Source organism: Nycticebus coucang, chromosome 6, assembly GCF_027406575.1.
Source record: "Nycticebus coucang isolate mNycCou1 chromosome 6, mNycCou1.pri, whole genome shotgun sequence".
In the NCBI taxonomy this organism is placed as follows: domain Eukaryota; kingdom Metazoa; phylum Chordata; class Mammalia; order Primates; family Lorisidae; genus Nycticebus; species Nycticebus coucang.
Window position 1 is genome coordinate 97,028,433 of NC_069785.1, and position 72,089 is coordinate 97,100,521.

General features: G+C 39.0%; 1 protein-coding gene across 1 annotated transcript; it reads left to right on the forward strand.

Moving 5' to 3' along the window:
- Window positions 1-20,068: 20,068 nt before the first annotated feature.
- Window positions 20,069-45,257, forward strand: LOC128588805 (annexin A10-like). Its single transcript, XM_053595599.1, has 11 exons — window positions 20,069-20,078; window positions 20,568-20,683; window positions 29,812-29,925; window positions 31,381-31,471; window positions 32,418-32,497; window positions 36,468-36,521; window positions 36,611-36,704; window positions 38,149-38,244; window positions 40,467-40,525; window positions 42,800-42,922; window positions 45,019-45,257. Exons 1-11 carry the CDS (start codon window positions 20,069-20,071, stop codon window positions 45,085-45,087), a joined length of 906 nt encoding a protein of 301 aa, XP_053451574.1. The 3' UTR covers window positions 45,088-45,257.
- Window positions 45,258-72,089: the final 26,832 nt, after the last annotated feature.

Below are 72,089 nucleotides of genomic sequence, written 5' to 3' on the forward strand. Positions count from 1 at the left end.
GAGAAGAAGGCTTCAGAGACTCTTTTGAAACAAAATAGAAAATAGCCCCAGAGAACAATGTTAATAGCTTGAAACATATACAGCCACTTCATTAACAAGAGAACGACTTTCTCAGATATAGCAGATCCTTAGTGCAAACTCACAGTTCCAATACGTTCCTCAAGTCCTACAAAGGAAGGAAAAAGTCATTAGTCAGGAGAATATGTTCTTATGCATCTTCTCTGCTATTTTATTTTTGTGTCTTCATATTATTTTGCATTATTCCCCTCTAAGCAATCATTCCGTACTATGTTAAAATTAGAATCTACACTGAACCAGGAAGGGCTTCCTCTGTGTGCATTAAGAAGGGGGCAGGAACATGTAGAAGGAGATGTAGGTTCCCAGGGTCACTCATCTCCCAGTCTGGTTCCCAAAGAGAGGACTGACCACTTATGACAATTAAAACAAAACAAACAACCATATAAAAAACAGAGTTCTTTAAATTAGGTACCAAATTTTACAAATTTTTCCTGGGAAAAAGGCAGATCCTCAATGCCTTCACACGCTGTTTTTATGTGGGCCAACTCAGAGTGGTGACAGATTAGGGAACATGAATTGAGTATCACCTCAACAAAGTTCACTTTCCCTGGCCTACAGCTTCACTGCTTTTGTATAACCTTTCTGTATGAACATTACTCCTGAAACTAAAGAGAATTTTGTCTTATGCTAGCCACTGGAGTGATGAGAATCTCCCAAAGATGACAAGAATCTGCAGAAATAAGTGATAGGGCAAAAAACGGTGGGAGTCCGAGAGCTAAGTCCAGGTGTCAGCAGGTAACATTTCAATGTCCAGGCAACACCGCCCAGCACAGGATTCCTGTCTCAGGGTGGACCCTCCCCTCACCTGCAGCAGCTCCAGGTCAGGCTTGTGACACGTGTCAGTCAGCTCTCTGTACCTGTGCCTCAGCCTTTCTTTCTGTTGGGTCATTCTCACTTCACTGTCTTGGAGTTGTTGGAAATTCTCCTCTGTTTCCCTGTCCACTAGCTCTAGATGTAGTTTCTCCTCCTCTTGGAGAAACAGATGCATCTTCTCATAGTGCTGCCTAATCATCACTTTCCTCAAAGCCACATTGTCCTGGAATGATATTCAGATAAAGGATTACATGTTCCTACTCTCAACAGAAAACAGAAGATTTTAAATAATTGTTTCTTAACTATCATTATGCAAATAATTAATGAGCATTTTGCCTCATCTCTGCAAAACATCTTGAATATTTGCTAGTTCCTGCTGTCCTTTCTTTTTTCCATGGCCCTATTCTCTCTCCCTGTTTAAATCAAAGTGTCTGAAGGGTCCTGGTTTCTCTCCCTCTGATACTTCTCCACCATTCTTACTGCATCAATATTTCCTCTCTGACCTGGATCTTCCTTCTTGTCTATGGTTCCTTTGCCTGATTTTCTGAAATATCAAAAAATATTTAGGTACACACAATATTATGCATATTTTTAAAGCTTACTATATTTTTAGTCTACATAGTATAAATATTGCTTTTCTCACCTCTGCTTCCAACTCAAACTTAGCTTAATGTTGTCTTTAGGCAATTTATTATAAAAACACCCAGCATACCTTGTTTATACTAACTTTCTTAGCTCTAGCTTATATTGACCGAAATATTTTTTGTGAATTTTTTGTTTTATGAGATCCTGATACCCTTCCTATATACCTATTTATTTTTTATTTATAATTTATCATTTGAAATAACAACTTTTCCCTGGGGATGGGAAGGATAAAACTAGGAATTTCAATTGAGTTGAAAAATACAAGCCAGCCACATGTCAATCTGCATAGAAACAAAGAAAACCTTTTCATACTTATCATGAATGAGTGAGTTTTGCCAGTTTCCTCATTTAGATGGTTTTGCATTTCCTGAGTCATTGTCCATAAAGGGTCCATTTTTTTCACAAGTTCCTCCTGCAAAAAAAAAAAAAAAAAAGATCTTTAACAATAATGAGAATAGTACAGATTTTATCCCTTCATCTAGGAGATAAGACTATACTTCAGAGAATAGTCATCTTGTTTTAAATGGAATGGTCAGAATTATCCATGTTAACCAAATTGGGTTCTTGTATTTGGGAGATCAATCATAATAGATCCCTTAAGAGAGAATTGGAAATTACACTACAGATAATGCAACCCACTTCCTGAGAAATTGACATTTTTCTTTCCTGGCTATGGGGTAGCCAGGCTTAAAACAGAAACCAGGTCCACGATCCTGCCCCCTGCTCCACAGCTGCACCAAATCCACACATTTGACAATTTGTGGAGTCTAAGGAAAGTCCCCTTAGCACAGGTTCAGCACAGCTGTCATGGGAGTGCTCAACATTGGGAGGAAACATTTCTATCTTGGGATTTACATTCAAAAATTACTGTCTCGACCATCTCCATTCTTACCTTCATGGTCATAATCCTGTATATTTCTCTCTGATTTAGGATCCTACAGGTTCCAAATGGCATCTGAGGCATCACTTACCCTGCACTGCTCAACAGCCCATTCTACTGGACGGTGGCTGTGAATCACACACTCTGGGCCTCGGAGCAGGACTCACAGAGCAGTGTCTGGTCTGCCTCACAGAAGAGCCCCTTCACCTCCAGGTGTGCCCCACAGATCTGTTCCTCTGAGATGTGGAACTGCTGAGGTCTGGCCTGCCTGGCAAGGTAAACTAGCTTCAAGAGTAGGACACTGGTTTTGAATCCTGCCTTCTGTGATATTTCCCTGCACTGAAGACAGCACATGCTGACTCCTCCGAGCAGAGGTAGAGGCAGGGTATAGGTGAAAAGCCTATATGCCTCTGTGCCCACCATTCTGAGTGAGCATGGACAAAGTCTTTCTTTGTCCAAAGTCTTTCTTCACAGCCAGGAAGAAAACAGGCAGAACTCTGTTGAAGCTGTTAAGCCTGATCACTGAGGAGGTGAAATTCCTGAGGCGTGCAAGCATGTCATTGGTATGTCTTAGGAATCACCGAGCAGTGTCTAGCGAGATAGTGTTAACTGCCTCTGGATGGTGAAGGGCCCAGAGGGCAGGTGAACAATCAACCTTTTCTCACACAGCGATCTTGTGACTTATCGGTTTGTGGGAAAATGGCTAACAGCATGTTTTTCCAAGATTACTATTTTAAAATATAATAGAAAGTTTAGAAGAATGAGTATCAGTTGATCAGTAGATTAGCAGTCTCCAGGGAAAGGTTAATTTGTTTGTACAATATACCTATGAAGTGATTGTGTGATTATTAATTGACAGTGTGTACATGCATAACTGGCTATATAAACCAGGTAGAAATAAAGAAGTTTGCTACTTGCCACCATAAGAATGTGTAGCCCCCTTTATTCCATACTATTTCAATAAGCAGGTCTATACTCTGCATCATCAACCACCTGAAAGAACTTTGCTCAACACAGGGCTGGCAAAAGTTGTGCCCAGAGTCTATGGTGACAGGGTCTAGAAAGTAGTTCATGCAGATGGGGCAGGTGACTTCATTCTGGAAGGCTTGCAAGGTGTGTGAATCCATTTTTCACAACAAAAATCTAAAAAATGAGAGAGAGAGTTATTCTTCTGTCCTGATAAAGTTTTTTCGTAAAAAAAGAAAAATATTTGGCAGTTCTGGTTCTCTGCCTGAGCTCTGTTTAATCTACCTGTTAATTTACTCCCCACCTACTCCAGTACAAACCTACACATGGTAAATACAGACAAGCTGGATTCATGCAGCTGTCCCTCTGTAGCCTTGGAAGGTTGATTCTAGGACTCCCTGATTCCACATCTTGTAAACAAAATGGCATAGTATTGCAAATAACCTTTACCCATCCTCCCAGGAACTTAGGACATCCTCTCTAGATGAGTGGTAACAGTACAATGTAAATGCTATGTAAATTGTTATATGGTATTGTTCGGGACAATGCCAAGGAAAAAAAATTATACCTGCTCAATAGAGAAAAAATTTTTCTCCCCAATATCTTTGATCTGTGGTTCATTGAATCCATGTCTGTGGAACCTAGTGATACAAATAGTTGACTGTTCTATAATATAGCCAGGCCCTGTGGCTCCTGCCTGTACTTTGAAAGGCCAAGGTAGGAGATTGCTTGAGGCCCATGTGAGACTGAGCAAGAGTGAAACCCCATCTCTACAAAATTAGAAAAATTAGCTGAGTATAATGTTATGTGCCTGTGGTCCTGCCACTTAGGAGGCTGAGTCAGGAGATTTCATGGAGCCCAGGAGTTTGGGGTTGCAGTGAGTTATGATGACATCACTGCATTCTAGCCCAAACATCAGAGATACAATCAGGACTAAACAAAAAAAAAACAAGAATAACCTGAAATGGATAACAAAGCCCTAAAATTTTAGCAATAGAGAAAGTAGCCAAATAAAAATGCTCCAAAACGATATAGTACAAACAAATATATGATATATGCTCTAGCTACAGATACTTTATTTTTACATCATTTTAAATTTAGAGTGGGGAGAGAGGGAAAACTACTTGTTTTTATGTGGGCCAAAACTACTTGTTTGCTTGAGTAAAATGAGTGAGGTGATGCATCAATTTAAAGTACAATGTAATTTTTATTATAGAAAGTGAGCAAGAAGAGTTTCCTTTAAATTCTACACACACCTGAATCGTCTCTCAGTGCTCTAATTCCTGGAAACTTCAACAGATCTGTCGATATCCAGGTCAGCAGTAGTTCTTGGCTCTGCAATGCCCGGCAGCCACTAGTTCAGTGGGTTGTCTCTGGAGAAGTCCTGCTGAGAACTGACAAGTAGGCTTTTTATGTGGTTTGGCTCACCTAAAACCACACCTACTTCCCATGAATCACTGTTTTGTCTTCCAGGAAGAAATGCAAATGCATGATTAGGTTGATTGGATTCTCAAAGGGTAGAAAACCACACCCAGGGGAATTACACAGATGGAGTTGATTCTGATGCTGGAATGTTCACCTGACAAATGAGTAGAGAGAAACTTGCTGACACAATTTTCTTGCAACAATTTTTATTTTATTTATTTTTTTTTGTAGAGACAGAGTCTCACTTTATTGCCCTTGGTAGAGTGCTGTACCATCACAGCTCACAGCAACCTCCAGCTCCTGAGCTTAGGCGATTCTCTTGCCTCAGCCTCCCCAGTAGCTGGGACCAGAGGCGCCCGCCACAATGCCCGTGCTATATTTTGTTGCAGTTTGGCCGGGGCTGGGTTTCAACCCACCACCCTCAGTATATGGGATTGGCACCCTACTCACTGAGCCACAGGTGCTGCCCAATAATTTTTAATCTACATTGACCTCACAATTTTAAAAGTTTAGTTTCTTATTCTAGTATTTGAATTCATGATTGCTTGTTAAATCCTTACCCATTATTTATCTGAATATGTCCAACAATAAAACATTCACTAGGATAACCAACACGTCTGATGCCACATAACTCTCTCTTTGAAAAAAGGCTACCAAGGACCCCAATTGTATTTGGAATCATTGTATGCATAAGAGTTGGTGAAATTGCTTGTACAAGGAGTTTTCTCTTTTTTATTTGCTTTCTGTATTTCATGACTATTTTGTTTTGATTGGTTTATATAAAACTAGAATCTAGTTTTTGGACTTATATACCTTCGTACATAATTTTAAACTGGGCATTTTAAATGCATATGTATGTGTGTATATGATATCTAGAACAATGTGTATATTTATATCAATATAGCATATGATATGTAATTCTTTAAACACTATTAAATGTATAAATGTCTTTAATAAATAGCTTATAAAATTGTGTTAACAGGTTTGCCATGCACCTGAATTTTTTTTTTTTTTTTTATTGTTGGGGGTTCATTGAAGGTACAAGAAACCAGGTTACACTGATACCATTTTTTAGGTAAAGTCCCTCTTACAATCGTGTCTTACCCCCATGCCACCTGAATTTTGTTGTCACTTACCACAGTTTAATAAATCCACATCATTATTATATAAGGAGTATCAAGCAATTATCTAATGTTTGGGTATTTAGGCCCTTTCTATCAACTTTAGAAAATAATCTAAACCTCCTATAAAAGTAAAAATATAAATATTTACCATTTAAATCTTATTGCAGTTGAAAAAAGTATGAAAGGCGTAAAAGCCAGCATATCTTAGAAAGAGGTGAAGAAGTTTTCCATTTACTCAGTACATAGGGTTATAAATAAATATGTGTTGTGAGGTGTCATTTGACTTCAAAAGTATATCCTAAGGAGATTAAGGAGAGGTTACCACAGACTCAGATGTGAAGATTTCTCTAGAAATTTCATTCCTCAAAAACTGTCTCAAACATTTCCTAACATGCTGTGTGTCATCTTCACCTTTTCTGGTATTCTCACATGTTAGTAACAAGCCGATGAGCAGGTGAGTGAGACCCTCTCCTTTAGTGCTGTTAAATGGTGGTCTTGGATCAGAGAGACTCCTCCGACATTGGCTTGCACAATCACTTCCTGGATTTGGGATTTCTTTTTTTTTTTTTTTTTTGTAGAGATAGAGTCTCACTTTACCGCCCTCGGTAAAGTGCCGTGACGTTACACAGCTCACAACAACCTCCAGCTCTTGGGCTTACGCGATTCTCCTGCCTCAGCCTCCCGAGTAGCTGGGACTACAGGCGCCCACCACAACGCCTGGCTATTTTTTTTGTTGCAGTTTGGCCAGGGCTGGGTTTGAACCCACCACCCTTGGTATATGGGCCGGCACCCTACTCACTGAGCCACAGGCGCCACCCTGGATTTGGGATTTCTTCATAGATTATTTGAAAGTTGTATAAGCCAGGTTATGTCACCTCATCTCTCCTGAAAATAATAAAAGTAGTGACAATTTTCGGTATTTGACAATTAAGTGATTTCTATTTTCACTAAGTTTTACTAAGTGTCATACTAACTTTTCACTTTCCTCCCATAAAACTCAGTCTTCAAAGCTAAGTAAGTAGAGACAGAGTCTCACTTTATTGCCCTTGGTAGAGTGATGTGCCATCACAGCTCACAGCAACCTCCAGCTCCTGAGCTTAGGCGATTCTCTTGCCTCAGCCTCCCCAGTAGCTGGGACCACAGGAGCCCGCCACAACACCTGGGCTATTTTTTGGTGCAGTTTGGCCGGGGCCGGGTTTGAACCCACCACCATTCTAAATGTTTTAGAATCTGGTGCTTATAGGTTGGTAGGGAAGTTAAACACATATGCAAAAACCTGAAAAATGTGTAACATTTTAATGAGGAAGACGTGTCTGCTATGTACAACTGGGGAACACCAAGTAACCAAATAAACTTGAGATTCTCCCTCTCTCCGCATTCTTCAGATAGCAAACAACCCATGAAGAAAATTGATTACAAAGCCTTGCAGCTTTTATCGGTTATACCTCCGATAAAGGTCTAATAACCAGAATCCACAGAGAACTCAAACGTATTAACAAGAAAAGAACATGTGACCCCATCTCAGGGTGGGCAAGGGACTTGAAGAGAAACTTCTCTAAAGAAGACCGACGCACAATCTACAAACACATGAAAAAAAGTTCATCATCCTTAATCATCAGAGAAATGCAAATCAAAACTACTCTGAGATATCACCTAACGCCAGTAAGAGTAGCCCACATAACAAAATCCCAAAACCAGAAATGTTGGCGTGGATGTGGAGGAAAGGGCACACTTCTACACTGCTGGTGGGAATGCCCACTAATACGTTCCTTCTGGAAGGATGTTTGGAGAATACTTAGAGACCTAAAAATAGACCTGCCATTCGATCCTATAATTCCTTTACTAGGTTTATACCCAGAAAACCAAAAGTCACAATATGACAAAGACATCTGTACCAGAATGTTTATTGCAGCCCAATTCATAATTGCTAAGTCATGGAAGAAGCCCAAGTGCCCATTGACCCACGAATGGACTAGCAAATTGTGGTACATGTATACCATGGAATATTATGCAGCCTTAAAGTAAGATGGAGACTTTACCTCTTTCATGTTTACATGGATGGAGCTGGAACATATTCTTCTTAGCAAAGTATCTCAGGAATGGAAGAAAAAGTATCCAATGTACTCAGCCCTACTATGAAGCTAAATTATAGCTTTCACATGAAGACTATAACCCAACTATAGCACAAGACTATGGGGAAAGGGCCAAGGGAGGGGGGAGGTTTTGGTGGGAGGAGGGTAATGGGTGGGGCCACATCTATGGTGCATCTTAGAATGGGTACAGGCTATTGCACTAATGTACACAGCTATGATTTAACAATAAAAATATAAAATAAAAATACATTAAGGCAATAAAGCTATCCATAGTGTTTTAAAGTAATCACATTCTAATTTCAAAATAAGTACCATTAAAGATTCTTTGTTTTTGTTATGCATTTCAATCACAGATTCAGAACAAAAACTCTTCGGGGCAAAAGGGCCTGAAATAGCAATTACTTAGTCAACTGAACACTATTGATAAAACACTATCATAAAACTTTCTTTATAGAGTTAGTTCATACAAATTGACTCCATTTCTAAACTCTAGTCTTTGAACAACTATATAAAAGACAGCTGTCAGTTTTAGAAAGAATTCATAATATAAATGCCACTTCTAGTAGTGCTATTAATTGAATTAAGCCAAAAAAGAGCAGTTATACATTATTTTTACACATTAAACTGTTAACTTATGTTCCCATGACACTTGTACTAGTTTTCTTTTGGAAGAGAACATAAAAAATATATAAAAATAATATCATTGGCAATCTAATACTGTTTTAACATGTATAGTGCTATAAGGGATGTCATTTCATTTTTCAAGTACCTTTTCTCACTCAGAGGTTTACATATCTCATACAGCAGTGCTGTTTATATATCAGGTTAAGTTTAGGCTAAAATAGTGTCAAGTTCTACAAAATTGCATTAAAGCACATTAAAGTAATGAAGAAATAAGGTATTTACGCTCAAGGATGTTAAAATCTATTAAAGAATTTATATTCTAGTATAAATATACTTTTCCCCATACAGATAAGGTCTCAAAGTCTGTTAAATGCTCACTTCTGCTGAGGAATCCACACCTCCTGCAAAAGCTCAGCTGGGATCCTCTTGAGGTCAGGTGGTCTGTCGCCCCCTGTCCTGTCAATGCCCTACTCATACCACCAATTATCAAGTCCAGTACATCCCTCCTCCTCTAACCTCTTTCTTTCTCCTCCTTCACGAACTCTTGATTTGAGTCTTCACCGTTTTTGTGCCCAGATAATGCTAAAACTGCTCATTGGTCCCTGCCACCCTCAGCCCCTTACTCCTGTAATTCATCCCCAAGCTCAAGCCAGAGTCACTCTACATCTAAATCTTCACACCATTTTCCATTTCATCCTTGAATGTCTATCCCTTTCCTCCTTTGGGCAATAAACCCAAAGCCTTCACAGGCATACAAATCCTGGCCTGCCTGGTTTCTGCTCCCTCTTTTTCCCTCTGCCCTCCTCACTGGCCAGTATCCCAGTGGAACTACTGAACTGTAGTTCTCTTTATGAACCCCTCCTGCTCCTTACCTCCTCTGATCCAGGATCCATCTGCCTTCCGTGGCTTGATTCTCAATCCCACGGTTCACCTGTCATCCTCCCACTGCCACTCCCAAATCAAGTACAACAGACTCACGTGACTAAATTTCCCTAACTTTCCTGTGTACCTGATGACAGATCTCTGAGCTTGTCTATATTTGTTTCACATTCCCAGAGCCTAAAACCTTGAAAGCTGATTTCTTGTTCAACTGCTGGCTTAGGGCAAATGTCTGCCCAACGCACTGAGGTTGCTTAGCTAGTGTTTGCTGACTGACACTGTGAAGGCAGAGCTGACTGCGGGTCCTCCAACAGGGTGCGGCCAGGCTTGGCCACTCCAGAGCACCTCCCTGGCCTGCCACCCCCACCCTCTGCTCAGGGTTAAGTGCTCACTTGGTTCCCAGAGATCATTGTGCATAATTCCACAGCAGCACTTGCTGAATGAGGGTGTGTCTGTTCATTTTATGTCCTGCCCACGACATTGTCATCTACTGGAATAGCAGGGACTGGGTTCTTGTCTATAGTCCCTCCAGAGCTCAGGGTCTCACATAGAAAAGGCAATTTGTTTATAGAATAGTGAATCTAAGAGATTATATTGTACTTGTTTATTACTTACTCAGTTAAAGAATAAAAGAAAAAAAGGGACACGTTCTCTTGTTAGCCATGCGGTAGTTAAAATGAGCTCACACTTGCCCAGATTACCCTTTCCACTCGTTCCTTGCTCTGGCTGCGACCAGGTTCATTGCCTGGTGCCCGCCAGGCCCTCTTGACATCCGCTGTCACTCTTTTCAGAATCGCTTCTTCCATTTGGCTGATGGATAGCTCTTGCTACCTTCCCTTGTCTGCGGTGAGAATGTATACAGTATCTTCTGTGTTAATAATTGACAGTTTCATTTTTTCTGAACACGAATAATTGAGAGTTGACAGAATTATTTTCTCAGCTGCTCAGTAAAGCATAATCCTCCCCCTGCTCCGTGCACACTTCCTCCTGGCCATTTCACACGTGTAAAGCTGCTGCGTTTCATCAACTCTGCCTTCCCCATGGTAGAAACGAATCACTCGACTCCACTGAACAGCCACTTGGAATGCCACTGATTGGCACATTTATCACAAACCCCAAAGCAAGTCTAGTTGAGGACCGTGCAGTGAACTCAGGGGACTGTGGAATGCCTTTGTGAACGTGCAGGGGACACTTAGACAGCGATTCCTGAAGGAGTGCACATTCAGCAGTAAAGCAGTTTTCTCATTTTTCATCTAAAGCAGGGATGACCCGCTCTGAAATATGTTGGTTTCTGTTGTGCATTTAATACGCAGCAGCGGTAGTTATGCAACTTTGTGCAGAGGCTGACCTGCCCAACATTGAACTTGAACCAAGATTATCTGACTCTAAACTGTCTCTTCCGTAGCTTCTCAGTAATCCTCTGAACTAAATAGATGCTGGATTTAATAAGACAGAAGTCAATACCACTGATCCTCTGGTGTCCAGCAAAGTTTTGCTCAAAGGTCAACCATGACAAATCTATTTTAAATGGTCACCTTCCCTGAGGCTGAGCAGAGTGCTCCAGAGTCCCCTTGCCTGCTCTTACTGGCCCATGATACTTATTACCTTCTAACTCACCACATTATTTATTTACTCATTGTAATTATTATTTGTTTCTTGTCATCTCCTTCTAGAACACAAGGTCTACAATGAGAAGAACCTCTGTTTTGTTCTCTAATGTATCCCAGCACCTACACCAGTAGCAGGCACACATAGTTGGTGCCATGGACTGAATTGTGTTCCCCTAAAACTTATATGTTTAAAGCCCTAACCCCCGATGTGACTATATCTGGAGGTGCCCTTTAGGGAGGTAGTTAAGATTAAGTGAGGTCACAATCGTAGGGACTGGTGTCCTCAGAAGAGGAAGAAATAGCAGGGATGTGCCACAGAGAGAAGACGACCATCAGCAAGGCAGGGAAAGGGACCTAACTAGAAATAAAACCTACCAGCACTTCGACTTTGGGCTTCCATCTTCCAGAACTATGAAAAAATAAATTGCCATTGCTTAATCCACCCAGTCTGTATATTTCTGTTATGGTAGCCTGGGCAAACAAATATAATTGGTATTTAATAAGCAGATGTGAATGTGTAAATAATTCATTCTACAAACACATCTTGTTCTCATAACATTATTTTGCTATCACCCCTCTGCTCCCTGGTTAGAAATAAAGTGTCAGCATAGCTAGGAAGTAGCTGGCTAGAAAATAATCTGCTTTAGAGATAGAATTATTATATCATTAGTACTAGTAAATAGGTATTGTATCTGCTCTACTCCTCACTTTTAGTTTGGAAGAAAGGGGGATAGATGTCATTTTAGACCCCGAAGTTGAAATTCATTACATGTTCATCACACATTAATTTTATAAACATAATTTAAATATAATTTTAAATGGTACGATTACAACTACTTCCATAGTTGACAAGTTTCTTGCACTGACAACCTTCTCAAGTTGACCTAATTTTGATAGACAAAACACGCACCTCCACAGGTATAGGCACTGTAAGCCTGGTTCCTTATGTTGACCACCTCAGTGTGTTGAAAAATTTGTCACAGTCCCTTGGTGGTTAACTTATGGAGTTTATAATGTATCATAGCTGTCAAATACATAATGGATTAAATATACTCCCTTTGGTGAAAACTTAAAAAAACAGAAAAAAAATTTAAAATTGAAAACGTTTTTCTTCATAATCAATTGTAATTTTATAAATTTAGAAAACAACCTGGGTAAATTTGTTACAGCCTAGGCAGTTATTTCTCCTTGGGATAACAAATCAAATCTCTGTTGGGGAGGGAAGTAGGAACATAAGGAGGGTGGGGAGGATGGATGCAGGGAGCGTGAGGGAGGGAGGATGGAAGGAAGGAAATCAGAGATACTGATGAAGCCAGGCCTTATCAGGATTCAAAATACTCTTTAAACAGTTCTACAAATTTACATTTTCACCTGTAATAATGCTTCCCATTTCCCTTAAATCTCACCAAGATTGGGTAATATGAAACTTCTTAACTTCTGTCTGATCCTATGAGTGTAAATGGAATCCTTTTAACTTCTTTTTTTTTTGGATGGGGCTGGGTTTAAACCCACCACCTCCAGGATATGGGACCGGTGCCCTACACCTTGAGCCACAGGCACCACCCGAAATCCTTTTAACTTCTATTTTTCCCTGATAAAAGGTAATGTTGAAGATCTTTTCATGTCTCTTTTATGTGCTGGTTTCTTCTTTTTTTTAAGTGAGCTCTTTATATCCTTGTGTATTTTTATTTTGGTAGCTTGTGGTTTGTTTATTGATTTGTAGTTATATATATAATTTTTACATCAGTCCTTTCTTGGCTTTATAAACTACAAATATTTTCTTCAAATACATGGGCTACTTTTATACCATGTTGTATAATCTTGTGTCAAGAACTGTGACACAAGTATGAGACTTCAACATACTTATGGGGCAGCAAGTTAATCAGCCTAGATGACACAGATGCTGGAAAGAGGCACAAGACTCTTGGGTCAGAGACAAAAGACAGTCTATGACTCACACTAACTATGGTGGTCAGAGTGTCAGCACTTCTGAAGTACTTCCCTGAGCTTCCGTTCCCACAATCAATGTGAAGATGGCCAGATAACACCTACAGTATGAAGTGGGTCTCACTGCAGAAGAGAAACCATGAGGGTAGGATGTCTGAATAATTTATAAAAGGAAAAACGAATGCCTGACTTTTGCTCATCAGAGAGACATCTCTGACTTCCAAGGCCATTGATTATGCCAAATTCCTTGGAAAGGTACTTTACATAACATTCAAAAATTGGAGACCCACGGAGAATTGTCTCCTAACAATATTACTCCTCATTTTTATGCTACCTCTACGACTGATAAAATTTTCAATGAGTATGCTAAACCCTAGGCCACTCTTATTAGTCTGACCAACCCAGGCGGGGAACAAATTCATCAATTTGTCTCAAACAACTAAAGCTCCTACTAATAGGAGCAGAGAGAGGTAAACAGCAGTGTTGGCCTCAAACATACCCCTCCACCAGGGCCCTAGGCCCAATAGGCTGCATAAATCCCATAAATCAGTAGGCCAGGCCTAACCCAAAAATCTGGGTTCTCTCTCAGAGTTGGTAGTGACCTTTCTACTTGGTTTGAAGTATTAGATACAGCAGGATGTCTCAGCGATGGAGCAGACCTCACCTTGACTGAGAAGGAAGGAATTCCAGGATGATTGTATCATCCAAGGCAGGATTGGCCAGTGAGCCCAGGGGTCCTGCACACCGTCTAGTGCCAACATGCTGAGACTGGGTGCTCCTCACCCAGTGCCAAGGTTGTTTTCCTGAACTCTACCACCAGAAAATTGTCCTCCATTCCAGCAGCTGTAATTTCACCTTTTTCCCTATTATTTTCCATTTAACACCTAGAACTTTTATTAGTGATTATTATATATAAGAGGAACAGGGCCATTTTTATAAAATTTCCAGAAAGCCCCATGTCCCACACACACAGTAAATGTACTCATTAAAACGATCATTGTTGTTATGGTCTGGAACTGTGAACGACCAGGAGAGTTGGGGTGGCAGAAACAGAACCGAGTTGAGTTCCTACATCCATCTTTGTTGGGCTGCCACCCAGCACACCGAGGGTGGTGTTTAGGAGGAAGCAGGGAGCCTCAAGCTCAAGAATGATCAGGGTGAAATTCCAAATTTTAAAGATAGGTCTGTATGTCTGACCCTCTTCCACCTTCATCATGGTTATTACTGAAAAAGAGGCTGAAAAGATGTGATTTTTTCCCAGGCATTATATTGTATTTGGAAACAAAACACTGAGCTGGTTTGACCAGAAGGAGATAAAAGAAACAGAGTCAGAGATCTTACCAAGTTGGGGAACTCGTAACAGTACCAGGAGCCAAGGGATCGTGGGGAACATGGAAGGGATCACAAACATCTGGAAAAGTGATATTGAAGCCAGAAATGTGAAAACCAATTTTAGAAGAAAAATGAACAAAAGACTCTAGTGTGTTTTCAATAGCATTTAATAGCAATAAAAACCACACTGTGCTTAGATTCCCAGTAGGCTGGACAGCTAGAAACATGCCATGGACTGGTTTCAAGGATCATAACTGTGCATCAGAAGTCAGCTGACTGAGCAGAAATGGCAGCACTGTAACTTAAAGAAGTGTCAACAGTCATGAGACCTTTGGGATCCCCGAGAAATAATCACAGTCTTACCAGGAGCCCTGAGATACAATCACAGTCTTATAGGAGCCCCGAGAGATGTAATAGTCTCATATAATTCATTTGCCAGAGCTGCAGGAGCAAAACTCTGCCCACTGTGCCTGCCTTCATCATGAAAAGGTGCATCAACTTCTGACAGAAGTGACCAGGCTGGAAAGTGGTGTAATCTTGGCATCAGATATTTGAACACTCGCCACATCTGGCTCCCGATGAGGGTGTGTTGTGATGTGCGGTCTGATGACGAAGCAGGCACAATGGCATGATCTGGGCAATGTGGGCTTGACCAGCAGCTGGCTCCAGTCAGTCCCTCAGAGAGTGAGGACTCACTGTGGATGTCTTCAGAATGATAGAAAAGGTATTATCAGCAGCCACATTTTTATCCCCCGACAGACAAAATAAAGAAATCCTTCTCTAATGTGTAGTTCATATTTTTCCAAGTGTTAGGTCAAAGAGAGCACTGACCAAGGTTGTGAGAACAAGCTTGATTTCTGCCCCTGGGCCATAATCAACCTGCATAGCTGTTGCTGTGTTGACCAGTCCCAGAATCTCAGGCAACACTCTATGGTACCAGCTTATCTGAGCTACCCATGAGCCAGGTCACAGCATTTACAGCAACAGACAGAGGTCTCCCAGAATCAGTACTTGCTTTGGCCTCAGGGTAAGAGTTGAAGTGTCCTTTACAGGAGTACGTGCCATTTCTGTCCCGTAATCCCAAGACGCTCAGGGGCCAGGCCGGTGGTGTTCTTCATTGCACCGTTACCCTTTGACAAGTCAGACTGGTTGGTTTCTTCCCACCTTGCCAGTCACTGAGTCCTGTTGCTCCACCCCAAAGGGTCATGTGAGGCCTCCACAGGCTGGGAGTCCTGTTTCTATAAAGAGCCCATAGCAAGCCAAGAGCTGCTTGCAAAAGTGACTTACCCAGAAGCTGTGTCAGGAAGGCAACAGTTTTAAAATGCGAGGGGCACCTTTGAGAGGCTGCCTTCCCTTTCTGGAGGCTGTCCTCAGCAGAGCACCTGTCACAGAGGCTCCCAGCTGGAAGTGGTCATTAGGGGTTGCAGCATCATGGGCAGAAGCACTTCTTCCAGGGGGCTGTTTTCCTGGAGGAACATTCCCCTCTGGCACTGATGAGCGTTCACAGGAGCAGCAGATGAAACATAAGTACCAAGAAATCTAACGAGGGAGGTTACGATAACAGTAGAGTGAATCAGTCCGAAGGTCCCCATCACAAGGTCCCTTGGCTTCTCTCCCCTCCCTCAAAGCCTTGCTCAGACCCATCATTTGAATGTGGGTGTACCGTGGGTTTAGGAAGAATTCTGACTTGGTCAACAAGTTCATAAAGTGTGGACCCATTCTGCTCCCCAGAGACAAAGGTGCATGGTCTTGTCCCACAGTGGGGACAAGAAGACTTTTGTCCTATCCCTAATACTTTTCTCCTGAAAACAACAGAACTTGGGTAGAAGGCAAAGAAAGGTGAGGGAAAGGAGGGAGGGAGAGAGTGGCTGTGCACCAGCAGGCACCCCACATTTGTTTTCTGTGGGATAGCTTTGCGCACCTCCACTAAATGAACATCAGTGTTTTTGATTTACACAAAGTCCTGTATACGGGGCAAGTTCATCATTTCGGACAGCTTATGCTTCAGTTTTGTAAATTCTTGACCTAGTGACCAGAGCCACAATTCTTTCTGGCCACAGACAAGGGCTGTAGGCTTTGACTAACTTTGTTTTGACCCACATGTGGCAATTTCTTTTTTTTTAGGAGTCAGTGTTTGAAATGGATTCTATGGCATTTGCTGCCCAATTCTTATGATAACATCTCTATCTTTTAAGTTTTTGCCTTTAAGAGTTGGAGGACCATTTCTAAGCAGCATATTAATACTGCCCAATATTTTTATTTTACTTGTTTTCTGCTCCCCCAAATTAGTCATTATTATGCTGCTGTTTAAGTAAGTCAATGATTCTTTAGTTTTATTCATGACTTTAATTGTCTTTGTTCATATTTCTGCCAACATTGATTTTCATGTTACATTTTCCCAAAGGACATTCATTAGCAGTTATTTGTTTTTCTGGAAATAACAAATGAATGTTAAATTCATTTGGTCCTTTCCTGAGAATGTATTTATTTTTCCCTCATTGTTAGACATTAATTTACATAGTTTAGAATTCCAGGCTAAGTTCTAGTTATTTTTCTTTAGATCTTTGGAGATATAACTTCGCTTTTATTGGCACTTCTGAGAAGTCTCATGGTTCAGTTTTGCTTTTTTGTTTTTGTTTGGTGGATTGTCTATTATCCTCTGATTGCTTTTAGAGTTGTCTTTGGTATTCTGCAATTTCACTGTCGTAGTCAAGAAGTTTGTGTATTTTTATTTAAATAGCTGAGGAGTCACATATCATATGAGATTTGAAACAGTGTGTTTCTGGTGTTGACTGAACTTAAGGCTGTTGGGGCAGAAATAATTTGATAAATGGTTGTTGGAAGCCAAATGTGAAGATGATGTGAGAAGACACAGCAGCAAAGCTGGCTTAGTCCAGAGTCTGATGCAAGTTGGAGGCTGTTGTAAGTTCAGAAGAAGGGAGGGACTCCTCATAGCAGCGCTGTCCTGTTCCTTGGGGTATACATTATATAGGTTATTGTCATTGGCAGCAGTTTATAACGTGTGTGCAAGATAGTAAAACTTCATAATTCAAAACTAAACCAGTGTCCTTTTCATTGTCAGTGGGTCACATGTCACTCACAGCTACATCAACAGTTTGAGGAGCTCACAGTAAGTTTTGAGGAACTCACAATAAGGTTCTTTACTTAGTGAGGAGGGAGGCCACCAGGTGGTTAATTTGGAAGTGACCGTGGATTATCACTGGGATTGCCTACATCCCCTCCCACTGTAAATCTATTTGACAAATGTGTTTCCTTCTCCTTCAGTCTTCCAAGTCTACTAACCTCGTGTTCATATTATCTATTTCTTATCTATGTCTTATCTATTTCTATGGAATTTCTTGTCATTTAAAAAGTTTTTTCCAGTTTATTAATTCTATTTCCAGCTGTTTATTACTACTCTTTTAAGTGTATATTGGCATTTTAAAATTTTATCTGCTCTTTTTAAAGTTTGCTTTTTTTGTAGTATTCTTTGAAATTATTATTAATTATTTCAAACTCATGGGTTTTAATTCTGCCATTTACAGATTCTACTATTTATCACCTAGGGAAATTGTCTCTAAGTATATTTCATGGTATTTTCATCATGGCAACTTTGAAAATGGGCTTTTCCAAAGTGAGACTCTTTTATCTTGTTCTGGAAAGTAATGGGAGGATTTCTGAAGATTCGTTTGCATTTACTCAGGACTGACTTTCATATGGTGGTTTCTTCTCACACAGGACTCAGGTCTTAAGGGTAGAAGAAAATTGAACTTCAAGCTCAAGGAAGTTTTGATTTTTCAGGGAAAATATTCTTCTACTCAAAACCCAGGCAGAGAGAGGTGAAATTTTTGTCAACCTTATGTCACTGGTGAATGATAATTTTTCTCTGTTCATGTTACTTTGGACCATGCAATTTTTTGAAGGTCCTAACCTCCTATGTGAGGTTTCATACTTCATTTCTTGTGTTACACTGTCCCCCCAAATACTCTCCTATCTTCATATAATTCCCTAAATTGGACATTAAACCCCAAAACAAATAGTTCTCAAAGACTACTCATTATCTGCAAGATCATCTCCAAGGTCATCTCACTTGCTTATTCTCCAGTTTTCATTATTTTCATGGTTTTCATACCGAGGGATTTCTCTGTCTTCTAAGATCACATGCACTGTTGGAAAAATGGTTGTTATATTTTATTCTAGTGTTTGTGATGCAGGACAAGGCAGCACCATGACCTGCTGCCTTAGCCCTGGATGTATTGATGCTCCTGCGGATGGAGGAACCAGCTTGCTGGAAGGGCTGGACACCTGAGGGGTGGATACTGGCGCCTTACTGTCTTCAATTCTTGCCCCATGTATCCATAACAGAGAAAATGAATAAGGTTTAAGAAATTGCCCTTTTATTTGTGACTTAAATGAAATGGTCAGAATAGCTGCAACTGGGTAATCTGCAATTCCAACAGTGGCACAGAACAGCTCAATTTGCAAAGCAAGCACTCATTAGCTTAATGTAGGCCACCCTGTGACTCCAACAGACTTCCCTTTAGGGCAAGTCTTTAGAAAACAGGGAGGCAGAGGCAGTCAGACTGGGGAAAGTCACACTCAAAAGGTTGAATTTTTAAAGTCACCTATATAACTCCAAGTGAGAATTTAAGACTGTAATTACAGAGGTTATTTGAAGGCTCTTCTTTGAACTTGGCAGTGTTCAGTTATTTAAACACATTACTCAATATTGATCTTCCCAACTGAAAGTAATATCTCCTTGCAGATGTCCTGATGGGAACATTCCCACTACTGCAGCCCTGCCCACATTTTGCAATGTGTTGCCATTGCTATTCCTGTATTTCTCTGCCTTCTCCAGGAAAAGGAGACTGCTTAAGAGTAAGGAGAGCCTGATGTTTGTCAGGAATGCCTCCAGGCAAATAACTGTTCAGTTACAAGTGATCCTCATTTATTCATTCACTTATTCATTTATTCCGTGCCTGTTTTTCAAGTACTTAACTATGTAGCAGGTGCGGTTCTAGGGGCTGGTGAAATAGCCATGAAGAAAACAGACCCAAAGCTCTGCTGTTACGGAGCTCATGCTCCACTTAGGTAAGACACATAATGTGTCAGTAAAAAATGTCATGTTAGGAGGCAGTAAGTGCTTTGGTAAAAAATAAATAAATAAAGTTAAAGAACAAAAAGCCAGCGAGAAACATAGGAAGCACCGGGGTTCAGGTGTGTAATTTTAAATAAGGTGACCATGGCAGGTTTCACTGAGATGGGAGGGAGGGACCCGTCATGTGAATACCTAGAGAAAGAACCCCAAGGGCAAAGTGAGGGAAGTGAAGGGCATAAGGAAAGTCCTGAGACTGGAGCATATCTGTGATTCCAGGGTCAGGAAGGAGCCCGCTGTGGCTGAAGTAGAGAAACCACAGGCAAGAGGAGCTGAGGGCTGAGAAGTGAACAGAAACATTTGTGTCTTGTCAACCAGTATAAGGACTTTAGCATTTTTCATGGAATAAAACATGTGAAGTGCCCACTTTCTTCTGAGATCAACTGTATAAAACAATAGTTTACTCTGGAGTTTGGAGTGAGAAAGAACATCCTGAGCACATGAGTATCTAATCTGATTTTTATTTCTAGTGTGTTGACTAAAAACCACAGGGTACAATGTCGGAAGGTAAAGTCATTTGCAGGGTCCTGGGAATCATGATGGCAGCCTGGACACGGCTGCAGCAGCAAAATTGGTGACAAGTCCTCAGTTTGCGGATATTTGTAAGGTGGAGGCAACAGAATTCCTTGACAATCGGACATAGTAAAAGCTGGAAGAAACACAGTCAAAACTGTGAGGTAGAAAGACAGAGAAACACACAGAAAGAGGAGGGGAGAGGTAAGACACTCTAGAATGCCTATTATATACCAGAAAATACTTTAAGAATTTCACGCGAGTTAAGTCTCTTCACATTTCTACCAGCCCTGTGAGGTAGGTGCTGTTCATTATTTCCCCTTTGGAGACAGGGAAGCTGATACCGAGGTCAGGTAACAAACTTGTAATCAAAACACCCTACCTCGGCACCTGTACATACTAATGGCGTTAGATCATGTCTGATATTGTTTACATTCCCGAAATTATATTATTTCATATATTTTTTTCTTTTTGCCCAATCAGTTCAGTCTATGTACATGCGCGCGCCCGTCCGCGTTACAAGACAAAGGCGCCAGCGCCACCTCGTGGCCACGTCAACTTCAGTCTGCAGTGGGCTCCACCGTGAGCACTCGGGTTCGGTACAAAATTGTGTTAACACACAGACACTGACGACGCCGTGGTAAATGCACTGGGGGTAGTGATCAAAGAAATGTGACTAGAGATTAAGAGACTTTTGCAATGCTTGACTCATTTCCCCCTTGAACATTACCCTTCTTTAAAAAGTAAGTCAGGGTTTTACTTTCCACATTTATGCATTCGTCAGTTCTCCCATTTGTTTTTATGTTCCTGTATGTGTTATGTATACTCAATACTCTGCATATTTTGTATGCTCATCGCTGTGCTAGAGCTAGATGCTGAATTTGGAAGAATTTTTGAGAAAGTCCATGCCCTGATAGGGTTTGAGGAGAAATGCACAGGTATAATATGTTCATCATACTGGGTGTATGGTCAAAGTCCTAGGCAGTATCAATATATATCAAAATATAGTACAATAAATGCAAAAAATGGTTGCAAATAAATAATAAGCTTTACTTGGGGACAGAGGAAGTCTTGTGGAAAAGATGATAATTTTAATGTTTCTCCCTTTCCATCAATTGCCAGGTACCTTGGCCTCTTGAGATAAGGGTGTATTGAATTGGTTTGTTTGCATTCACACGCTCAACACACTGCCACAAGATTTCCTTTCTAAGAATTCTATAGTCACCACCTATATGCTATATTCATCACCTTGCTGGTGTATCATCAGTAGCTTTGTGTGGACAAAATACCATAAGAAAAAAGCCTGAAAGAATAGTGCCTGGGGTGCTTGATTTCAAGTCCAGGCTTCATCATTTGTAGTTCACGGAGCGCGTTATGCAACCTTTGTGTGCAGGGTTTTCCATCAGCATGGCGGGATGACTGCGTTTCCTAGGGTGGTAGTAACGAGTTAGTATAGTATTACATTAGTTATTATACTTATTCTAATACTCAGAATACTGTCTGGCAGATATAAGCACTCAATAATTACTAGTGATTGTCATAGTCGTGAACCCCTCTGACCAGCCTGGTCAAATTTTATTATTAGGGCCTTTCCTCTCCTCAGGTCGGAATGACTGAGATCCAAAGTCCTTTGTAAAACAATCAGATTTCAAATCCAACGTTTATGTAAAGCTAACTGTAAATTTCATATGCACAGTTTATTCTATGCCCAGAGTGTACTTTCTCTGTCTTTAAACATTGTTTATTATTGATACTGCCTAGGACTTTTTGACCAAAAGCTCACTTCATCTTTCAAGGCTTAACTTATAACGACACTTTTCATGAACCCTCATTTTATTAACACTGTCTCTTTTATGAATTTTACAATTATGTAGGTTTCAACGCCTCATCCCCAAGGCCTCATTTGGGCCCTTCATAGCAAGGGAGATGAGAACCCAGCCTTACGTGCCTGTGTCCTGTTCTTACCATTTCAGGGATGTTAAGTTGGAGTAAAGAACTAACATCCACATGTACCCATGTAATATTCTGAAATCTAAAAAACGGAAATTATAAAAAGAATTTGTAATTGGGCGGCGCCTGTGGCTCAGTGAGTAGGGGGCCGGCCCCATATGTCGAGGGTGGCGGGTTCAAACCCAGCCCCGGCCAAACTGCAACAAAAAAATAGCCGGGCGTTGTGGCGGGCGCCTGTAGTCCCAGCTACTCGGGAGGCTGAGGCAAGAAAATCGCGTAAGCCCAAGAGTTAGAGGTTGCTGTGAGCCGTGTGATGCCATGGCACTCTACCCGAGGGCGGTACAGTGAGACTCTGTCTCTACAAAAAAAAAAAAAAAAGAATTTGTAATTTCCAATGATATCATTGCAAGAATATATTTACTATGCTTGTTCAAATAAAAACACCAAAACTCAAACAAAATTTAAAAAAATTTTGATATGAGGACAATTAATGACAATTAAGGTTATGGGGGGCGGAAAAGCAGAAAGAGGGACGGAGGGAGGGTGGTGGGGCCTTGGTGTGTGTCACACTTTATGGGGGCAAGACATGATTGCAAGAGGGACTTTACCTAACAATTGCAATCAGTGTAACCTGGCTTATTGTACCCTCAATGAATCCCCAACAATAAAAAAATAATAAATTTATTTATTCATTTATTTTTTATTTATTTATTTTTTTTTTGTAGAGACAGAGTCTCACTTTATGGCCCTCTGTAGAGTGCCATGGCATCACACAGCTCACAGCAACCTCCAACTCCCGGGCTTAAGCGATTCTCTTGCCTCAGCCTCCCTGGTAGCTGGGACTACAGGCACCCGCCACAACGCCCAGCTATTATTTTTGGTTGCAGTTCAGCCGGGGCCAGGTTTGAACCCGCCACCCTCGTTATATGGGGCCGGCGCCTTACCAACTGAGCCACAGGTGCCGCCCTAAAAAATATTTTTATTTAAAAAAATTAAAAAGAAAAGAAAGGAACAAGCATTGTACCTTTAGAGAGGATACTATACTAAACTCACCTGAACAACTTTACAAATTCTTCCTCTCACCTAGAATTCTCATGGGCCTCCATCCCCTGCCCTATGGTACCAATACTAATGATGGCCTTTATACTTTTTCCAAGGCATACCTATGTGGAAAAAGGCTAAAAATTGCTAAGTTACTTGGATTAATAATATGAAACCAGGGATGAAGTAGTATGGCACATAAATACAGTAGGAAATCTATTTGAAAGAAACAAATAAGTTGAGGATTTAGACCATATATATTCACCTAACAGATTCCAAAATAACATTTAAAAATGAAAAATACACAATATGGAGTATAATTTCTATAAAATAAAATGCATTCACTTCAGCACAGTGTGATCACAAGCACAACCAAGACACAAAGCATTTCTAATGCTCCTAGACATCATCCCTGTCCCTTTTCAGGCCATGTCCATCTATCCTCCTGAAAGTGACCACCTCCTTAAAGTGACCACCTGGTCTTTATAGATCACCTTTGCTATATAAATTGATTCGTTTAATATACGCTCTTTTGTGTCTGAATTTACTTTCTCGACATAGTGTTTTTAAGCTCCCTAGTTGTTGCTATGGGTGTTAGTAGTTCATTCCCTAGTATTGCTGAGTATTTTTCAAGCATATGAATACATGAATATTTCTTTATTTGTTCATCTCTTGATGTAATTTGAGTCATTTCCAATTTTCAGCTACCATGAACAAAGTTGCTATAAACACGCATGTGCCACATGTTCGTAAATTTTCATATTTGTTGATTAATAGCTAAAAGTGGATTTCTTGTCCATTTTTAAGTACATTTATAAAAAACTACAAAATGGTTTCTAAAGTGGTTGCAATATTTTACATTCCCATTAATGACAAAATGACAGTTGCAAATAATCCACTTACCAACCTGATATCATCAGTCTTTTTAAAATTTTAGCCACTCTAGAAAATGTGCAGTGATATTTCACTGTGGTTTTAATTTCTATTAGATTAATCACTACTGTCCTAAGTATCATTCCATGGGCTTATTTCCAAATTATCTGCTTTCTTAGGTGAAGTATTTGTTCAAATCTCACGTCCACATTTTTATAAGGTTGTTTTATTATTACAGAGTTTTAGGGATTTCTTTTATCTTCTGAGCACAAGACTATTATCAGATATGTGAAGTAACAATATGTGGCTTTTCTTTTACTCCCTTAAACATTCCTTTGAAAGGATTAAGTTTCACTTTCCATACAAATTCATCACTCTGTTTACTTATGGTTTGTACTTTTATGTATTGTCTAAAAATTTTTTGTCTACACCGAGTTGCAAAAGTTTTTTTCCTATTCTTTCTTCCAGATGATTCAAAATTTTAACTGTTCTTTTCTCTAATACAGTTTAAGTAGGAATAGTAGGAGCAAATATCCTTGCCTCGCTCTTGGTGCCTGTGGCTCAAAGGAGTAGGGCGCCGGCCCCATATACCGGACTTGGGGGGTTTAAACCCAGCCCCTACAAAAAAAAAAAAAAAAAAGAAGTAGAATTTAGTTCTCAATAGTATCATCTCAGGTATGGAAATTTCACATATGCCCTGCATATGCTTAAGGAAGATTCCTTCTATTCTTCCTTTGGAAAGAGTTTTTATTATGATTGTGTGTTAAAAATTCTCAAGAGTTTTTGCCATATCTTTGATATCATCATGTACCTATTTTTCCTTATACTGCTAAAATGGTGAATTACATTTATTAGTTTTTAAATACAAACCAAACTTACATTCATGGGAAAAACCCTATTTGATCATTATATGTCATTTTTTTATGTATTTAGATGTGATTTTTAAATATTTGAAAAGGCATTTTTTGTGTCTGTGTTCATAAGTGATATCAGTCTTCAATTTCTTTGCTTGTGAAGTCTTTTTTTGATTTTTGTATTAGGGCAATGAGGCCATATCTGATAAAATAAGACATCTTCTGCCAGCTACTATTTTTTGCAAGATTTTGTGTAGGGTTTATTTTAATTCTTTCTTAAATGCCTCATAGATTATATCAGTGATTCCACCTGAGATTTAGGGGAGGGGCATTCATTACAAATTTAATTTATTTCACTAATATTGGGTAATCCAGATTTTCTATTTAAGCCTGAATCCATTTTAGTAATTTATGTCTGTCATATAATTTGTCCATTTCAACTAATTTTTTAAAATATAGTGGAATAAATGTGTTTGTGATATTCTTATACTTTAATGCCTATAATACATGTATCTGCTATGCAAATGTGTCTCCCTTATTAGTATTTGTATTTTCTCTCTCTCTCTTTTCTTTTTTTTTACCAATCTAGAGTTTGACCAACATTACTGAACTTTTCAGAAACTCTGAATTTGATTTTATTGACAGTTTCTAGTTTTGTTAATACTATATAATTCTATATCATTGATTTCTGCTCTTATAGATATTTTACTTCCTTCTTTTTCTGGATTTAATTTACTCTGTTTTTCTGATCTTTTGAAATGAAAGCTAAGGTAATTTATTTTATGTTTCTCTTCTTCTACTATAAATGTTTAAAAATTTATCTTCAAGCATCACCTCAGCCACATTTTATAAAGTTTGGCATGTTCTGTCCTTCCATTGAATTTGAAGCACTTTCTAACTTTCTTGTGATTTATTCTTCGATCCTTGGGTAATATAGAAGTATGTTGTCCAATTTCCAAATAACTAGGATTCTCCAGATACATTTTTATTATTAATTTCACGAGAGATTGTACTGCAGATGATTTAAACTCTTATAAATTTCTTGAGATTACTTATTTTCACATTCACATGATGAATGTTTTATGCGTGTTTGAGAAGAATGTGTATTCTGTTGTTGCTGGTCAGTGTGCTATAAAAATCAATTTGTTTGACATTGAAAGCTATGTCTTATTACCATTTCCCTATTTTCTAACTTTTATATCAACTATGAAACAAGAGTTCTTTTGTCGGTTTCTCCTTTCAGTTTTGTCATTTTTTTCTTAATATATTTCAAAATTCTGTTGTTTGGTAAATATACATTTAGGATTTTATTCTAATTATGAGTTGACTCTCTGTCAGTGTGAAATACCCCTCTTCATCCATAGAAATCTTCTTTTCTCAGACGTGTACTTTGTTTGATATTCAAATAACTCCAGTGTTCAAGCTATCCTTTTACCTCAGCCTCTCAAGTAGCTAGGTGGCTACAGGACCAGCCACTATGCTCAGCTGAATTATTATTATTTTTGGTTTTAGAAATGGGATCACACTCTTTTGCCAGGCTGGATATGAACTCCTGGGCCCATGTGCTCAGCCTTCCAAAGCAATAGAAGTACATGTATAAGCTGCCACACTCAGCTGCTTTGGAATCTTGCTCTACTCCAAAGCAATAGAAGTACATGTGTAAGCTGCCACACTCAGCTCACGGTTAGCTTTTACACAACTGTCAAATGGGTGAGCAGACCCACCACCATCTATTACTTACTTTATATTTAAATTTCATATTGTCTCTTCTCTTTCCTTAGCCTCTTTTAGACCAATTCAACTTGTGTTTGGAGCTCATTTTAGATCCACTATTGCCTTATTACCTATATTTGCATGTTTTGCTTTTTAAATTTTGCACTGTGGTTTGTAAAATGTACCCTTGATTTGTGAAAGTCTATCTTTAAATAATATAACAATTTTATGTAAATTGTATACCTATAATTGTGTTTATTGTACCTGCAATCGCTAGAATTTTGGAGATTGTTATGTTTATAATTTATTTTAAATTTGGTAGATGTTTAGCTATTATGCTTTTGATATTTTTAATCTCTTATGCCTTCCCATTTTATCAGACTCCAATAACATGTGTTAAATTGCTTGACATTTTCAGAAAGTTTTTGTAACTGTTATATCTTCATTTGGCAAAAATTTTTTTTTAGAGTGAAATATCTATCTAATATTAAAGAGCTTTATATTTTTGTTCCTGTTAAATTGGGAAATTTTTACCAATTAAAAGTAAATTAATAACAAAACAGTAATTCTGAGAAATAGTAAGACACTAATTGTCTATATGAAAAGGATAATTCCTTGCCTATAGTTTTTGATACAATGACTTGTAAGGATAATTCCAGGAGTTCTTTAAAATTATTACACAAATGATGTTAAAAGCAATAATTATATACTGCTGCACACCCACCAGTAAGCTAAAATTTAAAAAAATAATAATAATACAAAGGGTTAGTGAGGAGATGCAATAACTCACTGATATTCTACCCGTGAGAATATAAAATGGTGCAACTTGGGTGGTGCCTGTGGCTCAGTTGGTAATGCGCCGGCTCCATATACCAAGGGTGGCGGGTTCAAACCCAGCCCCGGCTGAACTACAACCAATAAATAGCCGGGCGTTGTGGCAGGCGCCTGTAGTCCCAGCTACTTGGGAGGCTGAGGCAAGAGAATAGCTTAAGCCCAGGAGTTGGAGGTTGCTGTGAGCTGTGTGATGCCATGGCACTCTACCGAGGGCCATAAAGTGAGACTCTGTCTCTACAAAAAAATAATAATAATAATAAAAATAAAAAATAAATAAAAAATAAAATGGTGCAACTTTTGAAAACACTTTGCAGTTTCTTAAAAAGCGAAACATTCAATTATTATTTAATCCAGCCATTCCACTTTTAGTGATTTCCTAAATAAATATAAATAAACATATTACTTTATGAAGATGAGGGCTGGTTGCTGTGGCTCATGCCTGTGAATCCAGCATTTTGGGAGGCTGAGGCAGGTGGATTGCTTGAGCTCCGGAGTTTAAGACCAGCCTGAGCAAGAGGGAAACCCTGTCTCTACTAAAAATAGAAAAACTAGCCAGGTATCATGTTGGGAACCTGTAGTCCCAGCTACTCAGGAGGCAGAGGCAGGAAGATCAGGCAGCTACTCAGGAGGCAGAGGTAGGAGTTTGAGGGTGCTATGACGTATGACACCCCGCATTCCACTCAGAGTAGTAGAGTGAGACCCTTTCTCAAAAAAGATTTGTTCATGAATGCTTATAGCAGATTTATTATGATAGCTAAAATCTTGAAACAACCCAATGTCCATCACCATGTGAATGATTTAACCAGTGATATAGCCACACAGCAGAATATTTCTTGTATATAAATACAAATGAAATACTGAAGCATATAAAACATGTGGATATCAAAAGTTATTATACTGAGTTATAAAAGTGGGCAAAAGTAATATATAGTGCTTAATTTCAGTTATAAAATACTCTAAAATATGCAAACTAATTTATAATGACACAAATCATAGTTGCCTGGAGATCTCAGTTGAAAAGAGGAATAGATAGCACAGAGGCACAAGAATTTCTGAATGTTATGAAAATATTTAATATATTGGTTGTTTTAATGGCATCACAAATGTATAAATATGTGCATTTCATTGTGCATATGAGTCTCAAAATTAAGTTTCCAAACCCATCCTAAAAAAATTGCTACATACCTCACTGCTGAATGTCACTAGCATCACCTTTGACGTATCCCCTTGGGAAGCTGTACACTGACATCAGTGCCTAGTTCACCTTTCAGGGCAATTTTGGAACTCTTTTTCTGGAATGGTCCTCAGAGCTGTTTTCATATTACCTTTGATGTCCTGAATGTCATCAAAATGTCTTCTAGCTGTGACTATTTCCTTTAACTTCAGGTAAAGAAAAAAGTCATCGTGGGGGCAGATCAGGTGAGTAGAGAGTGTGTTCCAATACAGATATTTGTTTACTGGCTTGTAGACAGTGCTGTGTGCATTGGTGTATTGTTGTGATGCAAGAGCCAGGCCTTTCTCATGCCCAGATTCTCAGTTAAGATTTTCCTGTTTATCTATTGATGTTACTCGGCCTGCTATGCTTTTCACAGGCAGCTGAAGATTTTGACTCACAATTCAATGAATTTTTGTAATGTTTTTATCACTTCTGCTCATTACTGGCTGCCCTGACCTCTCTTCATTGGTGATGTTTTTCTCTCCCCTCAGAAACACGTTTAATCCATTTGTACACTGCTGTTTTCTTCGTGCCATTATTCCCATGAATTTGGGCTAGTTTGTTCCTGATTTCACTTCCACTCTTGCTATGTTTAACAAGAAATTTACTGTTTGTTGCTCTAATTCAAGCTCTGACATTATCACAACCACACACAAAACACACAACAATAGCAAATGCCTCTCAGAAAGACACTGCCACATGACAACATGAACACAGCTCAGAGACAATGATTGACTGATATACCAAGGTTCTGAAACATCACTAAGTTGTTTGTATAGTGCTTCCAATGTAAGTACACATGGCAAATCACAAACTTAATTGTCAGACCTTGTGTATTATATCTCAATAAAATAGAAACTCTTTTAACTCAAAAATAAATTTAAGACATAGGAAGTTTTTAACAGATGATAAATATGTTATATTTATTCTCTTCCTTCAAAAATTATTTAGATAACCATGCAACTTTAAAGCATCTTTTTAGAATAATACATTGATTGCTAATCAAAAATGACATAAAAATATAATTGCAGAAATTACTAAACCCTGGAAAGACCAAAGATTTGAATTTGCTCAGTTTTGGCCCTAAAAACTTAATCAATGAGAAATTCCAGATTCTGGCTTTCACATTGACCTGTTTTATGCAAAACGATGTGGAAAAGTAAATCTTACTAGAACACTTTCTCCAATTATCCCATCTTTGGTTTAGGAACTGATGTAATAAAAATGTTTATTTTTTCCTCCATAGGACCTGATTGGGGATCTGAAAGAGAAGCTTTCACATCACTTCAAGGAGGTGATGGTTGGTCTCATATACCCCCCACCATCTTATGATGCTCATGAACTGTGGCATGCCATGAAGGTGATCTGACCCCAAAGTAACCTGTAACAGCTATAGGCCAATATTCCCAGAGGGGAAATTATCCCCTGACACTGCTACACATGTACAAGATTAAAGAGAGCAGAGGGAATATCTAAGCAATGATGTAACAGTGAAAATAATATGGTCAGAGGAAGTGGCCTTGTTAGCAGATGAGGTCTCCAGAAACCAGTGGCTGGAGTCAGCAGTTCTTCTGTTTACAGACTCAGACTTCCTGAGCCAGGTCCATGTTAAGCTACCAAAAGGAAAGAATTATTAAGCCTCCAAGGCTATTCAGATTTGCCTGTTCTTAATATGTATTTTCATAGTGAGAAGAATATGTTAAAAATCATGTAAATCTGTTAAAATTATGTGTTAAAATTTAGCTCAAGTCAAAATAAGGTATTGATTCAGACAGTGTATAGGTAACATCTTTATTTTTATGAACTTCAGTTAGTCTTTTACAAAAACAATTGCTCAAATCTATCAGAGTTTTACTTTTGTTGGATTATAATACCCCTTTCTTATAGGAAAGTCATGTCCATGAAATAAATTGGCTATGGATTTGTTAAGATTTTGTTAGATAGGGACAGGGAACAGAGAGGGAGTGTCTTTTACTTTCAAATGCTGATGTGAAACTCCTGCACAAGTGTTGAAATGTTCCACTATGATGCTTGCCAATGACCAGATCCATGATAGGTGAGCAGTGTGTAACAGGAAAGCGGCAACAGGAAAAAATTTTTACAGGAACATGGATTTCAGCCATCATGCTTACTGATCAGAATAGGAATTGCCTAAAATTCATGTGAACTTTAATCACTTTTAAGAAATATCTCATTGATTTCTACCTCTTGCAAAATTATGTGACTAAATATTACAAGAATAAAGTGACATGTTGTTGTTTAGATGAAGCTGGTATACTTTATCCACAGTTTATAGAAGGCTAAGGATAAATGTGCTTTTCTAAAAAGGTGTGTTGTCTGTAAAATCGCTGTCACAAGCCAATACATGCACATGTCTGTAAGAGACCATGGAAAGCAAATGTTCAGGCAAATGGTACAAAATTCCACATCTACGGAGAAGAAGAGACAGATGCCTAAAATGTTCTTGGAAAATGAGAACATCTATATTCTAATTGCAGCTTGATAAAAAACTGATATTCCGACAGCAAATGGAAATCCTCACTGCTGTGAGCATTGCTTAAACATTTTTTTCACATTGTTTAGAAATACCTATGCAGTTTTATTCTAAAGGAAGGAAGTGTCCTTTAGATAATAAATGTATTATATCCTAAGTAAATGGTATAGCCAGACTGATATTGAATCTTTGTCCCAAACTTCTTTTCCTTTCTGCCACATCTCAGACCCTGAGTATGCTGGGTCTTGCTGCTCTTCATAAGGTGCACTGTTATTCCCAATAAAAATGCTTTTATATTTCTCCCTTTTTTTATTTTTCCAGGGAGCAGGCATAAATGAGAATTGCCTCATTGATATCTTAGCCTCAAGAATAAATGGAGAAATTTTCCAGATGAGAGAAGCCTATGGCTTGCGTAAGGAAATATATATATATATATATATATATGAATATATTTCACTCATATATGAACTTTGTATTTTTAAATAGCACATAAAATATTCCAGTTCATACATTTTGTAAAATTTTCTTACATTTGAAATATGACTGACACAAAACCAATTAACGTATTAAGTAAAATTGATGGTCAGTGTGCTAAAAATGAAACATTTCCCCAATCAAGTTAAGCAAATTATCCAGGAAAAAAATTACAAGTCTCTCTGAGGAGAATGTTTTCATTACCACAGGGAAGTTCCCTGCACCTCAGCTCAAGGGAAGTTTTTATCTCTAACTCAAAATAGACAACATAAAGCAAAGTTCAGCGATCTCTCAGTGAAGTCTATAAATATATTTACTTTGCTTTACATAAATTTCATTAGCCTTGTCATATTCCTCAAAACCAAATTTTTTCATATTCAAAAGTTGGCAGGGCAATTGTATTCATTTTTACAAAGGACTTAATGTCTTACATTCCATTACATTATGGGTTATATAACCTTGAATGTTAAGAAAATGTTTCAGACAGTCACCTCTGTTGCAATTGGACAAAAAGAAGACTTTTCCAAAGGGAATGAAGTAACAACTTTCCCTTAAAATATTAAAATGAGTACTGGAGAAAAGTGCTGGACTCTGTTGAAGTCTATGGCAACAGAATACAAAGCTGAACTTTGAGAACTGGAGAATATGAAATGACTCTCAATTCTGTTTTTTTAATTTTGGAGTAAAGATAACTTTTAAAAGAATAGACCTATGCCTATGTTGCCACTAGGTGGTACCTTTCTTTGGGGACAGTTTATTTACAAAGAAATGTCAAGAGATTGGCAATATTTCCTGCACTTAGTTGGAGAACATTAACTTAATCCAAAGCACGTTAATTCGTGGTTCCATAACAAATCACATCTTTAACGTGGTTCCTTGTACAGAATACAGCAGTAACCTTCAAGAGGACATTTACTCAGAGACCTCCGGACACTTCAGAGACACCCTTATCAATTTGGTCCAGGTATGGCATTCCTAAATTCATGCCATTTTGTACTATTTAAAACTAGATATATCTCGTCTCCAAAACATAGAAGAGAAAATTCCAGTATATTATAGTTTGGTAGTAAATTCTGTGTAATGACCTTTACTGAAGCCATGTTGAAGTCACTCAGCTAGAAAGTTGAGTTGGCTTTAGACATAAGCATGGCTAATGTACCAGCCCTATTCTCAAAAAATTAGAAGTCTCCCTTACTTAAAATGGTTTCAAATATTATATATAATATATATATATAATTATCTATTCCAGAGGAATTAAATGATTAGAATTATAAAGTTACAGTTCATTACTGTAATTAGAAATTAATTCAATTTTTAAAAACTGCCAAATAGGGGTATACTAGCTTTTCTAGATTCCTGCTATGTGCCTCGTATTGTGCAGGGAGACAAGCCCACTTAATAACAACAAGACACTTGCAGTATAAATACTCAGGACCATTTTAGAAATGAAGAAACATAAGTTCTAGCTCTCTTATTGTCTGAAGAGCTACTAAGTAGAATTCCAGAACTTATTTGAATCCTATAGGCTCCAAATGCCATTTATGATCCTCAGTGCTACCAGTAAACTTTGGTGGCACTGGAATATATCATCCCAAAGAGGAACATTACTTCGAATTAAAATTAGGTTTTGGTTTGACATAGATCTTATTCATCTGTATTGACTAAATGGTATGTAATTATTTCCATTCAATTAACATTTCTTTAAAACAGTCTACATATTATTTAACATTGTAATATGAATAATATTTTTAAGATAAACTTTTCTGTCATTTTAAGCACACTCTCATATGTGCCTACCATTCTGTTTAGCAAAGATATTCAGGAAGGCAAAGCCAAAGAGAGTCAGTGTTCAGCTTTTAATTACTGAAAGAGATCTAGAAGCCCACCTCTGGGGAAAATGTCTTAAAAGCCAATATTTTGGTTTGGTTTGGGGTGTGTGTGTGTGTGTATGTGTGATGTATGTTTAAAATGAAACAAGTACTTACACATCCCTAAATCTTACTTTTATACATCAAAAATATAACTGAGTATTTTGAAAAAGTTCACTGAAAGACACAAAAAGTAGAATTTTGTGCACAAGCATGTGAAATTAAAAAAAAATACTTGCCTTTAAAGAAAAAAAATAAATTATTACCCTTTAGTATGAATAAAGGTGGAAAAGTAGTACCTTCCACAAAGAAAGGTCGAAAGCTTAGAAGTGGGAGGCGAGGTGAAGGGCCCGCCGCCCTCAGGAACAGGCCAAGGGCACCGCTATTTACTGTTCCTTTTTCTGACCTCCTCTAGTTCCAGTAGTCTCCCTACCTGAGTTCCTGGGATTTTTTTTACCCTACACATTTCTGTGGCTCCTACTGACAAGCTTTGAGAGGTCCTTCCTGTTCTTCATAGTCTCAGTTTCACAGGAACAGGTGCAGGGAGCGCCCAGGGCTCCTGACCCCGCCCTGGCTGTTTCACCTCCCATTTTCCTACTTCACCATAGCGCGTGGTCATCAGATTTTCAGTGTTACAGACAGTATTCAGTAAACTACATGAGACACTCAGCTTTTCAACACTTCATTACAAAATAAGCTTGGTGCTGAAGTAGTCTGTCCAGCTGGGGGCTCATCTGAGTGTTCTGGGAGGCCAGGCTAAGCTTCAGGATTTGCCGGGTTAGACGCATGAACCGCGTTTTCAACTTCACAGTGGAAGGAAGGGCGGCATTCATCAACGTGTGAGTCAAGGCGCCTGTAGCTCAGTGTTTACCACTAAAGGGTTTGAACCCAGCCTGGCCGGCCAAACAACAATGACTACTGCAACAAAAAAATAGCCTGGCATTGTGGCGGGCGCCTGTAGTCCCAGCTACTCAGGAGGCTGAGACAAGAGAATGGCCTAAGCCCAGGAGTTGGAGGTTGCTGTGAGCTGTGACTCCAAGGCATTCTACCCAGGGTGACATAGTGAGACTCTGTCTCTTAAAAAAAGGAAGTCAAAGAATACCTTTATATCTTCCTTGGGTGCTATACCTCTTTCACAGCTCAATTTTTGGAAATTTAGAAGCCTCACAATTTTTCTAAAGCTTAAGTAGTCTGCTTTCCTTTAATCTGGGTTTGTGATATCTTTGAAAATGAGAATCCCTGAAAGACTTAAAAAAGTTTCATGAGCTGCTTGCTTCCACTTAGTTCCTTGTATGACCTCACATCTGAAGTTTTTTCCCAGATATAGTTCTCAAATGTGATTTATTTCTTTGCATCCTTGCACCCCTCACGTGCAGTGCTCCTCCTTGTTTTTACAACTCAAAGACACTACCTTGGAGGCTCTTTGAGACAATAAAATTAGCTAGGTGTTTCTGTAGGGCTGAGCCATGAAGGCCCTTGCTTTTGAAATGACCTTCAATCTGAGCTCACATTGCTTAGATTAGGAAGTGGTTCTCCTTTCTAACTCTCAGAGCCTACAGATTTCTCAATGTTCTCTCCCCCCGTTTTGTTTGTACTTGCAAACTAGTCAATTACTTTCTAAGCTCAGCTCTTTCTTTTAATGTCTGATGTCTTAGCCCATGTTTGTGTTGCCACAAAGGAACACCCAAGGCTGGGTAATTTTATTTTGGGTGACAAAGAAGGCTGCACAAGAGCCTGGTGACAAACAAGTCTGCACAAGAAGCCTGGTGCTTGCATCTGCTTCTGGTAAGGACTTCTGGAAACATCCAGCTGTGGTGGAGGTGATGGGAAGTGACCACTGCGTGGCTAGAGGAAGGAAGCAAGTGAGAGGGAAGTGGGTGCCAGACTCCTTTCAATAGATTAACTGTCATGTGGGTTGTATTTAACTTACACTACTTTTGAGCCAGGGGGTTATGAATCACATATAACTGACATGTCTCTCGACCTAATAAAACTCTGTGGCCCAGAAGAAAAAAATTTTTTTCTTGTGTCACTGTCAGTGTGCTAAATGAGCAGATTTCCAGGGAGCTCCAGGGGCAGGAGACTCAGAAGCAACAACTCACCCATCACAGGGAGGACATCACCGTTCGTGGGTCATCTATCCTCTTGACCCAGACTCTTCCAACCAGGCCTAACCTCCAACACTGAGGATCGAATTTTAACAGGAGGCCTCTCCTCCTCCTTCTCCCCTCTCCCCTCTTTTCCTCAGGGCCTTCTGGGTCCTGTATTTGTTAACCACCTTCCCTCCTGATTGAGAGATCAACTGGACCCTGTCTGTGGTTTACATGATAAAAGGGGCAGGAGTTAAAAAATATTTACAAAGTATTTTCACTCCACAAAGTCTGGATTTCTGGATTTTGTTGTTGCATAAATCAGACTTTGTAAATTAGAGGCAGACTTCTTTCTCTGTGCCTTTTCTGTCCAACAATGTTAAATCCTATTCCTGCTGCCCACTACCAGCCAGTGGGTGCTCGATTTGATGGGAAAGATACTGCAGGGAGACTTGGAAAAGTGAAACACCTTGGCTTCTTTCAGAGAATTCCACAGTTGCTGTACACATACACCAAATTAGGTCGGGCATGAGGGCTAGCACTCTAATCCTAAATACTCTGTGGGGCTGAGGTGGAAAGGTCACCTCAGGTCAGGAGTTGGAGACCAGCCTGAGTAAGAGCATCATCCTGTCTGTCTCTACTAAAAATGGAAAAATTACCTGGGTGTAGAGGCGGGTACCTGTAGTCCCAGCTACTCAGGAGGCTGAGGCAGGAGGCTGAGACCTCCTTGACTGAGCCCAGGAATTTGAAGTTACTATGAGCTATGACACTACAGCACTCAAGCCAGGGAAACAGAGCAAGACCCTGTCTAAAAAATAAAATAAATTTCCTAGTTTATTTAAGAAATGGTAACTATCTTATTCCAAATAATGACAGAACTTTCTTAGGATGACCACAGTGGTTCAAAGATTTTCGTCCCAGTAATCCTGTCTGGTATTAAGAACATTTAGGAGGGAAACCTGCGTTTACTTCACAGGGAACCAGAGAAGACGGCTATGCAGACCCTGCCTCGGCTGCCCAGGATGCAATGGTAACTAGAACCCCCTCAGCCCGACTGTAGAGAACCTCTGTACAGTGGTCTGGGTGCTTCTTTGCTACTGCCTGCGTGTGCCATTTCAGGTCTTGTGGGAAGCCTGCCAGCGGAAGACAGGGGAGCATAAGACCATGCTGCAGGTAGTCCTGTGCAGCAAGAGCTACCAGCAGCTGTGGCTAGGTAACTATTCAGGGGGGTTCTTTTAAGCCATTCAGCTGATTATATAATGAAAAGCAACTAGTTAAATATTGTTTTTTAAAAATAAAATTGTTACATAGAAATAAAGAAAAAAGTCAGTCATCTCAAAGGTACTTACAGTATTTTTGAATTTTATTTATATATCTCCAATGGCAAGACACAGTAGATGCCATCAGAGAATGTTACAATTGATACTTTCGGGAGCTGCTAGTTACAATTGGTGACACACACCATTTAATGATGTCACTAAGGGATAAAATTTTCTCCATTATTTTTTCCAGTGACTGAATTATATAACATTCAAATACTGAGCACATTATCTCTTTTTTTGATGAAGAACTTACTCAAATATAAAAGCTACTTTTGATCATGCATATTATATGTTATCTTGAAAAGTGTGTAGTAGATACAATTTAACTAGCTGCTAACACATCAAGGTTATTATTATTGATTTGTGGGTGTAAGTAGTGACTTGTTGGTCTTAGAGGATGCAGTCAGATTACTTTGTACTTTGCTTGACTTTCTTAAAGTGTTGCATCTTTCTTTTTCCCTTATTTAAATTTTTTTTGTATATGAAACACACAAAATTCTATAAATAAACCCTAAAGATAGCCTCCTCTAACCTAAGTCACACTGCTTTACTTTATATATGAATAAGAGGTAATAACATCATCATCATCATCATAACAATAAACCTCCTTGCTTCTAATTTGCTGTAAGAATGAATGTGAACTAAAAGTTTCCTGGGATAAAGCCGGATAAGTAAGTTCTTGAAATGAGGAAGCTTAGTTTAGCAAAATTTTGAGAAAATAAACTGTAGGGCTGCGCCTGTGGCTCAGCGGGTAGGGCGCCGGTCCCATATGCCGGAGGTGGTGGGTTAAAACCCAGCCCCGGCCAAATTAAAAAAAAAAAAAAAAAGAAAATAAACTGTAATCTATGCCCTAAAGATGATTGATGATTCTCCATTTCTCAGAATCCATTTCTTGGAATTTATGATCATTCTTTCAATCAATGCTCTGAGGACTTTTATACTTAATTGTAATATTTAAGCTATAGTAGAAAGTTTACTGTTGACATGTCTATTATATACACCCTAAAAAATTGGTCCTTAAAGTTTTGACACCTGCTTCCCCTCAATTTAAATTAAATGAGGTAATGGACTCCCTAGAAGTAGCAGTTGCTTTCCAGGGGACCAGAGTAATAACATGTCTTTGAATTTCAGGATTTATGCTGACTCTGCTGATTCAGAGTACATGTGTTTGTTTCAGACAATAGTCCTATCAAACAAAACCAATAGCTTTAGTGTTTTTCAGTTAGAGAAAATATCTTCACTATGTATAGCAACCTAATGGATATTTGCTAATGGATATAAATTTAAATTTATAATATTTACAAAACCTCCTTTGACTTACCCAATTTGGTGGAGTTTTCCAGGAATTTCAAAGTATTTCTGGGCGAGACATAGTAGATACCATCAGAGAATGCTATGATGGATACTTTCAGGAGCTGCTAGTTGCAATTGGTAAGTGATAATTTATTTGGAGTACAGCATGTCTTTGTATTTTATTAAATCATAACTGTGTACATTATTGCATTTATGGGGTACAATGTTCTGATTTTATGTGCAATTTGGAATACTTACAGCGTATACTTAACATAGCCTTTACCTCACTTAATCACTTATTGAGTTAAGACATTTATGCTCTACTCTTAATAGATTTGACATGTACCCTTGCATATGCACAAAACTGCCTGGCTCTCACTGAATGAAAAGTGCATGAGTAACATCTTGACTGAGGTCATTTTCCCCTGAATTTCATTATTTAAAAGGAGTGCGAACTTTATAGAAGAAAAGTTCACCAGCTCCTGATACAAGACACAGACTGATAACTAGGACTGTAATGAACGGAGACTCTTCCCTGCCAACTGGGTCAGAGGTCACACACGGAAATGGAGGTCTCAGACACTCTGTGCCTGGCTGCTCACAGTTCAGTACACAGAGTGTTCAGTACACTTTGCATTTACTGACTTCCATTCCCTTGGCCAAGAGCAGAGAAATGCTAGCCATGTGGTTTTCTTCTCTGCAAGAAGAAAAATGCTTTTTGTTGTCTGTTTTTGTTTTTGTCACTGTCTCTTATATATTTACTTTTAGGAGTAAATCCTACCATAGAAGAGGTTTGGCACATAATGATTCCCTCAGACTATTAGGAGAGCTGCGCCACCATTGCCACCCCTATTCTTTCCTAAATGAAAAAAGATGTCTCTCCATAGGTGATATCAGAAAAACTACAGCAAAACTACCTGCCTTTTATCTTGTGCTGCACGGTGGCTTGACAGCACACATTTTAGGGATTAAGTTCAGGAGTCCTTGTGAAATATCCCCATAGTAGATGAATAATCTACTATCGTAAGAATATCCCCATAGCAGATATTTGTTGAATAAATGAATATTGGGACTTTCCATTCCTAGAATGACAGAGACAGACATGAACATGGAAGCTGAGAGACGACAATGTGATAGCTTATCTGATGGAGGAGTTTTAGAAATGGTTCCACAAGATTGGTTGAATGGGTTTTGGGAAAACCCTAAAATAACATACAAGATATGACTATTTATGTCTGTTTTGTGAGAATAACATGGACATTTCCAGCAAATTGTCAACAAAATGTAATTATATACATGTATCACATCAAAATTGCTCATTTTACAAGCAAACCATAAGGCAGTTAAGTGATTGCTCCAGTGTCTATCAGCTTCTTATCAACAAAGTTATGGCTAAAAGTCAGGTTTCTGAATCTCAAGATTGCTCTCTTTCCACTGCCACAAAGCAGTGGGCATAAGAGAGGAAAAGTAGACATCAGAAATAATAAGAAATGTTTTAACTGGTTCATTTAGTTATTCAATAAGCATTTCGAGCACTTACTGTTCTGGTCACTGATTTAGGCACTGCAGAGAGAACGGCAAAACAACAATAGCCCCTTCCCTGGAGAAGTTTACTTTCTAACAGTAACTTAAGAGCAATTATGGGGTTCTATCAAGAAGAGAAAACATCATTATCTAAAGTTATTACTTGAATTACACAGAAAACACTCTTATGGTGATTTTGTTTTGGCCAGAAGTTATAGCCTCTGGTGTATTACTCATTCAAGTATTACTTTGTTTATTGATTCAGATAAACACTATTGAATGTCTATGACCATCAACTGACCTTCATCAACAACATTTGTTGATTACGTGCTAGGTGCTCCAATGCCATAGCAGTTCTTCTAGATGACGTCTAAAACTGGTCCAGACCAGTTATGATCCATATAGTTTCTCCTTAAGAGACTTCAGATCTACTGACAAATCTATCAGGAACTTAAAAATAGCATTCAAGAAGAATGAAGTGTGTGGGGGCTGCATCACACTGACTCCTACACTAATAAAAATCTGTAATAATGCTGAAATTTAGATCTCTTTGAAGCTTTCAGATTAAGAGGATAATTTTTTTTCATTAGACCATATGAAGGAATTGAAGAGGTGAAGATAGACCAAGTGAAAATCTTCTTGAAATATTGTAGTATTGTTGCTTTATATTTTTCTCTGGTTAAGGTGTTAATATTATCATAAGAGTTGAAGTTGCAATGCAGTGCGAGGTTCCTAACAGACAAAAAAGTGTTTTTGTTGTTTCTTAAGTTGTTAAAGAAAAGAAAATGCATAATATCATTCTCAATGTTTCTTCTTTACTCTCTGATTTCTTCTAGTTCTTTGTGTTCGAGACAAACCAGCCTATTTTGCTAATAGACTACATAGTGCAATCCATGTAAGTAAGAAACATGCATATGGTTAAAATTTCTCCAGAAATTATGACTATTTTCTCGAAAGATTAATTTTATTTCCATTACTTAACTTTTGATTTCTTTTTTTGAACTTGTATATAAACACATGCATGTCTAAGGAAATACACCCAAGGTAGAAAAAAATTATGTTCTACACCAAAAATAATACCAGTCAAATAAGCGTAACAGTCTGTTTTCTCTACCAAAATACAGAAAGTATTGAAATATGGTTCTCTGAGGTCTATTATCCTATGTAGTCTAGAGCTTAACTCCTACAGGAACTGGTCAATTCAAATGTTTTTGCGTATTTCCAAAGCCCCATTAGATCACACATATGCAAGTACAAAGCATGGCATCAAGTAAAAAATTCAAAACATTGCTAACTCTAAGCAAGAAATTGCTGTATTCCTCAAAATAATGTCGCTGGGTTGAAACATAAAGTGTTATTTTTCAAAAAGTGCTTAAAGAGATGGCTAGACTACAATAAACTCTGAAGCTATTTTTGCAAATAAATAGGGATGTTTTCCATACTTTAGTATGATAGTCAGGTACACATCCTTTGGAGCATTCATTTTACCTAGGGCAATAGACTGAGACTCTACCCAAAAATAAAAAAAAAAGGCCAAACTAAACCAGAGTGTTTATTTCTCAAACTGATTTTTGCAGGAAAACTTCTGGTAAGTAGCCAACATGCTGGGAAAGAATGCTACTGGTCAAGAATCTTTTTTTTTTTTTTTTTTTTTTGTAAAGACAGAGTTTCACTCTATTGCCCTTGGTAGAGGGCCGTGGCGTCACACAGCTCACAGCAACCTCCAACTCCTGGGCTTAGGCGATTCTCCTGCCTCAGCCTCCTGAGTAGCTGGGATTACAGGTGCCTGCCACAATGCCTGGCTATTTTTTGTTGTTGTTGCAGTTTGGCCGGGACTGGGTTTCAACCTGCCACCCTTGGTATATGGGGCTGGTGCACTGCTCACTGAGCCACAGGTGCCGCCCAAGAATCTTTTATTATATATCTTATGTCCAGATGACCTTATGCAATCTCAGAATGTAGGAGGATGATCAATGGTGGTCACAGTCCTCTGCTTTTCTTTTATTCTATTTCCAAGTAGAAAAGGTTAATTTGATTAAAAATGTATGTGAAATAGTGTATTGAGCAATGCTACAGGATGATTTCAAGTTTCCTTCTCCAAAGAGCCAAGTACTGCGATGACAGAATAAAGCTTTACTTGTGAGTGACTACCCAAATTCAGGGCTACTTACTCTAATAATAAAAAAACTGCATCCTTGCCATGTGCGTGTGATATAAGGCAGAAAGTAAGGTGTGTATACTCATAAATTGTTTGGAGATAAACAGAGGGATTGTACATTCAAGAAATCAAATTTTTGAAATATAAAGACTTTCAGGTGTCAAATATTTGTTGAAAAGCTGTTTTCAGCTGCCCCCAAACCAAAGAAAACATTCATATTTTTCTCTAGTTTAGTCTAAATGAATAATATATAATTTAAATTTTGACACTTGGCTAGATCATTCATTTCAATCACTTCAAGTTATTAAAAGTTTTTTAGTAGATCTGCATCCAAACATTCAAACTTTAAAAAGTAGAGTATGTTTTTTGGCCGCCAGATGTCATCATTCCTCCATTTGGAAAGATAATTTGAAACTGAATGTATCAGGCTACATTACTTCTGGGGTAGGTGCACAAACATTGAGTTTGCATTTTTTAGTATTTGAATTTAAATAAACAAATATTTGAAGAGCCTGGACTTTTTTTTTTTTTTTTTACAATTTTTAAATAATGAATAGAATAACGAAAATATAATTGCAGTTTTAGACCTATCAATGTGCATCTAACTGAGGTTCAGATTTCTCACGCCCCAGGAAGAATTTTCACCTGGAAAGCCCACATGATCAGGTTTGCACGTTGTAATGTAGTGTGAAGGTTGGCAAGGCTGAAAAGAGGAAGTAACTACTACAGAATAGGGTGAAATGGCACTGGTCAGAGTCGAGGTGGTGGCACTAGAATAGAGATTAAAAAGCATTTAAATAGTAAAATAGAAGAGAATCATTTATTTTCAATACATAGTAAGGGAGAGAGAAGAATCACAGAGGTGGCTCTCAGGATCTGACTTGGGTGCAGGGTGGACAATGATGCTAGTGGGTGAGGGATACAGTGAGAGAAGCTTCAAAAAAGATGTGCATCCACTAGGCACTTACTTAAGGGCATCATGTTTTCATCCCCACTTTCTGTATTTTGTAGGACTTTGGTTTCCATAATAAAACCATAATCAGGATTCTAATTGCCAGAAGTGAAATAGACTTGCTGACCATAAGAAAACATTACAAAGAGCAATATGGAAAATCTCTATTTCATGATATCAAAGTAAGTCTTCTATACATAATTTATTTTGGCTGTGTTTTATCTCTTTTGTAACTTAGATATGAGCTTCATTTAAACTTCATGGTGGAATCTGAACAGTTAAATAAATATTTAGACAGGGATAATTCACCTTAGTTTTGCAGACACTTTCCAGACCAACAGGTGCCAAGTTAGAAAAATGCTTCATCTCAATGTCAGAAATGATTCCTCTTTGATGTGTTCGAAGCAAAATAAAAGAGTCATGTACAGTATTCATGCCCAGTAATTGTTTTGAAGAACTGAATTCTGAAGTATGATCAGATGTTAAAGAAGGCACAGTGACCTAAGAACATGTCCTGACTTATATTTTGCACATAATTAGGTGCTGTTACTTTGTTGACATTGTTTTCCGCTGAAATTTTTAATCGCAAGGAATGGCTTTTGAGTTTAGTGAAAAAGTGATCCAGAAACAACTCACTGACCAAAGAACCAAGATGCCACATGATCCAGAAGACTTTGTAGGTTCTTGGGAAGGTAAAGTGGTCTCCAAGAGTAAGAAGTGATGGAGCAGTGAAGAGAAGTCTACTCTCCTCACTTGCACCTTCAAAGCCCCGAACTCTTCAAGTGTTAATAAATATTTTCCATTGAGAACTCCTTGTCATACAAAATGTATCCTCTAGATGATTAGTTTTCTGTAATTAAGCACAACTCAGTGTCTGCTAACATTTGGATATAACTAATGCACTTGCCATATGCATTGAAAATAGTGAATTATAATTACACAACTTTGTGTAAAAGAACACTTTAATCTGATAGTTGATTTTTGACAAAGATCAGTTTTATAATAATATGTACTTTTTTCTGTGAATTTTTGGGAAAATATAGAAACCGTAGAAGACAGCAAAAAGAAAATACAAATTTCTTTAATTTTCTATCATAGATAATCACTGACAAAATTTTTTGGTAGGCGCTGCTATGGTCTGAATATTTGTGTACCCATAAAATTGACGTGCTGAAATTATAATCCCCAAGGTGACAGGACCTTAAGGAGATGATTAAGTCATGAATGTGGATACCATAAATGGAAGTATGGAAGTATTTATTTTATAAGATAGGCCCAAGGCAGTGCCTTCGTTTCTCTGCCCTGTGAATTTAGAGTGAGAGGGCAGCTGTCCACAGGAAGCAGCCCTCGGGAAACACCAACTCAATCTGGTGGACCTGGACCTGGACCTTGCCACCCTCCGGACTGTGAGAGATAAATTCCTACTGTTTCTAAGCCACCCAGATTATACAATTGTTACAGAAGCTTGAATCTTCTTTTTCTTAGAACACATAAATAATAATATGTTTTACTGACTACCGGGATATTTTCATTGAACCATGGTATCCCATTGTGTAAAACTGTAAAGTATATAAACTACCTCTCATATTTATATATTGCTTTTCAGTTTTAGCTATTACTCATAATATTATGCTGTACATATTTTTAGTGTAAATATTTGTTCTCATCATTCATTGATAATAACTTTCTTTAATATATTTCTTGAGGTAGAATTGCTGCATTAGTAAATATAAACTTAAAAACCTTTTAAGTTGTAGTGTCAATTTTCTCTCTAGTAATTACAATTACTGATTTGTTATAATAATCATCTTAAGGCACTTCCCTATAAAGTTGAATAAAAGATTAAATTCTCATTCAAATTATTATTCATATAAATATACAATGATGTATAGTTGATTCAATCAACTTTATATAAACTGCATACTATTACTTATAACTGCTATTATTTTTCAACAACTTACATTGAGACTAATGTTTAGGAAATACTAAATGTTTAGATGAGAAAAATAAATAATTCTGGTAAGGCTAACAGCCCATGGTTCTGTCATAATGCAGTTCAGAGGAATTGAGTTTCTTTTAAAGAAACACTATGTCCTAATGCTATAATTGGGTAAATGAGATGAAAGCTCTGCTGTTCAGTATGATGTAAGCACTCCAATTTGTACAAATAATCAACACACTGAAATGGGCATAAATGTATTTATGATCTATGTACAATAGACTTAATAAAAAAGAATAAATGACTTTATTTCAAGTGCATCATATTTTGTCTTTTCAGAACTTTGCTTCGGGGCATTATGAGAAAGCACTGCTAGCTCTCTGTGCTGGGGACATGGAAGACTACTAAATGAAGAGGAGGGTCTGAGGGACTATTCAGTCCTCTTCATCAACACATCCAAATGGAGATTTTATGACAAATTTCAGTTATAACTAGCAGCATAATTAAAATATAGAATCATACTCTCTCTTTTTTGTGAAATTATTCCAAGCTAAAAATAAAAATTATCAATGAATGTATATGATACTGGATTTGCCTATTATCTAATCAGCAATTATATATACAGTGCATAATGAAACGATGTAATAGTTGCATTGGAATAACTTTATCTAAATGCAAACCATCAGGAAGAGGTAAGATGGCTGACTGAAGCCAGCTTTCAGCAGAGGCTCCCATCTAATGGGAGAAGTAATGGACAGAACCAACTCAATAAAGTGGAAGATCAGGAGAGAGGAGTGATAGGTTTGCATTATTCCTATCCATTATCCCAAGGAAAAAAATTTCGAGTACAAAAATCATCCCAAAAAGGAGGGGAACCATTCCCCTCCACCATGAGAGATGCTAGAGGTGACTAGTGAACAGAGGATGTTTTGTTTCACTGAAGGGGAGAGAACGATTCAGGGCTGGACTCTCTCCGCAGCGAGATACCACTGCAAGCTCAGGCAGTCTCTTGCCTGGGACAAAAGTTGATCTAATATTCTCCCAACCAGTCCACCCTCCCCCCCTCTCCAGTAGTCTGGAAGACTACGCTCTGCAGAATCTGGAGGGTCTGGCAGATTTTTGCTAGTGCAGGCATCTCATGGGCTGTGGAGCAGTTTTGTTGAAACTGTAACTTTAATAGAAGTGTTTAGTCACAAGGGGAAAGAAACTTGCCCTGTGTTGGAAAGAGCATAGCGCAGGACTGTGCCACCGACCACCAGGGACTGCCGGGATTCCGCCCAATTCTGCTCCCAGCAGGCACTGCCCACAAGCTCCCTGATTCCCTGCCCAGCTTCTGCAACTGGCATACAGCAGTACCCGAGATCGGCAGCACCATCCCGACAGTGGTGGCAGCTCTACAGTCCCTCTCAAGGGGTCAAATTTGGGAGAGACACCTTCACAATTCTGTGGAACACAGAGGGAACCTGACCTGACCTGCAGGAATTCTAGAGGTGTAGTGTGGCCAAGGCAGAGGCATCGTCTCTGAGGGAGAGAACCACACTCCTCCACGGTAACCCCCAGCTGGGTACAGACACACGTGGAATACTCCCCAGTTTCTAATGATCACTGGAGGGAATTAGGACTGAACTCTTCCCACCTCCAGATCACACAGTGAGATGACCGGGTCAGGGAGGCCTTGTCTCCTCTTTGACTTAGGTGCAAATACCTGGTGTACTTGAGTATTAGAGAGAGCTTGGCTGCAGCCCTATGGAGTAAACAGTGACTAGGGATGACAGTGACGCACCAGCCTCCCTGGAATAATTCTTTTGCTGGGCAGGCCTTTCAGACTCCACAGACCACTGGGATGAGTCACACTTGAACTGCCAGTGGATACCTGCTGTCCAGTTGTTGGAGACCTTTTGAAATCTCCCACTTGATCTGTGTTTGTGCTGAGCAGGACATTTGGTTTGGAACTCTTAATCTGGGGCAATCAACTGGGGACTCTTCAAGGTTATACCCTAGTTGTGTTTTAGAGCAGGGTCTGATTCTTCTCTCTCAGTTATTGTCAGTAGGGGGCAGGGTGTCCTAATTGCTTGTATTCCTCCACAGCTTGAGATTTCAACCCAAAGTCACTGACCCACTGGGATTGGTCAGTCTAGCTAAATACAAGAAAGACTCAGCTAGCCCCATCATACCAAGTGGGACCCCAGAGTTTCAGGCTGTAGTACTGAATGGGACCTTGGTAAAGCCATAGGGGGAAAGCTGCAGTCAACAGTCCCAGAACTCTGGTAAAAGGCTGGTTAATTACATCTCCAGGAGCCCTCAATTTAATTCCACCTTACCTGTCTAAACAAATGGTGAAAAATAATTATGGGGTGGAAACAGCAGAAAAACTTGGGCAACATGAATAACCAGAGTAGATCTATTCCTGCAAGGCATGACAAGGGAGACACAACAGAAGATCCCATTCTTAAACAAATAGCTGAGATGACAGAAATTGAGTTCAGAATTTGGATAGCAAATAAGATTAACAGAATTGAAGTAAAATTGGAATTAGAAGTTCAAGAAGCAATTCAAAAGCTGTCTCAAGCATGCAAAGATAAAATCATCAAAGATTTTGACAAATTGAGGCAAGAAGTTGCATCCCTCGAAGACCTGAGAAATACAACAGAATCCCTCAGAAATAGGACCGAGCGGGCAGAAGAAAGGATCTCTGATATTGAAGGCAAAGCTTTTGAATGCTCCCAAATGCCCAGAGATGAAGAGAAGTGGAGAGCAATGATGGATCATTCCCAGAGACAGTTGTGGGAATGCTCCAAAAAATCAAACATTCACCTTATTGGAATTCCTCAAGGAGATGAGAATGATCTGAAAGGCACAGATGCTCTACTCCAAGAGATTTTAGAGGAAAACTTTCCAAACATAGCAAGAGATACTGAAATTCATTTAAAAGACAGCTTCAGAACCCCTGCATGACACAATCCAAATAAAGCATCCTCTAGACACATTATAATTAACTTTGTCAAAGTTTATATGAAAGAGAAAATCCTGCAAGCAGCCAGACACAAGAAAATCATAACTTACAAAGGGAAGAATATTAGAATGACTGTAGATCTTTCTGCTGAAACTTTTCAAGCAAGAAGAGGATGATTATCAACCTTCAATCTTCTATAAGGAAACTAGTTTCAGCCCAGGATCCTGTATCCAGCTAAACTGAGTTTGATTTATGATGGAGAAGTCAAAAACTTTAATGACATTCACACGTTGAAGAAATTTGCCATAACTAAACCAGCTCTTCAAGATATTTTCAGACCCATCCTCCATAATGACCACCACAATGCTCTAGCACCAAAGTAAACTCACTCAGAAATTATTGATCAAAACCCAACTTCCACAGTGGCAAAAGGATTAAACATCCACTCATCTTTCAAAAAACTTGACACCCAAAATACCAGCAGGCTTACCAATACTCTGAATTAACGTGAATAGCTTAAATTGTCCACTAAAGAGGCACAGTTTGGCTGTCTGGACACAAAAACTCAGGCCAGATATCTGCCACATACAAGATTCTCATCTTATCTTAAAGGATATATATAGACTCTGGGTGAAGGAATAGACATCTATAGTCCAGGCAAATGGAAAAGAAACAAACAAAAAAAGGGTTGAAAATTTATTTACAGATAGATTAGGCTTTAAACCAACAAAAGTAAGGAAAGACAAGGATGGTCACTTCATATTTATTAAGGGAAACACTCAACATGATGAGATATCAGTTATTAACATATATGCACCCAATCAAAATGCTCCTCAATTCATAACCAAGACCCTAACACCCCTTTTGCAGTGCTGGAAAGATCCTCCAAGAATAAACTAAACAAAGAGATTTTGGAATTAAACTTCCCAAGACAACAATTGAATTTAATAGACATCTACAGAGCATTTGATCCTAACAAAACTCAATACACATTTTTCTCATCAGCCTATGGAACATCCTCCAAAATTAATCACATCTTAGGCCCGAAGGCTAGCCTCAGCAAATTTAAAAGAATAGAAATTACTCCTTGTCTTTTCTCAGATCATCATGGAATAAAAATTGAACTCACCAATAACAGGAATCTTAATATTTATACAAAGACATGGAAATTAAACAACCTGCTGCTGAAAGATAGCTGGGTCAAAGACGAGATTAAGAAGGAAATAACCAAGTTTTTGGAACAGAATGATAATAAAGACAGAAATTTTCAGAACCTCTATGATACTGCAAAGGCAGTCCTCAGAGGGAAATTTATAGTGCTGAAAGCCTTCCTTAAGAGATCTGAAAGAGAGGAAGTCAACAACTTAATGGGACATCTCAAGAAACTGGAAAAGAAAGAACACTCCAACTCCAAACCCAGCAGAATAAAAGCAATAACCAAATTTGAGCTGAACTCAATGAAATCGACAACAAAAGAATTATTCAAAAGATCAATAAACCAAAAAGTTATTTTTGGAAAAGTTTTACAAAATTGATAAACCTATAGATAGCCTAACCAGAAATAGAAAATTAAAATCCATAATTTCATCAATCAGAAATGACAAAGACGAAATAAAAACAGATACCTCAGAAATTCAAAAAATCTTAATGAATACTACAAAAACTTCTATTCTTGAAATATGAAAATCTGAAAGAAATTGATCAATACTTGGAAGCATGCCACCTTCTTAGACATACCCAGGAAGAAATAGAAATGCTGAACAGACCTATATCAAGTACAGAAATAGCATCAACTATACGAAGTCTCCATAAAAGAAGGTTCTGGGACCAGATGGCTTCACATCCAAATTCAACCAAACCTTAAAGAGGAACTAGTACCTATATTACATAAACTTTACCAAAGCATAGAAAAAGAAGGAATATTTCCCAACACATTCCATGAAACAAATATCCCCTGATCCCCAAACCAGGAAAAGACCCACCAAGAAAAGAAAATTATGACCAATATTTTTAATGAATATAGATGCAAAAATATTCAATAAGATCCTAGCAAACAGAATGCTGGAACACATCAAACAAATTATATACCATGACCAAGTTGGTTTTATTCCAGGGTCTCAAAGATGGTTCACTATATGTAAATCTATAAATATGACACATCACAAAAACAAAATAAAAAACAAAGACCATTTGATTATCTTCATTGATGCAGAAAAAGCTTTTGATCATATCCAGCATCCTTTTATGATCAAAACACTTAAGAAAATAGGTGTAGAAGTGACATTTCTTAAACTGATAGAGACCATCTACAGCAAAACCACAGTCAATATCATATTAAATGGAGTTATACTGAAATTATTTCCACTCAGATCAGGAACCAGGGTAGGTTGCCAATTGTCTCCTTTGCTTTTTAACACTGCAATGGAAGTCTTAGCCATCACAATCAGGCAAGAAAAGACAATCAAGGGCATCCAATTAGGAACAGAGGAGATCAAATTTTCACTCTTCACAGATGATATGATTGTATATCTGGAAAACTCCAGGGATTCGACTACAAAACTCTTAGAAGTGATCAAGGAATGCAGCAGCATCTCAGGTTACATACTCAATACTCATAAATCTGTAGACTTTATATATACCAACAATAGTCAAGCTGAAAAAACAGTCAAGGACTCTATTCCTTTTACAGTAATGCCAAAGAAGATGAAATATTTGGGAGTTTACCTAACAAGGCACGTGAAAGCTCTCTATAAAGAGAACTATGATACTCTAAGAAAAGAAATAGCTGAAGATGTTAACAAATGGAAAAACATACCATGTTCATGACTGGGAAGAATCAACATTGTTAAAATGTCCATACTACCCAAAGCAATATACAATTTTAATGCAATTCCTATTAAAGCACCACTGTCACACTTTAAAGACCTTGAAAAAACAATACTTTATTTTAAATGGAATCAGAAAAAAAAAAGACCTCAATTAGCCAAGACATTACTCAGAAATAAAAACAAATCAGGAGGAATCACACTACCAGACCTCAGACTATACTATAAATCGATAGTAATTAAACAGCATGGTACTGAAACAAAAACAGAGAGGTAGATGTATCGAACAGAATTGAGAACTAAGAGATGAACGCAGCTACTTACCATCATTTGATCTTTGATAAGCCAATCAAAAACATTCACTGGGGGAAAAAACCCTATTCAACAAATGGTGCTGGGTGAACTGGCTGGTGAACTGTAGAAGACTGAAACTGTACCCATACCTTTCACCTTTAACAAAGATAGACTCTCATTGGATAAAAGATTTAAACTAAGACTTTAAACTATAAATATACCAGAAGAAAGTACAGGGAAAACAGTTGAAGAAATCGGCCTGGGAGAATATTTTATGGAGAGGAACTTTCAGGAAATTGAAGCAACACCAACAATACATTACTGGGATCTGATCAATCTAAAAAGCTTCTGCACAGCCAAGAACCCAGTAAGTAAAGCAAGCAGAATGGGAGAAGATATTTGCAGGTTGTGTCTCCGATAAAGGTATAATAAGCAGGATCCACAGAGAACTCCAACATATTAGCAAAAAAGAACAAGTGATCCCACTTCAGTGTGGGCAAGGGACTTGAATATAAACTTCTCCGAAGAAGAGAGACACACGACCTACAGACATATGAAAAAATGCTCATCATCCTTAATCATCAGAGAAATGCAAATCAAAACCACTTTGAGATGTCATCTAACTCCAGTAAGATTAGCCCACATCACAAAACCCCAAAACCATAAATGTTGGCATGGATGTAGAGAAAAGGGAACACTTCTGCACTGCTGGTGGGAGTGGAAACTAATACGTTCCTTTTGGAAAGATGTTTGGAGATCGCATAGGAATCTAAAAATAGACCTGCCACTCCATCCTGCAATTCCTCTACTAGGTATATATTCAGAAGACCAAAAAAATCACTTTATAACAAAGATATTTGCACCAGAATGTTTATTGCAGCCCAATTCATAATTGCTAAGTCATGGAAGAAGCTCAAGTGCCCATCGAACCATGAATAGATCAATAAATTGTGGTATATGTACACCATGGAATTTTATGCAGCCTTAAAAAAGATGGAAACTTTACTTCTTTTATGTTTCCATGGATGGAGCTGGAACATATTCTTAGCAAAGTATCTCAAGAATGGAAGAAAAAGTATCCAATGTACTCAGCCCTACTAGGAAACCAATTTATAAGCATCCACACTTCCTTATGAATGCTTCAACCCAACTACAGCCCAAGATGAAGGGGAAAGATGAAGGGGAGAGAACGGGAGGGGGTAGGTTGTGTGGAGGGAGGGTAATTGGTGGGACCACACCTATGGTACATTTTACAAGGGTACATGTGAAATCTACTAAATGTAGCATATAAATGTCTTAACACAATAACTAAGAAAATGCAGAGAAGGCTATATTAACTAGTTTGTTGAAAGTATTTCAAATTGTATATAAAACCAGGACATTGTACCCTCTAATTGCATTAATGTACACAGCTATGATTTAATAAAAAATAAAAAGAATAAATGCGAACCGTCAATACCCTACACTAAGAGGCAGGAGCTCAAGGTTGTCCTTAGCATGATTTGAGAAACCAACAAAATGCAGCTTGTGACCATTCTTATTAGAGGAATTTTATGACTCTTTTACAAATACAATAAAGTTGAACTGAACATCTAAATCAGACTTTAAAAGAAAATCAAGATATAAAAAAGCAAAATGCTGCAGATGTTTGCCTTGTCTGGACAAGATGCATAAGAGATTTGCATGTAAAAACACAGAGAAGGGTGTGGGTGTATTTGGCAGGCACTCTGGGAAAGGCAGTTTATCTCCAGATAATTTTTGGAGTCAGTAGGTAACCAGCCACTTGCCTAGGCTGTGACTGAAAAATCACTGCTGTCTGTCTCGATTTCACTTTTTAACACGATCATCAAAAACTCTTGGCAGTTGCTTATGAGCTTGGTGCCATCAGGAGAACAGGGTCTCTTCTGCTCTCAAAATTCAGCAAATTAAGAGTGACAGAGGAACAGTAGTCTCTGTGGTCATATTTGGGGGAGAACCTAACTCGATGCCACAGTACACTCGGGAGTAAAGGCAGAGGAAGGATGGGTGGACCAGTCACCGATGTGAGCAAGGGGCACAGACTGAGATCTCAGGCAGCAGTGGGAGCAGGTGTTGGATGCATTTATCCCATGTGGCCATTTTCAGTGGCCTGAGTCCTGCATCCTGGGGGTCTGCCTCTTGTCTCAGGGGAAATAAAAATACTCAGTATCTGACAAAATACAAATACCTAGTATCTGACAAGAGTGAAATAGGATGCATAAAACATAAAAAATAAGCACAGCATAATCATTTAAGAATAATTAGACTTCTGAAATCTCTTTCAAAATTTCAACTTACTGCTATGATACATGATGTTATGTCATTTTAATTCAGGTTTGATTTCTAACATTCAAAAAGTCATATTAACATTTCAAGCCAAAAATATTGACTGCTTGAGACATTTAGCATAGAACTTTTGCCAGCTAAAATTCTTTCTTTCTTTCTTTCTTTCTTTCTTTCTTTCTTTCTTTCTTTTTTTTTCTTTCTTTCTTTCTTTCTTTCTTTCTTTCTTTCTTTCTTTCTTTCTTTCTTTCTTTCTTTCTTTCTTTCTTTTTATTAAATCATAGCTGTGTACATTAGTATGATCATGGGGCACCATACACTTGGTTCATAGATCGTTTAAAAGAAAAATATTAGAATTCCTTTGGAGAATTCAGGTATTTTCAAAAAGGCTTTCTATATACAGTTCATTACTTGTGAAATCTATAGACTGGGCACAGTGGCTCACGCCTGTAATCCTACCACTGTTTGAAGCAAAGGCTGGTAGATGACCTGAGCTCAGGAGTTTAAGAGCAGCCTGAGAAAGACTGAGATCCTGTCTCTATCAAAACTAGAAAAACTAGCTGGGTGTTATGATGGGCGCCTGTAGTCCCAACTACTAGGGAGGCTTAAGAGGATGATTGCTTGAGCCCAAGAGTTTGAGGTTGTTGTGAGCTATGATGACACCTTGGTACTCTACTCAGGGTGACAGAATGAGACTCTGTCTCAAAAAAAAAAAAAGAAAAGTATAAAACCTATATTTTATCTAGGTAATATATTTCATTTCTTTCACAGCACAGCTTTCTCTGAAACTCAAGGAACTCAAATTTAATAAATTTTTTAAAAATAACTGGACTTAGGTAAGAGGAAATAAACTATTCAAAAAGCCTGTTTGCAATAAGGAGTCTGGAGGCCTTTGTATTAGAAGAGGGTATTGTAATAGGGAGAATACTTTGCTCTCCCTATTAGAGAATGCTCTGCCTGTTACAGAATGCTCTGCCTATTACAAAATTCTCTACCTATTACAGAATGCTCTTTCTATTACAGAATGCTCTTCCTATGAGATAATGTTATCCCTGTTATTGAATGCTCTGCCTATTGCAGAATGCTTTGCCTATTACAGAATGTTCTCCCTATTATAGAATGGTCTCCCTATTACAGAATGCTCTATTACAGAAATCTCTATTACAAAATGCTCTTCCTATTAAAGAATGTTCTCCCTATTACAGAATGCTCTACCTATTACAGAAAGTTCTATTATAAAATGCTCTCCCTATTACAGAATGTTCTGCCTATTATGGAATGCTCTCCATATTACAGAATGCTTTGCCTATTACGGAATGCTCTATTTCAGAAATCTCTGCCTATTACAGAATGCTCTGTGTATTACATATGTTCTCCCTATTACACAATGTTCTCCCTATTATAGAACGCTCTATTACAGAATTCTCTCCCTATTACAGAAAGCTCTGCCTATTATAAAATGTTCTCCCTATTACATAATGTTGTCCTTATTACAGAATGCTCTGCCTATTACAGAATATTTTCCCTATTACAGAAAACTCTGCTTATTTCAGAATGTACTCCCTATTACAGAATGATCTGCCTACTATATAAAACTCTGCCTATTACAAAATGCTCTCCCTATTATAGAATTCTCTGCCTATTTCAGAATCTTCTCCTTGTTAGGGAATGCTGTGCTTATGATATAATGCTCTCCTTTACCCAGGATGGTCTCACAGCCTGTCCCATGAACAGACTATATCCCTACATAGCAAAACCTTTACTAGTTTATCTTCTCAAGAGTGTCTTTAAAGAAAAACCTTAGACACATTAAATTTAATAGTGTTTAGCTGAGGAGAGGATGACTCACATATTAGGCAACCTTCTGGACAAGGAGAGGTTGCCTTGTACAACTTACAACTTCCTCTAGGGGCTATTGGCCAGAAGGACGTCCTCTATAGTTGTACAGGTGTGTGTCAGGTGCAGTGGGAGTGAAGCTAGACCCTGTTGACACAGACCATGAGCAAGTGACAATTGTTGAGCCTCTCAACAATAGCCTCTCAAAAATTCTTGAGGTATGTATCCCTGGCCTTCAAATGTGAAGGTGATCTGTGTCTGATCTTCCTCTAAAATTCATGCAGAATAAAGCATGTTTGTCAGGTCCATAACAGCAAACCAGAGGCTGAGGCCCTCTGAACTTTTCCAGATGTTGACAATGTCCCCTAAAAAGCAGTTGCTTTAAGAAGGAATGAAACTACGTTGAACATGCAACTTGCCTGAGCAGACCATCCACATCAAGGAAAAATTAACCTCATGCCCTTCTTCAAGAGGATTGATGATTGACTGTAGAAATAATATCTACCATCACAAGGATCTCAACTCGTTCAGCTTTCACAATTCTGACTGGAAAATTAAAGTTGAGCAACCTTTCCACTTGATGGTTGCCAAAACCACTACACCTAGATCAGCTATAGACAAGAGCGGAGCTTTCAAGGGAAATTTGAAACAGATGGAATAGGATCCTGACGCATTTCTTCAAGGAAGTGCCACACACCATGAAACATGGCTTCCCAAGCAAACTGATGGCTACTAAGACAAAGGAGCACAGTTAAGTACACAGGAGCCCAGAGAAGGCCATGGCCCAGTCCCAGCAAAAGCAGGCCAGCAGAGGAGAAAGGGCATGACGATAGTATTTTGAGCTGCTCAAGGCATTTCATTGATTGGCTTTCTAGAAGGCTAAAGAAGACATCTGCTTATTATGGGAGTGTTTGGACAAAGGTAGCCAAAGTTTTAACAGAATAATGCCTAGAGGTTTCACTACCTGTCCATCTCCACCACGACCATACTCCGCTCTGTCCACTCATCAAGGATATGCATTTCATGAGTTTTAATGGGAAATGTTTAAGCAACACTTTCCTGGTCCCAATTTAGCTTCTAATTTTAAAAACAAAATCTAGTGTGGGGGCTCTTGCCTGCAGTTCAGGTACCCAGAAGGCTGAGGAATGAGAAATACTAGAGCCCGGCAACATAAAGCTCTGTTTAAAAACAAACAAACAAACAAACAAACCTTTGAATCTCTGAAGAGCACCCATTTTTCTTCAGATAAACAATGAATTGTCATGGTTACATTCCCAGGACCTTCAGTTCTTTAGGGATGGGCTAGATCATAGTTTACAAAAGTGTCATGAAATTAATAAAGCTTATGTAAGATATCTTAGGAAGAACAGGTTATATCGCAAATCTCAGGCTGCTTTGTCCTGTATAAACTGGTATATGGCACTTTGCATAATGTTCTCTAGGTCCATCCATTCGGATAAAATTCTATTCTATACCCACATCACATTTTCCTTACCCATTAATCTGCTGGAGCAGCTTCAATAGTTCCCCTATCTTGGCTACTGTGAATTATGCTGAAATGGACATGGAAACGTAGGTAACCTATTAGAGATGGTGATTTTATTTTCTTATTTCCCACCCCAAAATGGGATTACCACATCATACACTAGTTTATTTTTATTGGAGGATTCTCCATATTGTTTTCCATCCTGTGAATTTTTCAGTATTCCCCTTTCTTCACATCCTGATAGCACTTATCCTTTACCTTTCTAAAAAGCCCCCTTCCAGGTGTGAGTCCACACCACAGAGGTTTTGATTTGCAAAATCAACAACCCCCTGATGAGGAGAGCTGTTACACATGCTTTGTGCTTCTGTGACAACTCTCCATTTGTCATGGGAACATGTTGCTTCAGTTCCTTTCCCTATTTTTCAAATGAGTCTGCTTTCCCTAAGCATTTGAAATATTACCCCCTTAATGGATGTGTGGATTGCAAATATTTTCTTCCATTCCTTGGCTTGTCTTTCCATTTTGTTGGGTGTTTCTTTTGATGTGTAGAACCCTCTTGGTTTGATTCAGTCCTCTTTATTTCTGCTGTTGGTGCCTGTTCTGTTGGTGTCATAGCCATGACATCCCTGCCAATACCAGTGTCTGTGACGTTCCCCTGTGCTTTTTCCCCAGGAGTTATATGTCCTCATGTCTTACATGTCAGTCTGTAATCCATTTTGAGTTGATTTTTTTGGTATGATTTAATATATGAGTCCAAGTTCAATTTTTTTGTATGTGAATATTAGGTCTTAGCAACACCATTTATTGAAGAGGCTATTCATTCCCCATGTGCATTCTGTTCTCAAAAATTAGGGATGTATAGGCACACATATTTTTAAATATTTTTAGATTTTTGTATTTTGACTGCGCTATCTTTAATCCCTGTGGCTTGTTTTGTTAATAGAATGAACAGAAAACTAATTGTTTATCTTCACATGTGTAGTACCTATTCTCTGTACTTTGGCTGAAAAATAATTTAGACTTTTATTGCCATTTTTATGCATTTATTTAGGAATTTTATCTGTAATATTTAACTTTAGGTCAGTGATTCCTTAATCTTTCTCTACCCTGACTAAGACATGCACACAGTTCCTAGCACCCACCAGAAACCTGACTAATCACCTCATGTTCTGCACCCAAGCTGACAGCAGGAACTTCTGATCAGACACAGTGTGTGGCCACTTCTCACTCCCTGGATGGGTCCACAGGGTCTGGACCACATCTCTAGGACAGTGTCTCCTGACTGGGCTCCTGCTGGTCTCTCTTCTCTAAATTGACTTTACTTCCCACTTATTAATGCCATTAGCCTAAGCACGGAGCATATGTTCATCATTTGAGGTAAATGTGGTACCTCAACTATGAGACAGAGAGGAAGAGAGCATAATTCCACTTTCCATGAGGTTTAGGGATAGAGTCCTGCCAGAGTCCGCAAGGAGAGGAGGCCAGTTCAGGGATGAAAGACAGGTTTTATTTTACTGGAGCAGAGTGGAGTCTGACCGGAAGTCAGTCCCTCTCACACAGTTTCGAGGGACCCTTGTTATGGTCATGAGGATTTACAGGAGTATGGGAAGGGGCGGCTGCAAGCATGCAACTTGGTTTCTGCCTTTCTTTCTTTCTCTGTCTTCCAAATAGCTGTACGTTTGTCAGAGTTCTGAGGGTTTCTTTCCCACTTTTTATTTTAAGGAATGAGGGTGCTGTAATCTCTGAAAACTGCTTCCTACTGGAGAGGAAGGGGTAGAGAAAGGAGTTTAGGGGTTGGAGGTATTTTGGTGTTGTATTCAATGAGTCTCCTTTAGAGGAAGGACCTGGGGGATGTGTTGTTGGGTGAAGCTTCGAACTGTGTTCCGAATGAGCTGGATTACAGTTGGTATAAGGAGCTGACCTAGGGAGACACAAAGAATAAAGGAATTAAAGGGGTATTTATAGGTAGGACCCCAGGGAGCCAACTTTGTGAGTCAAACCAAGATTGCCAGGAGTTCTCTTTTTGTCTTCAGAGGTTAGCAGACCTTTCTGACGTGTCGTGACAAGCAGCATTCCTCATGCAGGAACCAACACAGCCTCCCCTCTCTGCAGTGAGGAGGTCTCGGCCATATCCGTTTTGGAGGGGTATGGCTGGGGAGGAATCTATCTGGTCTTGCAATTTTACAAGGGTCTGGGATATTTCTTCCAGGCTTTCTTATAGGTGTTATGACAATACATGGAAAAAATGCAGAGAAGACCCTCCCCTTCCAGTCCTGTTCCGAACCCTGTGGGTATCTATCTGCAGAGCAACAAGGAGTGGAATTAGCATGGGGGTCTTTTGGGCCTGGCACGTGTTTTTATTGGAGCGGGTACAGATTAATTAGGAGGCAAATCTCCAAAAGTGCAGGTGCCTGTCGGGTTGGTGGGTAGGCAAGAATGTGCTTTGTTTCCACAAGTACAAATTAGATCTTCTTTTGTTAAAAATGAGGTAAGGTGGAGAAAACTGTGAGTTCCCTGATGTTATCCTGGTTCATTACCCCAGACTGAAAAAAGAACCAGCAAGTGGCCCCCCTCATAAAAGAGGAGATCTGCCCATGGGTCTGTGGAAGGCAGCCAACAGTGTGTACCCAGGGGAAGGGGTTTGTTTAGGGCAAGAAAAAGTAGGAACATTATGAAGTTGGGGGTTCCTGAGAAGAAAATGGGTTATAAAAACAATCCATTAGCATGAGGCAACAGAGAATAATGGGCTTGCCAGGATAGACCACTGTTGGGAGGATGGATTTGGTGGTATGGTTGCAGAGCCTTGGGGGTAAAGTGCCCAGGAAATACCAGAGCCCCTGTGGGTCATACAAAGGGGCTGGGTTGTTAAGGTTTATGGTAGATGCCACAGCCGCAGAGATGGTAGTTGATCTGTAAGGGAGGGAGCGGGTGTTTCTGAAAAGTTTTGGAACAGTTTAATTGTTCCTTTGACTACAGTGGTGGAGTGATTCCCCAGAAGCATGTCTGCTGGGTTGGCTGTCTCTTTGTGGTAGGCTAAGTGTACAGCAGATATTTCCCAGATGTGATCTGGAGCAGAAATGGCAGCATACGCATCAGAGGAGAGAGACAGGCACATCTAGCATTGGTAAGACAAGGGTGAAGAGGACTGGTCTAGTAGGCTTTGTGTGAGATTGATCGTGCTGAGCAGATAGTGAGGTGTAATCTGGGAATTTTAAAGGGATTGAGAGCGGTATTAAGGTGAGGAAGAAAATGATTCTGGTGAATCCTGCCATGAGAAATTAATAACATCTCCTTGGAGGTGAAGACCCATAGAAATGTGAGGATGTCTTTGCAATTAGAAGATCAGATCCTATAGCTGTTCTGAAGGGGGCAAGAGAGTTCTGTAATGGTGGTTTACAACTCAGACTCAGGCTGTGAGATGGATTTATGATTCTCACAACTGTGAGACTGGTTTGTGACTTACAGCTTGGAGATGGTTGGGGTTAAGTTCTTCTTCTTCTTCTATGATTTGGGTCCAGAAAATGCAAGTTGAGGAGAGGAGGGTAGATTTCCACTCTTGCTTGGTAGCTTCTTCTGGTACTTTCTTATGTCTGGAAAAATGTATCCATGAGTTGATGCCCTGTAATCTGGCCACTGTGCGAGGAGTGAAGAGGATTAAAAGGGGCCATCCCATTTTGGGGATAGGGGCTTAGGTTGGAGGATTTTGAGATATAGCCAATTGCCTGGCTGGAGGGAGACCTCTTTGAAGGGGAAGGTTGGATTAGATAAGATAGTATGAACTATCTGCTGCAGTGAGACTCTCATAGAGGCCAGGTTAGGGAGGTAGTCCCCTAAGGGGCATGGGGAAATGGAAAGTTTCCCATTATGAATGGCCTGGTACACATTAATTCAAAGGGGCTACGGGAGTGGGGTTTTCTGGGACTAATGTGTAGCTGCATGAAGGCAATGGGTTCTGCCCAGGTTTGTTGTGTTTCCATCATGAGGCAAGTGAGGTGTGTTTTAATGAATCCATTCATTTTTTTCTACTTTCCCTGAGGCTTGTGGTCAGTAGGATGAATGTAATTTCCACTGTATGAACACCCTTGTGGGAAATAAATGCTGGGCCATTATCTGACTGGACAGTGGTGGAGAGACCAAAAGGAGGGATTATTTCACTGAGAAGGGATTGAATGACAGTTTTTGCCTTTTCATGGAAAGAAGAGAAGCCTTCTATCCATCCTGTAAATGTTTCCACAGGAGATATTTTTGGCATCTGACTGGAGACATGTGAGCAAAATGAAGGGGCTAATTTTATCCAGGAATGAGTCCTTGTAGTTGGTGGGAATATGTCATCAGAGGTTTGAGGGGAATTTGAGGACTGGTTCTTGAACAGACCATGTAGGGAACAGTCATTTCAGTTAGGTCCTTAAAGTGAGTTGGGTGATGCATGAACAGACTTAAAAGCGGTTCACAGACCAGAGTTCAATGTGAATTTGATTATGTAGAGTTGTTAAAATGGAAATGGATGATTGTTGAGGAAGATTTTATTATTTAGGATGTACCAGCCTTCATGCAGGGTTGCCCCTTTTCCCTTTAAGCAGATAGTTGCTCAGGGAGAGTATTATCATGTCAGGGTTGGTAGGAGGGGCAAGATCCTTTGGGGAAAGGAAAGAGAGGCTTGGGCCTTGCCTTGCACATCAGCTTTGTGGTGCTCTTGGAAATGTTCAAAGTGAGTTTTTGACATTCCAATGCAGTGTAAAGCTGCTACATTGATGGAGAAGGCAATGGCTTGCAGTAATTTAAGAATAAGGTTTTGTTGATAAGAGGGGATGCCTGAGTGGTAGAGAATCCACTTTCTTTCCATACAGATATGTGAGAATGAAGGTTATGGAAAGTGTATTTAGAATTTGTGTAAATGGTGATGTTTTGTCCCTGTGCCAATGTTAGGACACAGATGAGGGCAAGGTGCTCAGCCTGTGGTTCCTGGGTGTGAGGGGCTGGCCTCAGTAAGTGTTGAGAGGGAGATGACTGCACAGCCTGCTGTGGTACTAGATTTTTGTTTGTTTGTTTGTTTTGTTTTGTTTTTGAGACAGAGTCTCACTATGTCACCCTCGGTAGGGTGCTGTGGCATCACAGCTCACAGCAACCTCAAACTCCTGGGCTTAAGCATTTCTCTTGCCTCAGCCTTCTCAGTAGCTGGGACTACAGGCACTACTGCCACGATGCCTGGCTATTTTTTGATTGCATTTATTGTTGTTTATTAGGCCCCGGCTGTGCTGGAACCTGCCAGCTTTGGTGTATGTGGCTGGCAACCTACTCACAGAGCTATGGGCACCAAGGCTCTGGTACTGTTTCAAATGCAGGTGGAGCTGCCATCTGTGAACCAAGTGGTTGCTGATGGAATGAGTGTGTCTTGGAGGTCAGGGAAGGGGTGTAAGATTTGAGAAAGAATTTCTGAGCACTCATGTGGTGGTGTGGTCCATTATGGGTTGGGGAATGGCAGAAGTGTGGCTGGCTTTAAAGTGGTGCACTGATGCAAGGACAAGTTTGGGTTTTCCAGAAGGGTGGGATGAAAGACCTGGAGGTGGGCTGAGGAAACGATCATTATTGCTTGGTGTGTTAATCTCTGGAGGGAATAAGAGGTGTAGACACGGAGGGGCTGCGTGAAAGTGAATTTGCAGCTTTCCTGGAGTGAAAGTGAAGCTGCTAGTACAGTGTGGAGGCAACAAGGACATCCTTTTATTGCTTTGTCAAATTGTTGAGAAAAGTATGTTAAGGGAAGAAAATCAGGTCCTTTGGTTGGAGTCAGTGTGCCAAGGGCAAATCCCTGATGACTGTCAAGAGAGAGGAAAAGGATTTGGAGGGATTAGGAAGGAAAATGGATGAAACTCGGAATAGCGCCTGGTCGAGTGTCATAAACAGTTGAGAAAGGGAGGGCTCAGGGAGGTTCATCAGGGTCTCCAGTGGCTTTCATCAGGGTTCATCAGGGTCTCCAGTGGCTTTCTAAAAATGCTAAAGTGGGGAATCCACAGAGGAAAGAAATTAGCCAAGCCAAAAAAGGACAAGAGAACCTGTTTAAGAGGTGAGAGGGGTAAGGTGGCAGTAAGTTTTTTCCATTCCAGAGTTAGGCTCTGGGTGAAAAGGGTAAGAGAGATGCCAAGGTGAGTGACTTGAGTTTTGACTAATGAGCTTCTTGGACGACACCCAGTAGCCCAGATTCCCAGGGTAATTTAATAGAGAATCAAAGACAGAGTCAGCGAGGGAAGAACTTGATGACCTTGGCTTGAACATTTTGTGATCTGAGGCTAAGGCTTGGCCAAAAAGGCTATCTCTAAAGCCCTGGGGGAGGACTGCCCAGGTTAATTGTTGAGTTAATTGGATGTTTGGGTCTGTCCAGGGAAAAGTGAGTCTTAGGAATTGGGGTGGAGAGGAATGGTGAAAAAGGAATCCTTTAAGTCTAGGACTTTAAAGTGTGTGGTGGAAGGGGGAACAGTGGAAAGGGGGGCATAGGGCCTTGGGACAAGGGGAGTTATTGGCACAGTGGCCTCACTGACTGTCCATAGATCTTGGACAAATCTGAAAGAGGGTTTAGGTTTGGAGACTGCCAGGATAGGACAGAGCCTGGGGAGGAGGTGGGTTGGAGAATATGGTATTTTCGTAAGTGATTAATAATTGGTTGTAGAAACTTTATAGCATGGGTTTTAAGGGGATACTGAAGTCGACTTGGGAGATATGAAGGGTCAGAATGGGTGACTGTTATGGGCTGATAGTATAGAGGGATTGAAGAGGTCACGTTATACCAAAGTTTAGGATTAACCTGACATAAAGCCTTTGAGAGGGGCATTAGCACAGAGAGGGGAGAGGCTTTGGAGGAAAGCAACAGAAGTGTGGGGACCTGAATGGGATCCTTGGTTTTGGGTGATGGGTATAAGGTAAAAGTTTCTTTGAGTATAGATAGTGGGCTTCAGCCAAGCAGGGGAGTGGGGCATCTAGGAAATATGATGAAACAGGTGCAGTTTTGAGTCAAGTAGAGGTGATTCATTCCATGACCCCAACCACAGAGATGTTAGAGTAGTGGCACTGAAAAATCAGGCAGTTATACATGTGGCCCCCCAATTCATGAGAAAGGAGATTCTCTTACCCACTACCACAAGACAAATCCAAGGCTCTGCTAGTGAGATGGAAACATTGGGGGCCTGAGAGCCAGGCCCCTTTAGTCCTCAGGGGCTAGTCCCAGGAGTTCAGGCAGCTCAAATCCTGGCTCAGTCACTGTCTTGCAAGGGGTGGCCCCAGGCCCTTTGGCTCAGGGACACTCATCCTTCCAGTGACCCTGAACACTACAGATCAGCAGGGTCTGAGTGGAACTCGAGGATTAGCACAGTGGAGGGCAAGTGACCCTGTTGGCCACACTTGTAGTAAGGACCTGGAGGCTGTGAAGAGCGATGGGGTGTTCAGGCTTAGGGCTAGAGCTCTTCCTCTGCCCCTGAGGGTGGAGGCCAGCGTCTGGTACTTAGCCTGTTTACTTCTGGCCACTTCCTCCTCTCTGTTGTTACAGACTTTGAAGGCCAATTGAACTAATTGCTTTGGGGGCATCTAGAGTCCAGGTCCTTTAGGAAGAGGAATAGGAGAATTTGCAAGGTGGTACAGGTTTGGCAGAGTGAAGGGCAGCCTTAAAGGAGAAAGAAAGCTTGGATATAGGAGACCTCAGACCAGTTGCCATTGCCATTTATAAATTTTCAAGACCTCTGGGAATGCTTAGATCAAAATTGCCATTTTCAGGCCATTGGTTTCCATTGTCTAATTTGTACTGGGGCCAGGAATGTTGCATAGAAATGTTAATCCTTTGGTCTGATGTCTCCTTTTAGTCCCAAGAGGCCTAGGTTTTTGAGGAGACAGCCCAGTGGGTGTCTTGATAGGGAGTGAACAGCAACTTCCCATGGCCTATAAGGTGAGGAGAAGGAGGAGTGGGGCTGAGGCTTACCAGGGGAGAGGCAGGCATCCCCACCTCACCTGTGAAGCCAAGAGGACAAATTCTAGAGATTCCCAACACTATCCCTCAGGCGTCTTCAAGGGAAGGTTTGAGGGGATTGGAACACTGAACCTAGATGCCAGGGGAAATCTTGACCTAACGCTAGGATTTTTGGAGGAATGAAAGAAGAGAGAAGCAGCCCCTCTCCACATCCACACCCGCATCTTCAGCTTTTTTGACTTTGTGATGTGTGTTAATCTTGCTGGGGGTTAGGTGATATCTCAGGGTGGTCTTGATTTTCATTTCTCTGATGATAAGAGACAATGAGCATTTTTTCATGTTTGTTAGCCATTCATCTGTCTTCCTTAGAGAAGGTTCTGTTCATGTCTCTTGCCCAGTGATGGATGGGATTGTTAGCATTTTGTTGTTGTTGTTGTTGATTAATTTGAGCTCTCTGTAGATCCTAGTTATCAAGCCTTTGCTCAATTTGTAATGTGAAAATATCTTTCCCATTCTGAAGGTTGTCTCCTTGCTTTGGTTATTGTCTCCTTAGCTGTACAGAAGTTTTTCAGTTTATTTACTTCCTGTTTATTTCTGTTGTTCACTGTGCCTGGTTTGAACCCGACAGTTTTGAGGGTCCTGTGTGATGTGACTGGTCCCTCTCCTCTAAGGTTCTGGGTGTAAATTGTTCTTTTGTACATTCTCTCCTGAGATCTGATAGAAATGAAGAGTCACCTGATTTCTAACACTTGAGGTTCTTCATTTCCTCCACTAGAGAGTTAGTATCTTTTGTTTCTCATCATCTCAAGGGATCTCTGTTACGTGACAAGAGGATGTCGGTCATCAACTCCTAGTCTGCTTTTTCCTAACAGATTCAAGGCTGTTCTTTCTGATGGGGTCTGGCTTCTTCTGTGGCTTTATCTTTATCTCTCCCTTTCTCTATGCTCTTTACTCTAATGTCATGTCCAATGGAGCCAAAATGTTGATTAAACACTTGCTCTTTGAAAACTGAGCAAGATTTGCATCCTGTCTTTATATACATTATAGTCAAGATTCTATATACCTTTGTTCTGGCTCGTAGCTGTTTTCAGAAGAAAGTGGGGTGAGATAATCTATTTGATATTTTCATCACCAATCATGGTATTTGGCCTCTTTAATAAAATATTACATTTTGTCACTTTGAGTCTCTAAATTATATATTATTTACAAAGTATTAGGTGGGTCATGCAGAATGTCTGTTGTTGCAGATCCAAAGAATTTCAACCAAAAAATTGCTAAAATTGAATTTTTGTTTGATATTAAGAAATTAATACATGTTTAGGTATGATACCAGTATTTATTTATTTATTTTTATGTATCTATTTTATTTTATTTTTATTAAGTAATAGGTGTATACATTAATGCATTCATGGGGTATTATGTACTAATTTTATATGTGATTTGGAATGGTTAAATCAAACTGGTTAATATAACTTTCATCTCAATTATTGTGTTAAGACATTTATACTCTACGCTTAATAGATCTGACATGTACCCTTGCAAATAGCTACAAACTAAATGTGGCATGCTACATTTGGTTGAAAATACCACTATAATAATAATAATGGGTCATTGAAAATGATGGAAAAATAATAAAAATATGGATGCTTTAATTGGTATTACCAATGGTAATTTTTTTTTTTTTTAATGTAACCACTCCCAGGTGTTTCTGTGCGGGAAAAGTTCTCTGTCCTAAAATTTGGGTCTTTTCTCTAATTTTAAGATTGCTTCTGAAAAGTTCGTCATAAACAAACAAAACTGTGAAAAGTGTTAAGCAAATCTTATTTTTCCATGAGGAAAGATGCATATAAATTATCCCTTAAAATCAAACTGCATTGGACAGTGCCTGTAGCTCAGTGGGTAGGGTGTCGGACCCATATACCAAGGGTGATGGGTTCTAACCCAGCCCTGGCCAAACTGCAACAAAAAAATAGCCGGGCATTGTGGTGGGCACCTGTAGTCCCAGCTACTCAGGAGACTGAGGCAAGAGAATCACTTAAGCTCCGGAGTTGGAGGTTGCTGTGAGCTGTGTAATGCCACAGTACTCTACTGAGGGTGATAAAGTGAGACTGTCTCTCAAAAAAAAAAACAAAAAAAACCCCTCAAACTGCATATTTTGGTGGCACTATAACAACTGTAACACAGCCAAACATCAACAATGAACTCAGGGGCTGTCTACCGAAATGACGTCTGACTCTAATGACGTCTGAATCTAATTCTGTCCTGACGTAGTGATAGGTTAAAAACTGTAAAATACAAACAACCTATCTATTAACTCCACTGAATTACCAAGGAAAACCTGGCTGTTTGGCCGTTTAAACATTAGGGTCCTTTGAATATGTAAAACTCAATAATACTGGATTCATTTGCAATCTCAACTTAAAAGATAAAAAGTACAAGAAATATTAAACACTATATAAATCACATCAGACATATATATGATACCAAAAACTGTCTTTTCATGCAAAAGGTTTCCACATGCCATATATTTCTTTTTTTTTGTTTTGAACTTTTTTTTTTATTAAATCATAACTATACATTGATATGATCATGGGGCATCACACACTCGCTTCATAGACCATTTGACACATTAAACAGTTCAAATGCCACATTGACAGCCCAGTGTGTTATCTTTTTGCTTGCTCACATAATTTTTCTTTCACATCTGTACATATTCTCGGGGCTTTTTACTTTATTTTATTTTTTTTCCTTAGAAAACACTGAGGTTAACACATTTACTTTTGTATATAGAGTATTATGTAAGAACGACAAAAAGGTAAATTGAAGAGTTCACACACTGTAGGCAAGACTTTCCTTCTGGGCTTGAGAAAGATGTGGAAACTTCACCTGAAGAAATTTTTCTTTCTTTTTATCCAGACTTTTCTTCCTTTCTCTGAAAGGCTTTCTTCCTTCCTCTTGGCTTCCTTGTCAAGTTTCAGTCAGACAAAATGTTCCGCATAAGGCATGTCAAGGAATCATTTCTTTCTGTCTCTTTTCTTTAGCTTCCAAGGTTTGGGCCCCTGCTTGAACTCATGACTCGTGACTCTTTCAAAGACGTCTCTTCTCTGAGCACCAGGTCTAGCCTCCTCTTCACCAGTCTGAAGAAGCCTGAGAGCATCTTCTCTTTCTGGACAACTTTGTAGACTGCATCTGTGGAATCTGTTGCTCTGGACTCGGCATTGGCAATATCCACTGCCCAGCCACCTGCTCTAGAGTGAAGAGCATGTTTGTTTCTTTCAGTAGGACAAAAATTACTTTTGTTCCTTAATTGCTGCCAGGTCAATGATGCTGCAGATTGTCCTTTTCCTTCTTCCCAATGTTTTTGGTCATGAAACACTTCCTCTGGTGCTTGTCCTGCTGATGCAGTACACAGCAACCTGCACTGGTGAAAGGATGTGACATCTGGTATGATCGTAGGCAAGAAATGGAGAGAAAGCCTGCAGTCCATGCTGGCAGGACCTGAGGGGTTATTAATGACCTGGACACATTTAGGGTGTCTGAGACTCTTCTCCAAAGAGCCAAGCTGGCCACAGCCATTTTTTCTTGGAACTCTCAGGGACTTTGTAAACTAGGTCCTGATGTTAGACTTGAATTCACTATAACTTCCAGGGAAGTTATAGAACATTCAGTTTCCAAATCAGAATCATCTGCAAAGAAAAATAAAGAAGCATATCCTTTATCTAAAAGATTCCATAGTTAACAATGGAAATCAGTAAAAGAAAGAGTTGAGGAATGACGAATCAGCAATATATATGTATAGCTACAATATGAAATTATTATTGAAGGCAGAGTATGGTCAGAGGCAAAGGCAAAGCTGGAATAGCCTGACGAGAACCAAACTGATGTGGTGTTTTCATGTCCTGCTAAGGAATTTGAAACTTTTCCTGAGGGCAAAGAAGCCTAATGACAAAGTGCCTAGAGAGAGATTTAAAATCAACCTGTCAAGTGACTGGTGATCAGCTGTTACTAGCTGAGTCTGGGTCTCTGGGCCTGACATTTCCACCACACAGCTGTGAAGCTGCTGATGCCACTGCTTTCTGAGAACAGCATCAGTGAGCTGGCTGACCACTCCATAGGGATGGCACAAGTGAAGGAAGTGGACAGCCAGGTAAAGAGAGACACACAGACTTCAAGGAAGTAGACAGCCAGGAAAAGAGAGACACACAGACTTCTTGAGATATTGTAAAGCTATGGAACATGAGGGATTAATGAGGCATAAGTATACTCTACATGATGGATGTTTAAGTTTCAGACCTTTCATGAGATGTGTGTGAGCAAAAGATACTTAACGTTGTGTCTTTAAACAAAATAATGGGAAGGAAAGCCAGTGGGATTTACTGTTCAATTCAGAAATTAATAATTATTCTAAATTCAAGTTATAAATTTTGGTGACATACCTTGTTCGGGTCTTCCAATCATATTTTTTTCTAACTCCTGCTGCATCTGAAATCAGTGGAAGATTCTTTTAAGTTAAATAAGAGACATCATCATGGAAATGACATATCACCTACAAAATGTGACCTGCAACTAATAGTTTCAGAGACTTTACCTATCTTGAGGATTGCTTAAATAGAAAGATAATCACATAAATGAAATAAAATTCCAAATCTAGTTTAGATACTAGAGAACCTATGTGTGTAATGCTCTATTAAAAATCATACAAAAATTACACGTTCTATTTATCATACATCATTTTCTAACAGTGAATGTTTTGTCTTATCATTATAAAGGTTAAAGAATTCAAGTTTGCAATGAATGCATTACTTCATAATTCATAAGCTCTGCACTTTAGAAAAGTTTATTCAGTTTTTCTTTTTAATGGAATTTTTTTCTCAAACTTTGCTATCTCCACCTTTAGAAAATTTATTTATTTATTCATTTTTGTTTTAAAATCCAACTATGGTTTATTTAACTGCATTTTCAATATATTTCTTTTTTTAAAATTAAATCATAGCTGTGTACATTGATATGATAATGGGGCATCATACAGTAGCTTCATAGACCGTTTGACACATTCTCATCACACTGGTCAACACAGCCTTCCTGGCATTCTCCCAGTTATTGTGCCAAGACATATTTTAACATATCATATGCCCTTAACTTTTCAGCAGAGAATCTTAAACACATACATGAAGTATGTGGCACTGCCATAACATACTGGAAAGTTCTACTGGCAGAAGAGTAACCAAATATCATGTTCTCTACATTACAATCAACATTTCTTTATTTCTTTATTTATATGGACACAAAGATATCAGAAAATTTGCTTGAAAAAATATACATTAGTTTTTTGATGCATGAGTTTCTAGAATTAGAAATAAGGAAAAATACATAAATTCTTTAATTGTAACTCTGATTTCTCTTTAGAAATTAGCATTACTTTTCAGACATTTGAGTAATTATACTTAGTGGTTGACTTACTTATGAGATGTGTGAAATATTTCCATCTGTATTGCAATGTCCACATCTGGAGTGTTCTCAGTCAAACCCTTTCTATCATGGGCATTCTCTCTCACCAAATGCCCACAGCAGGGAGTGAAATAGTATATTTAACATAACACATATTTTGTGGAGATAATGATAATACTCTATCCAATACCTTTGCAAATTTTAGGCATGAAGAGAAATTTATTTGGCTAACAGGTTTACCAATATTTTGAGAGATTGTTTTCCATAATATTTCTGTGAGAATAACATTACAGATAGGCTTTAGAAAAAGAACAATATGACAAAATTATTATGAGTTCAGTCTTGAAAAAGAAATAACTCAATACCAAATAAAAGAAGCATTTGTATATACTACCATCAATAAACACTGTGTAAAACATTTACTTTTATATAGCCTGGATTAAGAAACTACTAATGTAATGTTCATCTTAACTCTCTAGGTGGGGAATACTTTTTGTATAACAAAATTAAGCGGAGGCATTACTTTCTCCTCTTTTTGTTTATTTCAGATTAATATGAGGGTGCAAATGCTTAGGTTACATTATTTTCATCCTTTTCTAAGGTAAAGTTCAAGTTATCATTGAGTCCTTCACCCAGGGGATGTACATTGTAGATGTGAGGTAAAATCCCACCATCACCCTCCCTCCTCCACCTTTCCATCTCTATCCTCTCCACTGCCCCTCACTAGACTTTGCTTGTGTTTTTTTTTTTTCTTTTTTTAGTGTGGGAGTATAGTTATTAATATATTGGTGTCATATCTGTATTGAGTACATTGGATTCTCTTTTCCTATTCTTGAGATACTTTACTAAAAAGAATGTGTTTCAACTCCGTACAGGTAAACAGAAAATATATAAAGTCCCCATTTTTTCTTATGGCTGAATAGTACTCCATGGTATACACATACCACAGCTGGTTAATCTACTCCTGGTATGATGGGCCTTTGGGTTGCTTCCGTGTTACGGCAATTGTGAAGTGAGCTGGGATAAACATTCTGGTGCAAATGTCCTTGTGGTGAAATGATTTTTGTTTTTCTGGATAGATATCTAGTAATGGGACTGTGGGATCAAATGGAAGGTCAACTTTGAGCTCTTTGAGGAATCTCCATACTTCTTTCCACAGAGTTTGTGTTAGTTTTGAGTCCCACCAGCAGTGCAAAAGTGTTCCCTTCTTTCCCCATCCACGTCAGCATCTGTAGATTAAGGACTTTGTATTTTGGGCTAATCTCACTGGAGTTAGGTGATGGCTCAGAGTGGTTTTGATTTGCATTTGTCTAATTATTGTGTTAGAGATGAGCATTTTTTCATGTGTGCTGGCCATTTTTCTGTCTTCTTCAGAGAAGATTCTGTTCAAGTCTCTTGCTCACTTAAAAATGGGTTTGCTCCTTTCTTGTTGATTAGTTTGAGTTCTCTGTAGATTCTAGTTATCATCCCTTTGTCCAATTCATACCACGTAAATATCTTTTCAAATTCTGAGAGCTTTTAGTTATGGTTGTGGTACCCTTAGCTGTGCAGAAGCTTTTTAGCTTGTGTGTATCCCACTTACTTACTTTTGGTGTTGCTGCAGTGGCCAATGGGGTCTTCTTCATAAAGTCTCTTCCCAGGACAGTTTCATCAAGCATTTTCCCCACATTCTCTTTTAGAACTTTTATTGTTGTGTGTCTTAAATTTAAATGTTTTATCCAGCAAGAATCAATTTTTGTCAATGAAGTGAGGTGCAGTTCCATTAATGAAAATCAGTGCAAAAATATTCAATTAGATGCTAGCAAACAGAATACAGTGAGACATTAAAAAAATTATGCATCATCACCATGTGGGTTTTTTTCCAGGGATGCAAGATTAGTTCAACATATGTAAATGTATAACTATTATCCACCACATAAATCTAATCAAAAACAAAGGCCATATGATTCTCTGAATTGATGAAGAAAAGATGTTTGGCAAAATCCAGCATCCCTTTCTGACAAGAACACTTCAGAAAACAGGCATAGAGAGGGCATTTGTAACACTGATAGAGGATATTTACAACAAACACACAGCCAATATCACATTGAATGGAGTGATACTGAAGCATCCACTCAGAACTAGAACCAGACAAGGATGCCCACTGTCACCACTGCTATTCAACATAGTGTTAGAAGTTCTAGCCAGTGCAATAGGCAAGAGAAAGAGATCAGGGGTATTCAAACGGGACAAAATCTTGCTCTTGTGGATGTCATGAACTTATACCTGGAAAACCCCAGGCTTTCAACTAGAAAGGTCTTGGAATTGATCAAGAAATAG

Excerpts from the sequence above, each read along its gene's own strand:
- LOC128588805 (XM_053595599.1), top strand. Across the intron at positions 29,926-31,380 it reads AACTGTGGCATGCCATGAAG|GGAGCAGGCATAAATGAGAA; the intron begins GTGATCTGACCC and ends TTATTTTTCCAG. Across the intron at positions 38,245-40,466 it reads GGAGCTGCTAGTTGCAATTG|TTCTTTGTGTTCGAGACAAA; the intron begins GTAAGTGATAAT and ends GATTTCTTCTAG.